General features: G+C 35.6%; 7 protein-coding genes across 8 annotated transcripts; 6 read left to right on the forward strand and 1 right to left on the reverse strand.

Annotated features, from left to right (window-relative positions):
* The first annotated feature begins 8,563 nt into the window (after positions 1–8,563).
* LOC100759775 (olfactory receptor 5D14) lies at positions 8,564–9,508 on the forward strand. The gene has a single exon (XM_027421135.1). The coding sequence runs from the start codon at positions 8,564–8,566 to the stop codon at positions 9,506–9,508; it is 945 nt and encodes a 314-aa protein (XP_027276936.1).
* A 9,335-nt stretch (positions 9,509–18,843) lies between these two features.
* LOC100759483 (olfactory receptor 5D18) lies at positions 18,844–19,785 on the forward strand. The gene has a single exon (XM_027421136.1). The coding sequence runs from the start codon at positions 18,844–18,846 to the stop codon at positions 19,783–19,785; it is 942 nt and encodes a 313-aa protein (XP_027276937.1).
* Positions 19,786–32,593: 12,808 nt separating this feature from the next.
* On the reverse strand, positions 32,594–33,541 carry LOC100761804 (olfactory receptor 5D18). The gene has a single exon (XM_027420926.1). The coding sequence runs from the start codon at positions 33,539–33,541 to the stop codon at positions 32,594–32,596; it is 948 nt and encodes a 315-aa protein (XP_027276727.1).
* Positions 33,542–39,111: 5,570 nt separating this feature from the next.
* LOC100758908 (olfactory receptor 5D18) lies at positions 39,112–43,203 on the forward strand. Of its 2 annotated transcripts, XM_027421138.1 has the most exons (2): positions 39,112–40,030; positions 43,187–43,203. In XM_027421138.1, the coding sequence occupies exons 1-2, from the start codon at positions 39,112–39,114 to the stop codon at positions 43,201–43,203; spliced, it is 936 nt and encodes a 311-aa protein (XP_027276939.1). The 2 variants fall into 2 exon arrangements, with proteins under 2 accessions (XP_027276939.1, XP_027276938.1); XM_027421137.1 differs by lacking the exon at positions 43,187–43,203 and having other exon boundaries at positions 39,112–40,068.
* A 3,190-nt stretch (positions 43,204–46,393) lies between these two features.
* On the forward strand, positions 46,394–47,329 carry LOC100759198 (olfactory receptor 5L1). Its single transcript, XM_027421139.1, has one exon. The coding sequence runs from the start codon at positions 46,394–46,396 to the stop codon at positions 47,327–47,329; it is 936 nt and encodes a 311-aa protein (XP_027276940.1).
* A 6,923-nt stretch (positions 47,330–54,252) lies between these two features.
* LOC100761517 (olfactory receptor 5L2) lies at positions 54,253–55,206 on the forward strand. The gene has a single exon (XM_027420927.1). The coding sequence runs from the start codon at positions 54,253–54,255 to the stop codon at positions 55,204–55,206; it is 954 nt and encodes a 317-aa protein (XP_027276728.1).
* A 3,458-nt stretch (positions 55,207–58,664) lies between these two features.
* On the forward strand, positions 58,665–59,609 carry LOC100758622 (olfactory receptor 5D16). Its single transcript, XM_027421140.1, has one exon. It carries the CDS (start codon positions 58,665–58,667, stop codon positions 59,607–59,609), a length of 945 nt encoding a protein of 314 aa, XP_027276941.1.
* Positions 59,610–60,948: the final 1,339 nt, after the last annotated feature.

Here is a 60,948-nt window from a genome sequence, read left to right on the forward strand (position 1 = left end):
GGCCTCTTAGAAAGAGCCCTGTGGTTTTTTCCACTTAGGCTTAGTCAGGAAACCCCTCTTAAAGGAACTGGGAGCCTCTGCTTGTATCTGGCAAAAAGAGACCACCTGAGAAAATGCTGCTACCAAGAAGTCATGCTTGTCTCAGTTCTTTTGCTGCTAAAATCCCTTTTTAAGCTTTTGAGACGTTTACATGGAAATTTTTAACATTACTGCTAGCTTCCTGGGTTCTCCCTCCACTTGACTAGTCATGGGATGGTGGCTTGTGGAGTTGAGAATTCAGAATCCTAAACCTAGAACTTTTGAGGGCTGCAGGTCATCTCTGGAGTGCCAAGTCCAATCCCCAAAAGCATGGGACAGTGCCAGCATATGAAAGCTGCTCTAATGCCTGGAAGTGGCTCAACAGGGCAGGCTGAGGTGGCAGGTTCTTTGCTTCCTCTGGGAACCTCAGGGCATGGGGTCACTTCACTCCTGGTACCATTCTGTAATGATATGTCTTTCTGGCCAAGGCACCTGAGACTCACTGCCATATCGTGGGTGCTTTCTGCCAAGCCACTTGTGTTCCATGTGATTTCTGTCTGCTGCATTAGGGCCCCAAATGATATACAGAGACTTATATTAGGTACAAATGCTGCTTGGCCGAAGACTAGGATTTATCATTGGCTAGTTATCAATCATAATCATAAGACTTATCTTAAGGAGGACAGCAGCGAAGGCATCCTGTCTTCCTGGGCTAACATGGCAGCTCCACAGAGAGAAGAGAGCAGGAGGAAGAAGAAGAGAAAGAGAATGAGTTCCTTCTTGTCCTTGTTTATATATGAGTCTGCCTGCTATGTCATTTCCTGCCTGGATCTCTACTACATTTCCCAGAATCCTCCTTGACTCCTGTTCCCACCTAGCCTGCTTTCCTATTGGTGAAAAGTACTATATTTATCAACCAATAAGATAAACATACACAGGAGGACATTTCCCATCACCCCACATATGAAAACACATACATACACATTACACACAAGAAAAGGAAAAAGAAGAGGTAATCTTTTTTATGAAAACCTGTGGCTGTGCTTATCTTTGTAGAAGAAGGATGGTCTATGAATCTTGACTCTTAGACACACCAGTCTGGTGATCTAAAAAATTAGACTCAGTATTGTCATTGTGTGAAATATTAGTATTGGTAGAAAGTATGTGTGTCTAAGTATACTAAATAAATCACTATAGGCTCCCACAATAACATACATTGAAAATAGTCTAAAGAAATGGTGTGCAGATTTAATGGTAACAAAAGTTAATAATGGGAGGTTATTATTAAATAACTTAAATAGAGGTTTATTTTTTAAAAAAGGATAAAATGAATACATAGCACAAGAGAATTATTAGAGTAGTTTATGTGGTATATATGGATTGAGTATCCCTGAAATTGCTATGTGGTGGAATGAGAATTCCCCCATAGGCTCATATATTTTCATGAATATTCCTCAATTGATAAACTGTATGGGTATCCACATTGGAATAGGTGTGTCCTTGTTGGAGAATGCCTGTTGCTTGGCGTGACCTTTGAGATTTCTAAAACCCAAGTTTACCTCAGTTTTTGCCTCTACCTGCTAACTATGGATCAGGTTATTTCTCTAGAGTGTTTCTCCAGTACCACCTGCCTGCTGCTGTGCTCCTTGGCTTGATGATGAGGGACTAACACGCTGAAGCTGTAAACAAGCTGAAGTTAAATGCTTTCTTTTATGAAAATTGCCTATGTAATGGTGTCCTTTCATAACAGAACACTGACTAAGACATTCTGTCTCATAGTAAAGAAGCTGGGAAGCTACTAGCTGCTCAGTACAAGACACAAGGTCTCTCAACAATTCAAATATAGAGCTAAAGACCCAGGGGGATATCTGGAGGGTTATTGATCTTCAGTCCATGTGAAACTCAAACTTGTTATAGCACCTGTCAATGGATGTTTAAATACCATAACTGTGAAATAAACGTACCTATTTCTGCCCTTTAAAGTGTAAATGCCCTTACCCTATAATGAGATTGGTGACTGCCTTATATGCCATCTTAGAGCCTTTATCCAGAAGCTGATGGAAGCAGAAGCAGACTCCCACAGCTAAACACTGAGCCAAACTCTTCGAATCCAGTTTCAGAGAGGGAGGAGTGATAGATGAGCAAAGGAGTCAAGACCATGCTGGAGAAACTCACAGAAGCATCTGACCTGAACAAGGGGGTTTCTAACTAGCAAATACCTATACCACATCGATGGTTTGAGTGTGCCCATGGCAAAAGAGGACTAATGGCAGGCAAATGGAACCAGTGATTCCCCCACACACATACATTAATTTGGTACCATTTAACATCACTAATTCCTCTTATGCCTTCCCAGGTCACCAAAATGGTAGGAGAAATGTCTTGGCCCCAGACTGATATCTGGGAAACCAGCATAGTATTGACCCAACCCACTAAACGTGTGTTTTGGTTAGGAGTCCTGGGAAATCTATGGGGCCTCTAGTAGAGGATCAGTATTTATCCCTAGTGTATGATTGAACTTTGGGAGACCGTTCCACATAGAGGGATACTCTCTCAGCCTAGACACAATAGGCCTTGCTCCAAATGATGTGACAGACTTTGAAGATCCTCCATGGAAGGCGTTACCCACCCTGGATAGCAGAAAGGGCATGGGATAGGGGATTAGGAGGGGGCAGGGGAGGAAGGGAAGGAGAGGGAACTGGGATTGACATGTAAAACAAGATTGTTTCTAATTTAAATTCCAAAAGAGAGGAGAAAAACAGAATTAAATGCAAAACAAGTTTAAAGCCATTCATTATAATTCCACTGAGAAACTATAATTTGTTTTATTAACAATTACAGGAGAAGTGTAACTAAATAATAACAGACTTGAGTTTTATTTCGTATTACAATCCAATATAAACTTAAATATAATAGGGGACTTTATACATAAAAGGCAAAAAATATTAGCATAAGTAATAGAGTATTTTAACATTTGGGGTGCATATTTTTTGATAAATGTCAAATATCCCATCAAACAATAAATGAGGTCAACCTAATCGACATTAAAATTGGGGGTAAAGTTTTATTATTTAAAAAGAACATCATGATGCAAATGAAGATGAGATGAAGGGAAATTGCTCAGTTATTAAACTATTTGTTGTGCAAACATTAGGTTGTCTCTAAATCTATCAAGAAATACCTCAAAAAAAAAACAGTGCAGAGACAGAAATGATTTTGTGATTTTAATTTAGTGAAAATGATTATACTTAATATATGGTATGGCTATATCATAATTATTCTGTTTATTATTTTTATTATACATGAGCAACACATTACACATATATTAAATGTTTTATATTGTGCAATACACAATGTGTATGTACATAAGCACTCAAATGAAATTTACTTTGGCAACTTCTTCATAATAGCTATGTTACTGTACTTTTGAGAGTTGGATGATGAGATGTAATTGCCTTTCCATGTAATTATTCTAATGATCCTATTGAGATTTAGAGTACAACTGTAATTTGCTTATTAAAGAATGAGTTCCCATCATGTGTGTGTTTCATATGATTTCTGAGGTTTTTCTATTTCTGTGAGGAATGTTTTTAGGGTTTTTGACTGAGATCATATTAAATCTCTAAATAACATATGAGATGCCTCAAAGTCTAGTCTTTTATAGAGATTCAGTTGCAAATGTTGGTCCTAAAGTTGGCCAATGAGCAAATGTTTCAACGATGATGATCATATAACACAATTCTGTGTTGCTAATTGTACCTGTGAGAGAGTAATAATGTAGGTTCCTCTATTCTAGAAAAGGCCATACCATAAAATTTAAAAATTGAAACTCATGTCTTTTAATACTTACCAATGACTTTAGATGCTAAATAATACTATTTAATGGGTAGGAAGAAGAGATAATATATAATTAGGAATGAATACTTTTTGTTCATGATTTCTGCCAAAAACCTGCAAATCATTAATATAATAAATATATTAATCATAATCCTATACTTAAAGGATTGAAAAATCTCATATTTGTGTCTTAAGTTAATATATGTGTATTAAATGCAAATACTTTTCACCTAAATTTTTAAAAACTGTACCATAGTACCTATAATTTTGTAATGATGAAAAGTCATTTTTGTACCTTATTTTCATAACGATGTATACTTTAGCTCTATATGTTTAAGCACACATAAATATGCACCCATTGCCTATTGCAAGTTTTATATCTGCAGCCAAAAATTCAGCTGGAAGTATAGGGGCTTTTCTTTGCATTCATTTTGTACATTGCAATTTGTTTTTATAACATCATTTTATACTTGTAATTTGAACATATTTATTTTAACTTTTTGATGAGAAAGTACCTAAAATCAGTTTGATTCTGTTATAATCTGTGAATTATTTGCTGGTTTACTGCTTTCACTTGACCTCCATTACTTTACAAAAAATACATAGACAGCAGAGTTAAAGCTCCCATTGACACTAACCTGTCCGGACCTGCAGGACATCAACCTGGGGCAAGAGAGTCAGGAATAGTGAATGGGGACAAGAGACACAGAAAGAACGACCACAAGCCAGGATTCTGATCAAGTGGCAAACTTTACTTTTCTCAGGCTAGCTTATATAGTCAGGATATGGGGAGGGGCAGAATGGGTTGTTTGTGCACCAGGTGTTGGTATAGGCAGGATATTATTAGGAAGCCACAAAGAGCATGTTTGGCAGGGTAAACATGAGTAAGAGGTCCAAGAAGGGTTGCTTAGGTGACAGAGCCTGTGGGTGGAGGACTGGGCTGTTTCTTTTCTTGAGATGAGGTTCTAAGGAGTTGCTATGTAAAGGTTAACTATGTGGCCTGCCAAGTATGGCCTAGGATCTCATGCCCAGCCCTGAGATTTGGCTCCCAACATTAACATGTTAGGGTTATAGGGCTGACTGTTAGCTGAGACACCACATTTTCTTAAGAAGTCTCACATACACCTTTGATTCCCACTGGCTTCTATGTTTTCTAACTAGTGTTTAAAGAAAGAACACATAAACTGTATAGAGCATCGAGGTACTTCCAATCTGGACCTTCACATTTCCTGTGTCAGAGAGAGAGATGATGATTAGAAATTAATGTGCCTAAGTTGTAACCACCATTAGAACTTGTTCCACAGGAGAATGATTGTTCCTTTGAGAAATAAATGTCTTCACCTACTACAATTTGCAGTTTCTTTATAAAAAGGCATTGAGGAACTCCAAACTTTGCTGTAAGTGTATAACTTCTTGGTGTCACAAATCAATAGAGATATGACACTAAATATTATTTTAGGTTGTAAGTACACAGTGTATTTTGAGGATAGCATTTCACTCATGTATATCATTCCTATTGATCTTGTCTGAAGATTTAGTTTAAAAGGTGATACCAATGTTCCAAGGCATGTTTTTTGTTATTTAATTTTTCATATATAATATAGTCACATCATTTTCCCCATATACTCCTTCTTACTCAGTTTCAAATCCATGGCTACCTTTTCCTTAATTGTTGCTACAGTCATGTATGTACAGAGCACTAGAAAACTTAATCTTCACTGGTATTTTTCAGGCCCACTGCACTGTAGGACTAGAGTTCTGCCATTCTCCTCTTTTCCATTGTGTCAATGTATCATGAGAAATCATATGAAAATAGAACTTCATTGCTTATTCCATAAACTAATTACCACTTAGAATAAAAAGAGAGTCTAAGCTCAGGTTGAAGAAAGGAATATATGAAGCAAGATAATGAAATGTGAGAATTGATACTTTATTCTAATGCACTGATATATGGGTATGCCTAATTGCCCTTATATTGGGTAGTCAACACCTTGTTCATAATGAAAAATGAGATAGCAATTGCCTACTAGCCATCATTCAGCCTTTGTAGGATATGTTAAAGTATTAATGAATGGACTGACCAAATGATATGTTCTTCAATACTAAATGGTTTGTGCAGTTTCCAATATTCCAGCAAACACTACTAAAACTCAGTGATCGACACTAGGCAGCAGCTTAGTTCAAAACCCTCATACATACAAGTAATATTATATAGACTGAGTAGGTAGTATTTAGGAATATGTATGTTTAAACTTATACAAATATGCACATAAAACAATTAATGAAAAAGAGGACCTGAATTTGAGTGACAACAGGAGGGACATACATATTGGGGGCCTTAGAGGGAGGAAAGTGAACAGAGAATGCCCTCACCTCTAAACCAGAAGCAATCTTCAATTGATAACCACTTACAAAAGAACATTTAGTTATATCCAAGGGAGTCTCATTAGTGAAACAAAATATTTTTAAGTACAAGTCAACATGCTCAGTAGTAGATAGCCAACCGAAAACGAACTTAGGGGGGATCTTTGGAGGTTGCTTATCTCATATTATCATGCCAATGCTTTTTTAACAATCAGCATGTTTGATTTTACTTTATTTCCTTTATTTCATATTCTCTTTTTCTAAATTGCCAGTCTTTACATATATATTATTGCTTCTAGTTTTTTTGTTTTTATGGAATTCCTGAGTGTGTGAATGAGTGGATATTTGTGTGTATATCTGAAAAAAAAATTTCTTTTTTTTTGGGGGGGTGGATAGGGAAGCTGAATCTATTTATTTATTTATTTATTTATTTATTTATTTATTTATTTTACCTATCAGTCCTTCTTCCCTCTCCCTCCCATTTTCTCATGTTCCCCCACCGACCCCCCACCCCACCCCTATCTACTCTCTAGGGAAGGTGAGGCCTTCCATGAGTGATCATCAATTCTGCTGCATCATTGGGGGGAGGATCTAGGCCCTCATCTATGTATCTGGGCTAAGAGAATATCCCTCCATGGGGAATGAGCTCCCAAAGTCCATTTGTGCACTAGGGATAAATACTGCTTCCACTGTTAGAGGTCCCACAGACTCTCCAGGTCTGCTAACTGGCACCTACATTCAGAGGGCTTGGTTTGGCTCAATGCTGGTTCCCCAGCTTTATGACTGGGGTCCCTGTGCTCTCACTTGGTCAGGTCAGCTGTTTCTGTGAGTTTCTCCATTATGGTCTTGACCCCTTTCCTCATCACTCCTCCCTCTCTACAACTGGATTCCAGGAGTATGGTGGGCCAGTTGCACAACAGATAATATGTCTGACTATATATGTATCTGTTTCTTGTGACTTTTCTTGGGCTGTTTTCCTCTGTGTGTTTGATTTTTAGTATTGCAATATAGGAGTTTTTGTTTTGTCTTATATTTTATTTTTCTCTGAGAAGCCATTTTGTTTTCTAATGAGAGAAAGAAAGGGTGTAAAACCATATGGGAGGGAGGCAGGAAAAAACTTAGTGTAGTAAACAGGGGAAGCCATAATAATGACATATTACATGAGGAGAAAAATAACTATTTTCAATAAAATGAAAAAATTCTTGACTGAAAAAATTTAAAATGAAAAGTTATCTTCAGAAACTTTCATTGTATTCCTTGAAAATCCTTAAATTCTGCTCAGTAATTGTTATGTGATTTACCCAATGTTCTGAGCAAGTTCTCTCTGCCAAATGCTCCTTAGGAAATGTCATGAATACTGGATTGTAAAGCACAAATAGAAGAACATCTACTGCTTTGTGTCTTACACAAAATACGTAACCTTTTGGAGTGTTTCACAAAAAGGATTGACTTATTTGCTTAAAAATTCTGTATACTCTTCCCAAAATCAAAAGAAGTCCACTGGGCCTAAAAGTAGATGGGGATTTGTATGTCTGTTATTTTAATGCAAGTAACTGAGGCTGTCTTAATTATACACTATCAGAGCTTGAAAGTGAACTTCATTGCAGAGTTTTATCTGTTCATTTCAAGGAAAGTCTCATTATTAAAGATTCATCAAAATGATATCTGGTGTTCATCTTAATTGTCTGCTCTGAGGCCTGTATGGAATACATTCTTAGATGGATTTTCTCTAGAGTTTGAGTCCCCAGACATAGCAGGTAAACATATAAGGTCTTCTCTTCCTGCTGTGCTGGAACCACAGATCACCAGGATCATGCTAACTCTTCCTTGGTAGCAAGTAAGTTTATTCAGATTTCTTTCACTACAGTGAAAACGTTATTTTCCTGACATTGTAATGAAGATGTTCTTTGATCTTTCTTTCTCTATAAAGGCACTAACACAGAGAAATAACATCCAGGAAGCATATATATATATATATATATATATATATATATATATATAGAGAGAGAGAGAGAGAGAGAGAGAGAGAGAGAGAGAGATTACCTTAGCTTTTGACAATCCACAAACAAAAAAAAAACCCAAAAACTTCTCAGTCTGTCTAGGCATCAGTGACACTACAATACAAAAGATGGCCAAATAACAGGTATTGCTGCATCTTTTTTTCCTTAGATTTCTCTAATCTTTTGTTTCCTGGAATTTAAAAAAAAATGTTTCAGTGTTAGACCTATGCAAGCAATCAAATTACATTGGCGTTTCTTATTGTTCTTTGAGAATTTTGCGTTTCTCATGCAATTTTTAATTAAACAGGAGATTCTTCTGTCTCAGTTCCTCATTGATAAGAGTAATGATTCCATCTGAAAGAAATGTGAGTGTGGAGGTCATCTTCGCCCTCTTGGGCTTCACAGACTACCCAGAGCTTCAGATCCCCCTATTCCTGGTCTTTCTCTTCATGTACATCATCACTGTGGTGGGAAACCTTGGGATGATAGTGCTTATTAATATCGACCCCAAACTCCACACTCCCATGTACTTCTTCCTCAGCCACCTCTCCTTCGTTGACTTCTGCTACTCAACAATCATCACGCCCAAGCTGCTTGAGAACTTGGTCCTGGCTGATAAAACTATCCTCTACTTCAGCTGCATGTTGCAGTACTTCTTGTCCTGCGTGGCCGTGGTTACTGAGTCCTACCTGCTGGCAGTGATGGCCTATGATCGCTTTGTGGCTATCTGCAATCCCTTGCTGTATACAGTTGCCATGTCACAGAGGCTGTGCATCCTGCTCGTAACTGGATCGTATCTCTGGGGCGCATTTGCCACCTTGATTCTCCTCTGCTATGCTCTCCAGCTAAAGTTTTCAGGATTAAATGTCATTAATCACTTTTTCTGTGAATATACTGCCCTCATTGCTGTTTCTAGTTCCGATATACACATCCCTAGCCTGCTGCTCTTTTGTTTTGCAACCTTCAATGAAGTGAGTACACTACTGATCATTCTCACATCTTACGTGTTCATTTTTGTGACGGTATTAAAAATAAAATCTACCAGTGGACGTCGCAAAGCCTTCTCTACCTGTGCCTCACACCTGACTGCTATCACCATATTTCATGGAACCATACTTTCCCTGTACTGTGTACCTAACTCCAAAAACTCTCGGCAGGTGGTCAAAGTGGCCTCTGTCTTTTACACAGTTGTCAACCCCATGCTTAACCCTCTGATCTACAGCCTGAGAAACAAGGATGTGAAAGAGGCTGTCCAGAAATTGGTGGGCACAAAGGCCCCACTTCACTGAACCATGTTAAGGTGTGTTCAGTACTAGTATAAAATTGGAACAATGGCTGTTTCTAGCTTCTATGGTATATTCGCATGCATTCACTAGATTGTGATAAAACACAGATGGATAAATTCCACTCAGTAAATGAAATCAAAGATGTTTACTATTTGGAGAAAGAACAAAATATTTTGGTGAACAATATTTATTTGAATCCTATAATAAAAAATAAAAAAACTAGAAAGCATTGTAGGCTACATTGCATGGAGAATGTATTTCTGAAAAATGATTGTAACTAATGCAGCCCTACCTTATCCCAAGTCCAATGAAAAAGCAATGGCTCTTAACCACTGACTCATTACTCAAGAAGACCTTAGTTGCATTCTTAAATGAGTAAAGACAAGATCTAGAAGAGAGATTTTTCTGTTAAAAATGTGTCAAATAGTAGAAATTATAATTCCAAAGGCAAGAAAGAAAATATGGCGTAACAATTCATGAAATGCAATAAAACAATAAATAATTATAGACCAGAATTCAAAGAACAGGAGTGAAGAGTTAGGTCTCATAATTTGGAGAATTTAAGCACAAATAATTTAATCTCAACTTGACTTAGGAATTTCCATGAAGAATGCCCCAAGAATAAGTATGAATAAAAAATTGAAATGAATATCTTTAATCTCAAAATATTCTGTAAATGACCAATGTTAGAAGTCTTTCTATGTCCTGCTACCCAACTCCCAAATAAATGACATGGAGACTTATTATTATGAGAGATTGGCCAATAGCTTAAGCTTGTTTATAACTAGATCTTAAAACTTAAGTTAACCCATTTTTATTAATTTGCTTTCTTCCTCATGGTGGTATTACCACTGTACTACCCACGTTGCTTCATATGAGTCCTAGCATCTCTCACAACTCCACCCTTCTTCTTCCCAGTGTTCTCCCTGACCCAAAAAACATGCCTAATTATTGGCCATTTCGCTTTTTATTAAACCAATCAGAATGACACTTCTTCACAGTATACAAAACAATTATTCCACAACACTGCAATGTTTTCCTCTCAAACAGAAGTAGACGTCCTTGGGATAATGATTGATGTTCAAGTCTAGATGATTAATGATCTTTAATCATCTAGATGAATCTTTGATAGTTAAACATCAAACAGTTAGTGACATAATATCAAAGAGATGAAAGTGGTATTTGAAATGCATTTATTTAGTTTACAGATAGAAATTTATACCAAAAATATGTATTTACTGTAGCTCACTTAAAGGCACAAGATGTTCAAACTTTTGATATAAAAATGCTAAATAAAGGTGTGAATAAAGTGTTTGATTACTACTAGATGTTTCTGTGTGCTGATTTCATTGTTATAAAAATAAAGAACACAAATATTTATATTTCTCTTTTTTAATTGATGTCAAGATCCCATCACAGTGAATAAAGAGAGGGAGTTCAGAAGCCAGGAGTACAATAGTAGAACCAAATTGAAAAGATTATATTTTCATTTCAAATAATAGATCATAATAATAATTTCTATGTATAGTAGAATCATTTGATAACAGACTGATGAATAACTTTAAAATATAATAATCAGTCTTGACAATACCAGAATCAACAAATCAGAATGAATCAGGAAATACCAATTTCCATGTACCTCCAGTTGGCAATGTCTGATACAGCCAGTTGTAAAGAACTCATGCCAAACAGAAATTTGAGTATTAACTCAAATTAAAGAATATTTTATATAGCTATTTATTATAAAATGACTTTTTCAATTACTAGGCCAACACCAAATAAACCAGCAACGCAGGTTCTGAATGCAAATGAGCTACAAATGTTCCATCCTCTCCATCCACAAATGTGCTCCAAAACATGCATCTGATCTCATATACAAACCTGCTACAAATACAGAAATCACATTTGCTAATTGAGCTTGTTTGATTCTTGATTAAGTCGAACATGGAAAAATAAAAGAAATATGCGTTAATCTAAATGCACAAATATAAATATAGCTTAAATATTTAATGAAACTGAGAATGATGTTTTTCTAGGGTAAATTTTTTTTTTAAAGTGCTCAAATAACCTTTATTTTACACGTGTTTACAGTTTAAGCCAGGTGGTAGTGGTGCATGGCTTTAGTCTCAGCACTCCAGAAGCAGCAGTAGGAAGACTTCAGAGTTAAAGGCCAGTCCGGTGAACTGAGAGTTTCAGGACAGCCAGGACTATACTGATAAAGCCTGTCTTGAATAAAATATGTTTAAACTTTTCATGAGCCATCAATGATAGCACGATAAACAAATGGATTAAAGTGTTTTAAATGAACCATGTTAGTGGGATCAGAAGTTAGGACCTAGTCCTTATGTATGGCCTGGGTATTCTAAACAAAGTGACTTCTTGAAATTCTTGTTTTGCAGGCTGATCACAGAATTGTTTGGATAAGAAATACACTGAAAGTGAAAACGCTGATGTCTGAGAACAATCCATATACTCATTTGTTTTAAAGCTGTCTGTCTTGTACAAAGACAATATTTTCAAAGAAGTTTCAGGGGAATATTTAAATAAATACAGATATGATGCCAGGTGGTGTTGGTGCACACTTTTAATCCCAGCTCTTGGGAGGCAGAGGCAGGGGGATCTCAATGAGTTCCAGGCCAGCCTTGTCTACATTGCAAGTTCCAGGGCAGCTAGGACTGTTACACAGAGAAACCATGTCTCGAAAACAACAACAACAACAACAAAAAGAAATACAAATGTGTAATAACATTAGATTTTTCTTTCTGTTTTGTCATTACAGAATTTTTCCTGTATATCTGAATGTGTTTATATGTAATTTCTTTTCTTCTTAAGATGTATTTATTTTATTGGATATGTATGTCTTTTGCCTCCAACTGTATGTGCATCATCTGTATGACTGGTATCCAATGTGTCAAAAGAACACATTGGATCCTCTAGTATTGTGGCAACAGTTGTGAGCTGCCATGTAGTTGCTGGGAAGAAAACCCAAGTACTCTGGAAGAGCAGCCAGTGCTCATAATTGCTAATCCATATCTTTAACCCATATCTGTAACTTCTTAAGAAAGTAAGGTTAGAAGAAAGTTTTTAGCAAATTAAGACAGGGATAAATGGGAAGGAAATGACCAAAAATCAATATGTAAAAGTATGAAATTGTCAAGGAATAAACTGAACTAAAAAATAAGTTAACTTAAACTTTAAAAATATTATTCTATAGTTTTATTATATTAAGTAATACCAACATAAAACTACTATAAAAACTGGTTTTAAAGTGTGTACAAATGTTTCCAGGTACATTTTAATTACTTACTTTTACAATAATACCACCTAGTACTAATCTTGTAATAGTCTTGCAAACACCAGTAAAAAGTACATATTACAGTCACATAGTGCAAAGTTGCTAACCTTCATAGCAGGTAAACTTTTGTTTAAATACATTGGAAATAAGTGGTTTCCCATAGTCATCCTGCCATCAACACACTAGTGAGCACAATTTTCTGGCAGCTCAGTATTGTAGTATACAGAATATACTGCAGTATAGGACCACTGACGTCTTTTATTCCCTGGTAGCCATGTAGAACCTTCGAGCATTATGAAACTATTTGAGAAGAAATATGCTTGTAAAAAACAGATCAAGCAATAAAACAAAAATTCTGTTAACACTTTTTATAGCTATTTGAATAAATCATTTCTTACTTCATAAATGTACTTTACTGTGGCTTTGTCTGACTTTTTTTCTTAAAATAACATCTGTAGTAACAGCCTTTGCAGCATTATCAGAATATAATTTTTTTAACTTTTTTTTTAACTTTTAGAAATTTTCTTTTAAATTTTTTTAACTTTTAGAAATCATCATTTATATACAGATTTGATCAACAGAGAGGTTTGTTTCCTTCCAGTGCCATATTAAATATAGCGTAGGGACCATGATAAACCTGTCATACATGATTGTGTAATATATGAGTAAATACATGAGTACTTACGTATCTTCCTGTTATATATTTCCCATTTTCCTGAATTTCTCCACTCGAAAGCAATGTTTGGCAACTTTTATATTTCTAACTGTTGATTCATACAGTTACAGTAATTATAATTATGATGCTCAAAAAGTAGAACAATCAGGTACTTGAATATATTTATGTAATAATTATTTGTGCTTATATACATATCATAGTAATTGTATGTTCACTCAATGGAAAAGCCTGATAAACTTAGATGAAAACATTCTTACAGTTTTCTAAAGGGGTGAATAAGATGTTTATTTACATTTGTAAGTAGTATCAGCATGGTATACTTCATTCTTAAAAGTCTCATGAATTGACAACAGAAAGAAAATTAGTATTGTAGAGTAATTTTGTTTATTTTTGAATGGATACTTTTAATTTTTCTTTTAATTGGCAACTACTTTGGAAATCAGTATAGTGGTTTCTCAGGAAAATGGGAATAAATCTATCTCAAGATCTAGCAGTTCCTCTCTTGGGCATTTACCCAAAAAATGCACATTCATACAATAAGGACATATGTTCAACTATGTTCATAGCAGCATTGTTTCTAATAGCCAGAACATGGAAGCAATCTAGATGCCCCTAAGCTGAAGAATGGATAGAGAAAAAATGGTACACAATGGAGTACACAATGGAGTACTACTCAACAGAAAAAAAGGGACTCTTGAAATTCTCAGGCAAATGGATGGAACTAGAAGAAACCATCCTGAGTGAGGTAACCCAGTCACAAAAAGATAAACTTGCTATGACTCACTCATACATGAATTTTAGACATAGAGCAAAGGATTACCAGTCTACAATCCACACTGTCAGAGGAGCTAGGAAACAAGGAGGACCCCAATAGAAAATTGCACAGTCCCTCGAAGAAGGAGAGGTGGACAAGAACCCATGAACAAAGTGAGAATACGGGACAGGGTTAGAGAGGAAGGAGGTGGGAAGGGAAGAAGGGGAGGGGGAGGAGAACAAGAGGAGTGAGACAGGGGTGGAATAGAGGAGGTCAAGAAAGGAGATGCCTCAATAGAGGAGACAGTACAGGTATGGAGAGAGGTCTGGCACAGGGGAAATGTTATGAGATCCACAGAGATGACTCCAACTAAGAATCCAAGCAGTGTTGGAGAAAATGCCATTGATGCCCTTCTCCTATAATGAGATTGGTGCCTACCTTGCTTACCATTCCTAGAGCCTTCATCCAGTAGCTGTTCAAAGCAGAAACAGGCACCCACAGCTAAGCACTGAACCATACTCCTGGAATCCAATTGTGAAGAGAGAGGAGGGATGAGCAAAGGAGGCAAAATGATGCTGCAGAAACCCACAGAAACAGTTGACCTGACCTAGTGAGAGCATGGAGAACCTACTCATAAAGCTGGGGAACCAGCATTGGACCAAACCAAGCCCTCTGAAGCTAGGAGGCCAAGGCAGTATATGGGACCACTAACAGTATAGCCAGTCTTTAACCCTAAAGCACAAATGGACTTTGGAGCCCATTCTCTATAGAGGGATACTATTGCAGTACAGATACAGCAAGGAGGGCCTAGGCCCTCCCCCAAACGATATGACAGACTTTGAAGGTCCCTGGTAGAGGGCCTCACTATCCCTGGAGAGGAGTTGGGTATCGGTTAGGGGGATTGGTGGGTAATATGGGCAGATAGGAGGGTGAGGGAATTGGGGGAAATGGATATATAAAGAAAAATTAGTATATATAAAAACAAAAAAGAAATGTAAAACCCAAGTTTCAAGTATGTTCAATAACATCTACACTGTGTAGAGTAATCCTTTAAGTTTGAGAAGGTTTATAGAAGATGGGCTGGAATCTAAGTAGTGGAGCATGAAAAATTCTGTCCTCCCAAATAGTTATTTTGTACAAAACAAAACAGTTTAGTTTAAACTACATGGATCAGTAGAGTTATCTTCTGAGAAAGGAAACATTTATTTTAAAAAAGAAAAAAAAACAGAAACTAAATCTTTTCTTTATTTGGGTTTTATGTTTGATAAAGTTTTCTTTTATCTTTAATTAACTATAATGATGTGAGAGCAGAATATTCATATACCCCAGTTACAGTTAGCATCCTATGGAAAGAGATCATCATGGCTGGCAAAAAGGTTAAATTCCTGTGTAATAATGTTGATTTCTACAATGTATTATACCTCCATTAGGAAGTTATTCTTTGGCTGTAAAATGACATGAGCTATTTTTGTCCATGTAGGATACACATATATATGTCAATGATATACCAATATTTATATCACATTACATTTATGAGCTGTCTCTAGCTATGATCTAATTTGCTTCCACAATTATATCAGACTGAAGTGATTAATTTTAATTGTTTATTTTATGATCTCAGGAGAATTTACCAGTAGTCTCTAAAGGTGCCCTCCTGTCTCCAAGATTGTAACAATAAATACAACAATCCAGATGCCACTCTCCAAAGGGAGAGGCCCTGCCTTTATCCTTAGCAAGTTGGTTTCTAAATTCTAGATATAAATGTATATGGAAAGTCAGAATTCATGAGTAGAATATTCTTTAAATGTCTTGTGAATAAGCAAGAACCACCAGGTACAGTCTTTCTATAAATCTTTGCTTTAGGGTCCCTGGCCTAGGTAAGTACCTTAAGAATTCTATGGAACCCGGTGTCTTGGGTGGTAAAAAGAAGAACAGCTGTGAGAATGTGAGACTCTTGTTTATATAAGATTTTGAAAATAATTCAAGGATCAGTTCTCAGCTATTTATGTGAAGTGAAACAAACATTGTCATCTAAAAAAAAACAATAAAAAGGAATATTGAGATTATAAAGAACAAAATTAATATAAAAAGAGAGAATTTATCTTTTTCAAAAGACAGAAATCCTCACCAGATTAAATAAAAAGAAAATTTTAGTTCCTTTGAAAAATTACACAAGATATAATAAATATCTGATAAATTACTAATTCTTTGAGAATCCCATGCTATATTTCAATTGTTACCCCCCACATCCAACCCCCTTCTCTACCCATTTAATTTTCTATCATTTTTCAATTCTTACTCTGATTTTCTTGAAAGAGGAACATGAGCTTTGCTTCATTTTTGTAAAAGGACTTTTTAAATATCAATGCCTAATTTTAATTTGAATGTCATACATGATGTCAAGTTTTGCCTAAATTTTATTCTGATTTTTTGAAATTTAATAGAAAATTGATTGTTTTCTCACATAGTATATCCTGATTTTTGCTTTGCCTGCCTTTACTAGTCCCAGTTACTCCCCTCTCCCTTCCTCTAATCTGGATCTGCTTCCTTTCTGTCTATCATTAAAATTAAATGTAGAAAAAGGTCTTTTAAAAAATCCAATGCCCTTTCCTGATAAAAGCTCTGGAGTTTTGTGACACAAAGGACATAACCTCAACATAATAAAGGCAGTTTAAATTAAGCCAATAGCCAACATCAACTTAAATGGAGAACAAGACAAGATTATTCACTGTCTCCATGCCTATTCCATGTAGTTTTTGAAGTGTTAGCTAAAGCAATAAGACAACTGAAGATCAAGGGGATTCACATAGGAAAGGAAGAAGTCGAAGTATCTTTATTTGCAGAAGCTGTGATAACATATGTAAGCGACCCAAAATTTTTCACTGGGAAATTCCTACAACTGACACAAATGTTCAGGAAAGTTGATAGATACCAAACTAATTGCCCCAAATCAGTAGCTTTCCTACAAACAAATAATAAATGTATGGAGAAAAAAACAGGGAAGTGGCATCTTTCACAATAGCCTCAAATTACATAAAATATTTTGGAGTAACTCAATACAATAACATTATGTAAAAGTCTTGTACTATAAAATCCTTAGAAGTCTGAAGAAAAAATTTGTAAATAAAAATAAATACATTGAGTCCAATTTTGTCATTGAAATAGATTGTCTTCCATGGTGAAAATCATGCATTTAAAAGCAAGGCCACTGAATGCCTCAACATTGCCTGTAATTCCTTATCTTTCTTGCAGGGATGCCTAGGAACTACTGTGTAACCAAAATTATATTACTATAGGTAATCAAGAAGGAAAGGTCTCTACAATAGTTTATTAACTGTGTTTTGCATTTAGGAAGAGAAATACAGTGATTATTTTATATACAGTGCTTGTTTTCTTTATTATCAAATGTACTCAAACTGCTCTACTATAATATTTCTACAACAAAGGTAACACAAGCAGAAAATGAATGGACTAGGTGATAAATTTATAGCATATGGAAACACATTAAAAATAAAGAATGGAGGAAAGGGTGAGGTAGTTGGACACATAGAGTGAGACACAGACTGCATAGAGATTCTGCTAGGTTATATTACAGTTATTTATTGCTGGGTGAGAAATATATCCTCAGTCACTTTCACTTGGTTTTAACTTTAAAGCTACTTCCCAATATCTCACTGCAGCATGAATACTATCACTGGGCTTCATTCCATGGGATTAGAATCTCTAGTTTGTTCCCTAGTTTAACATATGACTTTTAATAAACAAAAATGCTGGCCTATACATCTAGAGTAATGATTATATCATGGTATTTGGACAAGTATAACTCACTCGGAGTCTAAGAAGAGGTAACAAATAATATCTTATTATAATATATAATAAAATAATTACAAAAAAGGGCTCCAGACAGAGGTGTAATTTAGGTTTTTATCTGGATGTTTTCAGGAACCTATGATTTGATTCATAAAGGAACTTAAACCGTCCTCTATGTAATAGTTGTGCTATTCCTGTTATAAAGAGAAATTACAAACTAGAAATCCAAATGTAGATGATGTGCTTTCTGAAAGAAAGTAGGATTCCCTTTATTTGAGTGAGAGAAATTGCACTAAATTACTGAAAAAATAAACAAATGACAACAGTTCAAGGTGATACAACAGAACTGTCGATACTGCAAACACTGAACACATAATGCATAATATAATTCCTTTATATATCGCTGGGTTTTTGTTGTTAATAATAAGGCTCAGACAGCCAGTCATAATGTTATTTTAGGCTTATCTTCTCTGAACCTAAAATAATACATTATCACTGAAATTTGAATGTAAATATTTGATTTGAAATAGCCTCAAATTCATCCATCTCTCAATTTACTTAATTATTAAGATTTTCTTTTATTTAAGAGGCTATAATTTTACTCGGTAATTCATTTTAATTTTAAGTAACTTCATAACAGTTGATATTTTGATAATATGCAAAAGCTTTATTATAAGTACACTAACTTTGAAATATATTTATGCTTTATCCTCCAAGCTTTGTGAAGAGCATGAAACAAGCTGGCTATGTCTTCATACTCTATTTTTACTTCTAGGTATTATAGATTTTTACAAACAGAAGCCATGTCTCTGATAGATGGAAATAACAGTGGGGCCATTTTCACCCTCTTGGGCTTCTCAGATTACCCGGAACTGAAAGTCCCTCTCTTCTTGGTGTTTCTCACCATCTACAGCATCACTGTGGTAGGCAATATTGGCATGATCCTCATCATCAGGATTAACACCAAATTGCACACCCCCATGTATTTCTTCCTCAGCCACCTCTCCTTTGTGGACTTCTGTTATTCTTCCATTGTTGCCCCAAAGATGCTTGTAAATCTAGTTATAATAGACAGAACCATATCATTTTTAGGATGTTTGGTGCAATTCTTTTTTTTCTGTACTTTTGTGGTAACTGAATCGTTTTTACTAGGAGTGATGGCATATGACAGGTTTGTGGCCATCTGTAACCCTCTTCTCTACACAGTAGCCATGTCTCAGAGGCTCTGTGCCATGCTGGTGTTAGGATCCTATGCTTGGGGGGTAGTATGTTCCTTGATACTGACCTGTTCTGCCTTGAATTTATCTTTTCGTGGCTTCAACATGATCAACCACTTTTTCTGTGAGTTCTCCTCTCTCCTTTCACTTTCATGCTCTGATACATTTGTCAGTCAACTTTTGCTTTTCATTTTTGCCACTTTTAATGAGATCAGCACACTCCTTATTATTCTCTTGTCCTATGTTCTTATTGTTGTCACCATTCTGAAGATGAATTCAGCCAGTGGACGCCGCAAAGCCTTCTCTACTTGTGCTTCCCATCTGACAGCCATCACCATCTTTCATGGAACAATCCTATTCCTATACTGTGTGCCCAACTCCAAGAACTCCAGGCACACGGTCAAAGTGGCCTCTGTGTTTTACACAGTGGTGATCCCCATGCTGAACCCCCTGATCTACAGTCTGAGAAATAAGGATGTCAAGGACACAGTAAGAAAAATAATAGACACTAAAGTCTTTTCTTCTTAAGTATATTATTTCAGTGTGTACTTTATGTAAAGTGTGTCAATAAAGGTTGAGTTAATGGATATTATTAAATTTAATACAGTTAATATTACAAATTGGAGTAGAAATTGAGATTTATTCCAAGAGAACAAACTTGATTTTTGTTTTTTATATTATATGATTTATCCAGCATTTACATGAAACAACAGAAGATGGCTTATAATTTGTACATAAGTATGGATCAAAAATGTAAAGTAAATTTAAAAAGCTTCATTTATTTATTTCATATGTATGTCAAAACATCAATCACCCCTTACAAATATGTGTTATTCCTTCATTGAAAATTTCATAGAATTATACACTGTATTTTGATTGTATCTACTCTAAGACCCCCACCTCTAACTACTCCTAGGGTACCTCAAATCATCACCCCCACAACTTCATGCTCTCTCCTTATTTTGTAAAGTCCATAGAGTCCAATTAGCAGTCTCATATTGTCAAGGATGAATAGAGCATGAACATTGTACCAGGAGGCAGATCCTTAAAGAAAAATGACTCTTCCTGTCCCAGGAGTGATTAATGTCTAGTAGCTTGTCAATGAAGAGACTTGACACGCTCCCACCACACCCATTTTTAAATGTTAAGTACTTTGATCTTGGGCATATCTTAAGACAGTATCTACATTTGCTGTGAATGCAAGAGCTTAATGTCCCTATCATATTGGGAATAATTCACACAACACCATTTGTATATTGAAAGAAATATTCCAAAGAACAGCTTCTTGAATGGGATAATGTTGTACAGCAGTTTATTCTGATTTCAAATGTCCTTTCCAGAATGGAGGAGGAGATTAATGAGACTCAAGTAGTAAATAAAAATGTCATATATCTCTAAAGAAGAGACTTGGAAGATTCTAGAAGATACTTTCAAGCTTTATAGAGAAAAGTAAACTGTTGTTTGGACATAAGACTCTGAAAACCCATGAATAAATTCTTGAGCATGTACAGTGAGTTATGGCAGAGAATGCCAGAGTTGTAGCCTTCATGAGTCCTCCCCTGCACTAGCTTGGGCTTTTCAGTGATGAATCTGCTTCTGAGTCATCCCTGTTCCTGTAAGCAATTCTTCAACTTTTGTTTAGTTACTTAATAAAAATTTACCGACACTCCTAGTTTGACTTTAGGCATTAATTGTTTTAGTTCTATAGTGGGTTCCCTTTCTGGGATGAGTAACCTGCATATGTGCCATGCCCCTGGAAAAAATTCTGTCACACACCAGCAAGACTGTCTTAATTAGGGTTTCTATTGCTGTAAAAGGACACCGTGACCATGACAACTCTTACAAAGGAAAACCTTTAAATGGGATGGCTCCCCTAAAGTTTGGGGTTAAATCCATGATCATCATGGTGAGACATGGCAGTGTGCAGGCAGAGATGGTGCTAGGGAAGAAGCTGAGATTCCTACATCTTTCAGGCAATAGGAATTCAGCTGTGATACTGGGAGTTGCTTGAGCATAGAACTTAAAGCCCACCCCAACAATGCCAAATTTATTCCAACAAGGCCATACTTACTCCAACAAGCCACCACTCCTAATAATGCCACTCCCTATGAGTTTATGGACCCCAATTACATCCAAACTACTACAGAGGCTATTTGTAACCTAAGCTTAGAACAAAAGGTTTAAGTCCACTTTGTATACTTAACTTCAAAATCTCAGCAACCAAGCAAACACAAATCGAATGAAACAAACAAATAAATAAATAAAGCAATACCTTCATATATACACATAAGCCCCGACCACAGTACTGGGGCCCCTGGATTTTGGATGCACTGTAATGAAGAAATATGTGATGGAGACATGAGAAAGATAGTGTATATAGTGAAGAGATGGGAGAAAAAGCAATACTGAGAGGTGGAACTGAAGACAGACAGGTAGTGAGGAGAAGGCCAATATGAGGAGCTGATGTAGCAAGATGAGGCAATGGTGAGGTCCTAGCTCAGGCTGCTGCCAAAGGCTAAGTCTAAGTCTGTGGTTCTACTGCAGCTGGGTCTGTGTTGATTTCTGATGCCTGTGTTACCACCAAAAGCCATGCAGATATTTTTGGTCAGGGCGGCCGTTTGAGACCATGTGGATGAATGACCAAGGGCTATGCTGATGTTGTTTCTCCCCTCACCAACAGCTGTGCAGCAGTATAAGCAGTGGAGTGAGCTTGAGGTTGCTAGACCCACCCCATGCAAGGGTGTCTTATTTCCAGTCACTGAACAGCAGTGACAGTAGTGGTATGGGAGAAAGCTGCTCTGCCTTTAGGTGAGATGGGGAGAAGCCCTACCATATACCCAGGCTGACAAACTCAGCTACCACCCATGCCCACATAGAGGGTCTTGAATTGGCCCACCCCAACATCTACCCCATCTGTGACCTGATGAAGAGACTGAACCTGAAAATCATAGCCACAGGATTCCCTTGACACAGGGCAACAGCCTGATATCTGAGAGGAGTTTCAGTGTAGCTCCAGATGGTGTAGCAGGAGCCAGAAGCCTTGAACCAGACCAAAAACTCACTGCAATGAACATTAGCATGTAAAGCTGGGCAAAAGAGTATACAGCGTGATACAGCACAGCTCCCCAGGCAACTACAATGAAAGAATGTGATGGAGAAGAGGAAAGACAGAGAGCAGAGGGGTAGAGATGTGGCAGCTGTGACTGGTCTGAAACTTGCAATTGATAGAGGAGCAGGTCATTGCCCAGAGTAGTGAGAGAGATAGTTCTTTTAATTTTAATTTTAGTGTTTTTTTTATTTTCTTGTGGGAAGGAGATTAAAAGGGTGGAGGACAAATATGAAAGAGATGAGCAATGCGAGTGGGATTTGGGGTGTATGGTGTGAAGTTCACAAAAAATCAGTTGAAATTTATGTTAAATAAATATTGACAGAAGAAAAATACCTCCTGATAATAAAATGCCACAAGTAAAAAATAAAAAAATTCAACATCAGAGAAATGAAAATCTATTCATAGTGGAAATCATCTCATTGTAATTAGAAAGGTTGTTGTGAAAAAGAAGGAAAACATAGGGAATGCTGAGAAACATGGAGAAAAGAGAGGTTTATACAATGTTAGCAAAAATGTAAATTGGGATAACAATTAGGGAAAAAAAGGAAGAACTTTCTCAAAAAACAACAGAAATGAACAAGCAGAAGCTTCTTGTTTATAATATGCTTTCCTGGTACCAGGATTTGGAAGGTGAAGGCAGGAGGTTTTTTGCGTTTGAGAGTATGTTGGGCTACATAAAGAGACTGCATTTTAAAATAAGTCAAACAAAGTGAAAGAAAAGTGGTGAGACTAAAAACTACACTATATTATCAAGAAATCCTAATACAAACTAAATGTTCCTGATGAAGTCAACATGCCCATGACCATCAGAGTCATCTGAAAGTCTCAGCTCAGTGGTAGCTGAAGTAATGTTCATATTGTCAAGAATATGATCCTGGTGCACATCAGTAGATAAACAAAGAATATGTGTTAACAGAGTAGCACACTCAGCATCCATAAGGACAAGGGAATTATATAATGTATGACCCACTGATTGAACTGGAGAGCATCCTATGAGCCACAGTTAGCCACACCCAGAAACACTGCACACCATCTCCTTCATAGATTTGATATAAACCAATGATCACTTAGATTTTGAGAGTAGAATTATCATTGTTGGGGTGTCAGAATAAAAGTATCGACTTACATATTTGGTATTTATTGTTCATATCAAAATATGAGCATAATTTCTCAAGTGGAACAGAAACAAACACAGACTGTATTATAGTTTAATGCTAGTATTGGGTTTAAAAATGAAATGGTTTACAAGTAATACATTTTAAAAGATAAAATTGTGAAAAATCTTCTTTTCCCCTCTGAAGGCCTGACCTCTCATGAGTGTACCCTCTACTCCTGCCCAACTCCTGCGCAAAGCTCCCATCACCCCCGGATCTCTCTGGGCCTGCACCTCCCATACAGTGGACCTTCTCAGAGAGGGAGGACATCCCTGAGTCTGGAAACACTTCACTCTTCCTTCCCCCTCCACCAGCCTGATGTCTTCTGAGATGAGTGTACCCTCTGCTCCTGACTGACTCCTGCACAACACCCCCATCACCCCCAGATCTCTTTGTGCCTTCAATAGAGTGGACCACCCAGACAGGGAAAACTCCCTGAATCTGGAAACACCTCACTCTTCCTTCCCCCTCTGCTGGCCTGACCTCTTGTGAGGTGAATGTACCCTCTGCTCCTGCCCGACTCCTGCCCAATGCCACCATTACCGCCAGATCTCTCTGGGCCTGCACCTGCTATAGAGTGGACCTGCCCAAACAGGGAGGACACATAGGTTCTAATTATCAAATAACTGAACATTGTCCAAATGGGTCACAAGAATTATTCAGGATGGTGCAAGGATTATAAAGTGATTATATTCCACTTCCTTATTGCAGGAATGAAAAACAGAAAGCAGGGGAATCTACATGCAGAATTCTATTTCTCACAGTGTTTTCTGTGTATGCATTTATCATTCATATCACTCGGATCATCTAAACTAGCATATATACCCTATTATGATTATTTCTGTGCTTACAGAGCAGGGATTGAAAAGTAACCATTTCTGGCTTGATACTTGATTTAACCTGGAACAATCTGAAAAAAGTATCTCTGTCCTTGATATCTTAGGCATGTGAGAAAACTAGAAATTTTATAAAAATAATCCAATGACAGTGAAATTGTCACAGAGATATTCAGATTGTATCATTAAAGCACATGAACTTACATGTGAAGTAAACCCATAGATCAAAGTATCTATAGCCTCATTAGAGAAACTTTCTACAGTAGACGGCAATACAGGAGCACTGACTGGTTGTTGTGTAGATAACAAATGACTATAGAGTCCCAGACCTAAATTAGACATTTATATTATACCCTCTCATCTCAAGACCCAGGGATTCTTGAGGAAGAGGGAAGGAGTGTGAAAGATTGTAAGCAACATAGCAGATAGATAAGTTCAAGGAAACAGTATTTTCCAGACCCAACATGATAGTGCAAATATGACTGACTGCCACTGTGACAGCAATTATAAGACCTGCACAAGTTTCAGAGAGACCCAATCCTAGCATGGCAGAAGGAAAGTAGAAACTTAAGTCCACCACATAACTAACTAATTAGCATTCAATAGTTTCTAAGAGAGGATAGTCAGGTTTTCATTTTCTTTTGTTTCAGTAACGTAACTTCCTGTTGGTTTACCACACATAGCTGCCCCACTCTCAAGACTAGTGAACAATAGAAAGTGGGCTTGATAGGGGAAAACCAATCTCAAAGATGTGTGGGAAAGCATGGGGGAAGTTCAATTAGCTAATGTTAAAAGAAACAGCTCAGGAGAAATTTAAACATATCAAAATTCTTTGCATGAATTTCTTAAAGAAGTAATACAATTAAAAAAAGAAATATCTTCAGTTGAGGGGCATCGAGGTTGCTTCCTCTTTCTGGCTACTACAAACAATGCTGCTATGAACATGGTTGAACATATGTCCTTGTTGTATGAACATGCACTATTTGGGTATATACCCAAGAGAGGAATGGCTGGATCTTGAGGTAGACTGAATCCCATTTTTCTGAGCAACCACCATACTGATATCCAGAGTGTTCTTCCAAGTTCGCACTCCCACCAGCAATGGAGGAGTGTTCCTTTTTCTCCACATCCTCTTCAGCAAAGATTGTCATTGGTATTTTTGATTTTAGCCATTCTGACAGGTGTGAGGTGGTATCTCAGAGTTGTTTTGAGTTGCATTTCTCTGATGGCCAAGGATTTTGAGCACTTTCTTAAGTGTCTTTCAGCCATTTCAGATTCCTCTGTTGAGAATTCTCTATTTAGTTCTGCACCCCACTTTTTAATTTCATTGTTTGGTGTTTTGGTGGCTAGCTTCTTGAGCTCCTTATATATTTTGGAAATCAGTCCTCTGTCAGATGTGGGATCAGGGAAGATCTTTTCCCATTCTGTGGGTGGTCGTTTTGTCTTACTGACTGTGTCTTTTGCCTTGCAGAAGCTTCTCAGTTTCAGGAGGTCCCATTTATTAATTGCAGACCTCAATGTCTGTGCTACTGGTGTAATGTTCAGGAAGCAGTATCCTGTGCCAATTTGTTCAAGGGTAATTCCCACTTTCTCTTCTAGAAGATTCAGTGTGGCTGGATTTATGTTGAGATCTTTGATCCATTTGCACTTAAGTTTTGTGCATGGTGACAGGTATGGATCTATCTGCAATCTTCTGCATGTCTGAATCCAATCCTGCCAGCACCATTTGTTGAAGATGCTATCTTTTTTCCATTGTATAGATTTAGCACCTTTGTCAAAAATAAGGTGTTTGTAGGTGTGTGGGTTAATATCAGGGTTTTCAATTCAATTCCATTGGTCTATCTCTCTATTTTTGTCCCAATACCAAGCTGTTTTCAGAACTATGGCTCTATATTAGAGCTTGAAGTCAGGGATGGTGATGCCTCCAGAAGATCCTTTATTGTAAAGAGTTGTTTTGGCTATCCTGGGTTTTTTATTTTTCCATATAAAGTTGAGTATTGTTCTTTCAATGTGTGAAAAACTGTATTGGGATTTCGATGGGGATTGCGTTGAATCTGTAGATTGCTTTTGGCAGAATTGCCATTTTTACTATGTTAATTCTGCCTATCCAAGAGCATGGGAGATCATTCCATTTTCTGGTATCTTCTTTAATACAATGGAGTACTACTCAGAAAAAAAAAGCAGTGGAATCTTGGAATCTTGAAATTCCCAGGCAAATGGATGAAACTAGAAGAAACCATCCTGGGTGAGGTTACCCAGTCACAGAAAGAGAAACATGGTATGTACTCACTCATATATGAAATTTAGACATAGAGCAAAAGATTATCAGTCTATAATCCTCTTCACCAAAGAAACCAGGAAACATGAAGGACTCTAAGGGATAAATGGTCCCCAGGAATGGGAAGTGGCATGAACTCCTGAGTTAATAGGAGCATGAGGGTAGGGGAGAGGGAGCTGCCACAATAAGAGCAGGAGAAGAGGAGTAGAGGAGAGGAAATGGAGGAGCAGGAAAATTGAGTTGAGGGAAGAATAGAGGAGAGAGAGCAGGATGAGAGATACCATATATGGCAGAGCTACTATAGGTCCGAGAAGAGAACTAGAACTAGGGAGATCGCCAGAGACCTACAAGGATGACATGATCTGACAATCCAGGCAATGGTGGAGAGGAAAACCTAAAAGCCCTTCCCCCAAATGAGATTGATGACTACTCTTTCTGCCATCCTAGAGTCCTCATCCAGTGGCTGATGGAAGCAGAGTCAGACATCCACAGATATACACTGAGGTGAAATCTGGAATTTAGTTGAAGAGAGGGAGGAATGAAGATCAAAGGGTTCTGTACCAGGTTGGAGAAACCCACAGAAACAGCTGGCCTGAACAAGGGAGATCACATCGATCCCAGATGTTGTCTGGGAGGCCAGTACAAGACTGATCCAGACCCCTGAACATGGATGTCAATAAGGAGACCTCTGCACTCCAGGGAGCCTCTGGTAGTGGATTAGTATTTATTTTTCCCTGGTGAAGGAAGGGACTTTGAGAGCCCATCCCACATGAAGGGATACACTCTGGCCCTGGACTAATGGGGAAGGGCCCAGGCCCATCACAGGAAGATTTGGTGGACTCTGCAGAGCCCCTGTTGAAGGCCCTACCCTGCCTGAGGATTAGTGGGTGGATGGGGTGGGGAGTAGGTTGGGGTGGGGGAGGAGAAATGGGGGATGAAGGGAGGGAGAGGGAGAAAGGACTCACATGTGAAACAAGCTTGTTCCCTCACTTGAACTAATAAAAAAATAAAAAATGAAATATCTCACCAAGATATAAATTCAGCTGATTCTGATGTAGAATCATTTTCATGATTTCAAGAAGCAAGCTGCAAGCTACCTTTCTCTTGCCTTGTTTCATGATTAAATCATGATCAAGTGAATCTTTCCATTCATTCCTGAAAGAATCTGCTCATAAAGTCACAGGATTTCCATGTTTGGAACATTATATGCAACATAGTTACAACCTGGAAGACAAGACCCCCTAGACCATCTATTGTTCCATTCCCTTGAGGTGTTAAAGAAAGCAATTAAATGATTTTTTCTGATGTTACACTATTTTATGTTACATATGTATGTGTTTTTATTGATATGTAGTCATGGTATACTTTAAGAGCGTATTTGTGACATTTCAATAAATAGAAACAACATATGATGGTCATGTCTGGGTAACTGGCCTGTATGTTATCTCATAAGGTCAGCATTGTGTTTTGCTCAGAACACTGAAAATCCTCACCACCTACTATGACATTTTTGAAGATGGAGTTACTGTTCCACTTGGTCCCACTCCCATTAGCCACAAAGAAACACAGAGACTTAAATATAAACTGTTTGGCCAATGACTTAAGCTTCTTACTATCTCTCTCTTAGTTATTAACCCATTTCTATTAAACTATGTATTGTCACAAGGCTATGACTTACCTATAATCCAGCATGTTACTCCTTCAGCAGTATGGTGTCTCTCTGTCTGTTTCTCTCTGCTTCCTCTCCCCAGAATGATGGGGGATGTCCTTCTGCATATATGTTTCTCTTATTTGTTGATGAATAAAACACTGATTTTCCAGTAGCCAGTCAGGAGGTATATGTAGGGCTATGGGACAAAGAGAATTCTGGGGAGAAGATTCTGGCAGAGAGGAGCCGCCAAGGGACACCATGTAACCAAAGATGCTGGAGCATTCTCAAGTAAGATGAGACCATGTGGAAATACTCGATTAACAGAAATGGGTGAATAATTAAAAGAGAGTTAGTCAATAAGAAACCTAAGCCATCCACCAAACAGTTTATAATAAATATAAGCATCTGTGTGTTTATTTGGGGCTAAATGGATGTGGGACCAGGCTGGACAGAAATAAACACACAGATGCTTATATAAATTATTTTCTTCTCAACAGCATATGAAATCTTAAAGACAGATCCTTTATCTGCTCAGAAGAGAGAACTCAAATTATAAAAGGACAAAATAAAATAAAAGAACAAATAAGAATCAGTATTATAAACAAACATATACAGTGTTCAAATGATATTTATCTTAGAGACAGTTTCTCAATACACATATTGGTAATTACAGTACAGTACATAGACACAAGAAGGAGGAAAATTAGGAAACATTAGATCCAGGGTAAACACACACAAACACACACACACACCAACTTTTTCAAACATCTTCACAAATAAAATGTGTACACCACAGACTGTTTGGCTCAAATATACATTTTTTTTAAATGATTACTATGTTTGACCAATTTATTGTCACTGTGAGAAGCTCCCCAAGAACACAAATCAAGTAAAGTAGAATTTACAAATGTCTCACAGATTCATTCTTTGCAGTTGAGAGATCAGGTTGCTGCCTGGACGTCAGAAAGCTTTAGCAGAAGGCTGTGCCTGCTTTGATTTCACATGAGAACTTGGGAGTGTGGCACAGCAGATCTTCCTCTCTTAGTTAATTCTGTCTAGGAGAAACACTCACAAAGATAGATCCAAATCTCCTACAATTTTCTCAAAACAACCAAGTTCACAATACAAAATACCTGTCAAATATATGAGTGTGATCACTTGGACATAGAAAGGAATTGTTTTGAGAAGATCAATTTGCAAAAGTAAGAAGAGGTGTTATTGTGTTAGATATTTTATGTATTGAGTCTCCCTAGCTAGAGAACTAAGTGAATTTCATACTTAGATGACCCCACACTTAGGAAAATACAATTCTTTTATGATAAGGATATTTATCATGGGAAATGGCAAGCATGAACTCTCAAGGAGCACAGGCCATGGAACAGGAGTTAGTTGGACAAATTAAAGTGAATAACTTGGTGACAAATTTTGGATTTTCCAATCCTTCCTCCACCAAAGCATAGATGACTTGATCCATGGACGGAGAAAATGCCTCCTTAAGGGGAGGGATGGAGGAAGGGAAGAAGGGAGGGAGGGAGGGGGCAGAGAGGGGAGTTGATTAGTGTGGGGAGAATTGCTCTATGTCTTCTGAGATGCTTGAAAGCATCACTTCTAAGTAAGGGCACTGCTCTATTATGCTGAAAACCAATTATGTCATCACAGACTGAAAAATGTCTCAGTGATAAATGCATTCCCCACAGGGAGACACTATCCATAGGGTGTTAACAGCCTGATTTCTCATGTTTTGACTTAAAAACAGGAAATGTTTTTGAAAATAAAATGTGTTGAGCTTAGTAAAAAAGAAAACAGAAGAAAATAAATCTCTCACTTTTCTTGTTGAAGCAAAGAACCCTTCTGTTTTAATAATACTTAGCTGTATACAAACTGAAATTTATTAATTTCAATGTACAGTATGTCTTCAAATGCAGAAGACAACATGGGGAGGCACCATGTGACAGACTCTAGTCTGGTTACCTTTCCGTCAAGTGGTGCCTCCCTGGTACCTTTTTAGATGTTCCCAACAGACTCACAAAGTGACAGGATATAGCATTCATCCTCCTCTCTTTGATAGTACTTTGTGTCAAAGTACATAACAGTTTGCAGTCAAAAGGCATTTTCTCTTTAATTGAGCATTTATTTTTTAAATTAAATTTGCTTTAATTATTGATCTTTTTATTTTCATGTTACATACCAACCACAGTTCCCCTTCCCTCCCCTCCTCCTGCCCTCCCCACCCTTACCCTACCTCTTGTCCATGCAGGCCTCAGAAAGGGTAAGGCCACCCATGGGGAATCAGCAAAGCCTGGCATATCAAGTTGAGGCAGGACCAAGCCCCTCCTGTCTACATCAAGGCTGAACAAGGAATCTTGCCATAGGGAATGCGCTCCAAACAGTCAACCCATGCAACAGGCAACAGGAATACATCCTGGACCCACTGTTAGGGGCCCCCACAAACAGACCAAGCCACAAAACTGTCACATACATGCAGAGGGCCTAATTTGGTCCATGCAGGGCCCACAGCTGTTAATCCAGAGTCCATGAGGTTCCAGCTATCTCTGTGCGTTTCCCTTCATGGGTATTGATCTCTGTTTTTCTCTGTTTCTCTCTCTCTCTCTCTCTCTCTCTCTCTCTCTCTCTCTCTCTCTCTGTGTGTGTGTGTGTGTGTGTGTTTGAAGGTAAGAGCAAAAAGAGGGAAAGCCATTTGCAAGCATGATATTATAGCCTCCAATGTTGCTTGCTTTGGACTGGCAAAAGACTATGCCTTTTAGCAGATCACTGATGAGGAGGGGGGTCACAGTACAATACCATACTTGGCTATTGGTGGACTGTGGAAAAGAGACAATCATTATCTTTACTTGAGTGCCCAAAAGAGAATCCACCACTCTCTTTTGATATTTAGAAACACATGGCCAATACAGGGCCCTGTTTGAATTCAATGGATCACAAGACAAAATATAGAGATAAAAATTTTGGAAAAGCAGTCTGCTGAATTATTGGTGATATCAGTTTCATGGGAAGGGAAAGTAAATAGCTTAAAATAGGTTCCTAATGCTGAGCCATGTTCTAATTGATAGTTTCAAACTCATTTCTGGTTAAAATTAGTGTATTACAAAGCAAATAATTTTTTACACATTCTGCTCATGAAGACTAATTTATATATAGTATAACACATATACACAAAACACACAGAATGTGACACCACTTTAGTGCAATAAATTGTTTATTGAATGCCTGGCACAGCATTGTATTCTGAACTCTTGATTGTATTTATACTATTTTCTCTTGAATAAATTATATTCTTAAATTGAGAGATTTACAAAATGTCACTCTTTTCTTTTCATGGTAGCCAAATTAAAAGCAAATAAACAAACAAATAAAAAGCAACAATAACAATTAAAAACCAACTCCTTTAAAACGTTTCATTTGAGCTGGGTGTTGGTAGTGCACACCCTTAATCCCAGCACTTGGGAGGCAGAGGCAGGCGGATCTCTGTGAGTTCGAGGCCAGCCTGGTCTCCAGAGCGAGTGCCAGGATAGGCTCCAAAGCTACACAGAGAAACCCTGTCTCGAAAAATAAAAAAAAAAAAATAAAGAAATAAAAAAATATAAAATGTTTCATTTGTTGTTCTTATGTGCATATGTAGTGTTTCCGGGGTGGATTCACAGCTCAGTGAAGTCAATTTTCTCCTTCCACATTTCCTTTTGGGTCAGGAGATCAAATTCTGATAATCAGGCTTACATTGTAAACACTTTATCTACTTAACTATCTCACCAGCATTTTGGTTTCTTTTTTTTTTTCCTTTTTTAAATTATAATAACAAGAATCCTCAAAAGTCCCATCATGCATTTTAGATTTCCTTTCTTTCAAGAGTCTTTGAGTACTTTCTGTCTTCATTCTTATATACTGGCCATCTACTTACCTCAAACACTAACAACATTAGATTTTGCATTGTCATCGTGGATATATCTACTTTTTTATCACACATGTTCTTTGAAAGTTTCTGCTATATGAGGTGTCATACAGAAGGGGGATGTGGCAATTATATTACATAATATAAGGTATCCCCCATGATATATATCTTTTAATATTTAAAATGAGATTGTAAATTAAAATATCATTTCAGTTTGGGGGATGGAATACAAATAACTAGTGAATTCTCTGATTTATTTCTAAAAAGTGAATACAAAGAACAGGGAATTCTATTTTAAAAAGGTCCATTTCTGTTCAGTTGAAGAAACTAATTATTAATTTCAATGTGATACATGACTTAATCTCTCTAAAACTCCTTTACTAATGCCAGGGTCAAAGTTCTCAAACAGATGAATGGAGTAATTTAATATTCATTATTTTTCTGATTGTCTCCTTCACATCTTTATTCCTCAGACTGTAAATTGGGGGGTTGACCATGGGGATCACCAGTGTATAAAACAAAGAGGCCACTTTGAATGTGAGCTTTGAGTTCTTTGAGTTTGGCACAGAGTACAGAAACAGGATTGTGCCATAGAAGATGGTGATGGTAGTCAGGTGTGAAGCACACGTTGAGAATGCTTTGTGGCGCCCTTTGGATGATTGCATCTTGAGTATGGTAACAAGGATAAACACATATGACAGGAGGATGATGAAGAGAGTACTGAGAGCATTCACAGTGGAAAGTGAGAACAGAAGGATTTGGTTCACATGAGTGTCTGAGCTGGAGAGGGCTAGAAGGGAAGAGAACTCACAGAAGAAGTGATCAATTCTGTTGAAACCAACAAAAGATAACTGGAGAGCAGAACATGTCATTGTCAAGGAGCATGTCAGTCCCCATGCATATGATCCCACCACCAGACAGATGCAGAGTTTCTGGGACATGGTGACTGTGTAGAGTAGTGGGCTGCAGATGGCCACAAACCGATCATAGGCCATAACCACTAATAAAATGGATTCAGTTACCACGAAGACAGCAAAGAAAAAGTATTGTACTATGCATTCTATAAATGAGATGGTTCTGTCTTTTGCAACAATGTTCACTAGAATCTTGGGAGCGATAACAGAGGAATAACAGAAATCTACAAAGGAGAGGTGGCTGAGGAAGAAGTACATGGGGGTATGGAGTTTGTTGTTAATCCTGATGATGAGGATCATGCCAATATTGCCTACCACAGTGATGCTGTAGATGGTGAGAAACACCAAGAAGAGAGGGACTTTCAGTTCCGGGTAATCTGAGAAGCCCAAGAGGATGAACACAGCCCCACTAGTATTTCCATATGTCAATGACATGGTTTCTTTTCTGCAGAATATGGAATTTATCCTAAAACAATAAAATAGAAATTAGGAAGTTGGAGGAATTTTTTTTTTGCCTATGTAGCCTCACTATGTTATAGTTCTTAGATTAAAAAGAAATCACACTTTGAACATCTCCATTTTGATCTGCCAGAGATCACAAATCATTTTTAAAGCTTCTCAAGGGCAATATAATTTTTCAGTTAAATTCTAAGTTGGAATATAAGTTTCATTGCTATTGTTGCAATAACATGTAATTATATTATCTTCATTTCTAGTTAATTTATACCTAATATAGTTAGCCTCTCATTTTCATTGTATATATTCATAAATTATTAGCCAATGTAATACATTATTTTTCAAACCACATTTCAATAACAACAATCTCAAATGCTTAAACCTATATCATATAATATACATTTAAATTATATATATATATATATATGAATTGCTGTGTACATGTTTTGTTATCCCATGTTAGATTTGAAAATGATTTGTATCTTATTCTCAGAAGCTATTTTCTAAAATCAGCCTTAGTAAATTTTACAGAATATATATACATACATAATATATATTATTCTTTCCTATATTGCCTTAAAAATAGAAACATAGAATAGAATATAAGGATGGTATACTTTATGGATGAGGGGGAGAAAGAACAGTCTATAAAGTACTTTAATAATGAACCCAAGGACCTGAGGTTTATTCCAGTAAATGAAGGGTAAACAGCTGAACATGATAATACGAGCTTGTAATCACTCTACTGGGGAGATGGACCTATGTACATCGGTGTGGCTAGTTTGCTAGACATTGTAGTCTTTTTGGTCTTTCTAACGAGGGTAGATGGTGTCTGAGGAACATTTCTGAAGTTATTCTGTAGCCTCTACATAAATCTACATATGTACACATGAGAGGAAGAGAGACAGAGATAGAATTAGATGGAGACAGAAAGTGACAGACACAGATACAAGAAGACAGAGAGGTTGAAATACACACACACACACACACACACACACACACACACACACACACACACACACACATACACACACACACACTGACAAACACAAAATGTAGATTTCTATGCAAGAAGTATTCCAGTGATGTGAAAATACAAACCTATACACCTATAACTAGTGTCCAGATACTTAGAATCAAAGATATTCATTCATTTTTCAAGTACCATATTCCCATTTATCTTTCTTGTCAATATAGTAACTGAATTGATTTAAGATAATCATACTTTCCTTATGGAACAAAGTAGAGATTTAAGCTATCAACTATAATGAGAATAGTGTAAATAAAATGAAGATACACTGAAATACAGTATCAAGATAAAACATTAACTTAAGATATGAGGGATTTTCTCACACAGAGAGATATCTTGTATTAAAATTTGGGAATATTTTATCTTGGTTGATGATGCCATACATCAAAATGACTTACATTAATATTGAGTTATTTTCCTGATGGGAACTAATATCTACCTTTCCTTTGCAGCCTTAAAGCAAACCTTGTGTAGGCCAAATAGGAGTCCCTGTGTGAGAGAGTAATATACACATTCTTGTATTTATCGCTCCAGCCTTGGTAACACAAACCCTGGAGACTAAATGTTGCTGATCTTTTAAGGCTACAACTTAAGCAATTAAAATTAATTACTTTTGTCTGATGTAATAGTTTTAAGATGACAGATACTTACCTGAGTCTTAAATCCCATGTTTTATGAGGTATTGTATGGTATATAGTATTCTAATGCAGCATATAATGAAAGGCACATTAACTGGTAGATATAAAAATGCATACATTACTTTTCAAATACTGCGAACACACAAGATGCTCTGCAGGAGTTACTAAATATAATTATTAGCTAATGATGCCCATAATTATCCTGGTCTGCTAGTCATCATTAACAGTTCAATCTCCTATCCAATTCCAAATATACCCTGTATTTATCAAACATCTTTTCTCCAAATTTCCTCCCCATAGCCTGCACAAGCACTAGTTACATACAGCCATTTTCTTCAGTACCCAGATTATTTCCTCATAAGGTCTTCCATTCTAACTACATGTTTGAAAACAGTAATAATTTTACAAATAAATAATATTCAATTTTATACACATTTAAAGTCTATTTATACATCATGGGCTCCATGTTTTGATAAATCATGGACTTTTATAATATATGACTGAATTCAGATATTTTTTCAAATACTAATTCCAATCTCTTTCTGCTTATAGCTATATACACACCTTATGGAGCAGGTGGGGACAGAACAGTTTGTAGACTATTTTTCTAGTGATCCTAGGGACATGAAGTTTATTCGAATAACTGAAGGTAAAACAGCTATACATGAAAACATGAGTTTGTAGGCACTGTACTAGGGAGATGGACGTATGTAGACCTGTGCGGCTTGCTTGCTAGCAATCATGGTCTTTTTGATCTTTCAAATCAAGGTAGATGATGTCTGAGTAACATTTCTGAAGTTATCCTTTGGCCTCCACACACATGTGCATATGCATACACGAGGAGAGTGAAATAGACAGAGATGGAATAAGACAGAGGCAGAAATTTTAAGTTGTATCATTTTAATGAATTCCTTCTTTTTAAAGGATTATGTATATCTCCAATGGTATCTGTATTATTTTCTTTCATATAAATGATATGTGAATGCTTGTAGTAGAACCCTGCCTTGCCAGTGAATCTGGCCGCTAACACAAATTTACTGGCAAGGCAAGATGCTACTACAAATACTTTTTTCTGAGGCAAGAATACTACAAACTAAACTATGTTTACATATGTTCATAGATGTCACTATGACATAGTGACTATATGACATAGATATCCTTTAGGGGAATGTTCCTCATTCCCATGGGTACATTGAACATTGCTTGAGAAAGACAATATGGCAACCATGAATGAAATCTAAATTCCAAGATAATAATCATATCATAGAATAGATCTTTTATGGCCACAATAATATAAAAAAGAAATAAATAAAATAATTTTCAGAAATTTTATAAATTTATAGAGATGAACATTTTTTGAAGAAGGCCAATATCAGGTGTGGAAAGATATCACATGGATAGTTAGTTAACTGCAGATTCAGGAATTAGCACTGAAACACAAAACATACTTGGAGATTGAGTGATGGCTTTGTGATGAGCACTTCCCAGAACTCACATGGAAACTACCAAGGATCTGTTACCCATTGACTGGAGGTTATGATGTTTGGGTCATGTTGACATGTGATACACAGATATAAATGCAGGCAAAACAACTATAAATATAATCATAAATGCATCAATAATAAAGAAAACATATAATCCAATATCAGTAGAATAAATGAAATTATAAATCAGAGTATATGTTGTGATTTAAAATTTTGAAACAAAAGACTAAAAATTTAACAAATGTTTTCCCCCAAAATTAAACATAATTCTGACAACAAAGGTGACAATCTGTGATTTACTAAAGTTACATTAAATGAGGATTAATTTCCCCTGCCTACTTCAAGATCTCAAGAGAATGGGACTAGATTGTCCCAAAGGCATGTGCTCCCAAGGTTGTAACTATCAATATAAGGCAAGTCTCTCAGACAAAATACATGTTACATTTTTTACAATCAGGTGGAAAATTCAAACAAAAGATTTTTTTCTTCCATCCTTTCTTTCTTTTGAATTAGAATCACATTTTTTTAAGGAATAACATGACTCTTACCATTCTCCTGGTTTTGGAGATAGTGTGAATAACAAAGAAGTGGAGTGCAAATTTCTGCAGATTTTACAAGGTGCTCATCTAAGCTCCTCCACACAGGTAAAGAAGGACAGATGGTATGTAAGGATAGAAGTGAATGGAAAATCTGAAAAATGTTAGCTGTCTAGCTTTGAAAATGTGTAGACTCACTGAGAAGATAGGATATATAATATTTTAATAGACCATGAGAGAGGAAAAGCAGGTTTTAAGACAGTTGAGTGGGAAGGGTAGTAAAATGCTTTTGGCTAGAAGGTGAATATGGACACTGGGGCTAGAATTCTACAATCGGGACAGACAGGGTGAAGAGAAGAAGACAAGAAGAAGAGCCACAAAAATAAAGTATGATGGAAAATGTCATGAGGAAAGCCATTTGTTTGTTAAACTAATTGGAGTGGAAGAGCTTATGCTAGAGAAAAAAATAATGAAAGTACAGATTTCCTTTCGAATTGTGAGCCCTGAGAGCAAAGAAACAAGCAGCTTACATAGGGAAAGGTCATAAGGATGATTATTAACATCTATGTGTAGTGTAATAACAGGACTGTACCCCTGGATTGACTGCACTCTATGCAATGCAGGCTTACATGAATTGCAGTGCTTTGCAAAATGAAACATTTGGATTATGTGCAAGTGATAATTAGAGTCCCTAGCTTAATGATAGAGTATCTTAAGATGTTACTTCATTTTACAGGAAATCCCTGAATAATGTAATAATACTTATTTCATTTGGTATTTAGTTAGTTAGCTAGCTAGCTAGTTAGATGTTAGGTGTTTTGTTTCATTCTCAGATAATTGAGGGGCAGAATGAATTTATGAATTGTCTAGAATGAAGAATAGAGAGAGAGATAGAAAATGAAGAAAGGTAAACAAAGAGGTATAGTGGCCTAGAAATATGAAATGTCTGTGAGTCTTCATGAGTTTATTTTAGATGAGAAAATCCCCTTGCATTTGGGTTTCTTCTGCTTCTTTTTGGCAATGGTGTTAAGAATCTCTATTTTCCATCATAAATGCTATGTTTTCCACAGTTTTAGCTCAAGAGTACTTCCTAATATGTCATCGTCTGTGCCTAGATAATGGATCAGTCTGACATAGGAAAGTCTATACATGGGTAGGTGTGTGAGGCTCAGAGGTGTAGATAGGAAGACGTAGGTGGACTTTTATGTGTATGCTAGTGAGAATGTCACATTTTTCTGCCTTCAATCTTAATAAATTCTATAAAGTAGTAAAATACAACATTTTTCTGCTCTGTTTTCAATATTCTATGTACAATGATTAATAAATATATTTAAAGATATATTAATAGAAAAAATAATTATCATGTGTATAGTTTTAAAATGTAATGAGTCCCAGGATAAAGAATAAAGTGAAACAAGACCTAAACAAAGAACTACAAAAAGAATTGTTAAGACTTTGTAAAGGTAAACCAAAAAATGAAGCCCAGAGTAAGATAATATGTAATTATACTAACATCACCCCTATCATTTAGGAACTTACAGTATTTAAAGAAGAAAAATTGGTTGGTTTGAAATAAGTATTCTACAACCTCATTCTATAATCATAAATATAAAAGTCAAGAATTTGCATTTTAACTCAAATTAAAAAGAAATTTCAAACATGGTATTTTCATTAGTGCATGCCCTAATCCTTCTTTAAAATACCTTGTGGTCAATTTATAACAATAGGTTCACAGAAGATGAAAGGTATAATTTTCTTAACTATCCAGGTTTTATAGGTGAATACGTGTCTTGTAAGTGATCTCTTTCTACTAATTTTTCTCATTTTCAGAATTAACCTTGCATATTCTTGCAAATCAATGATGTTACTGTCAGAAAGAAATAATAGTGGGGTCACGTTCACCCTCTTGGGCTTCTCAGATTACCCAGAACTGACAGTCCCTCTCTTCTTGGTGTTTCTCACCATCTACAGCATCACTGTGGTAGGCAATATTGGCATGATCCTCATCATCAGGATTAACTCCAAACTGCACACCCCCATGTACTTCTTCCTCAGCCACCTCTCCTTTGTGGACTTCTGTTATTCCTCCATCATTGCTCCAAAGATGTTGGCGAACCTGGTTGCAAAAGACAGAACCATCTCATTTATAGAATGTATAGTACAATACTTTTTATTTTGTGTCTTTGTGGTAACTGAAGCCTTTTTATTAGTTGTTATGGCATATGACCGGTTTGTGGCCATCTGCAACCCTCTGCTCTACACAGTAGTTATGTCCCAGAAACTCTGTGTCACACTGGTGATGGGATCATACGCATGGGGCTTCACATGTTCCTTAACACTAACGTGTTCTGTTGTACAATTATCTTTTTATGGAGTCAATAGAATTGACCATTTCTTCTGTGAATTCTCCTCACTGGTAGTCCTTTCTTCCTCTGATACTCACATTAGTGAATTGTTGCTCTTCATTTTTGCCACATTTAATGCTGTCAGCACACTCATCATCATCATTTTGTCTTACCTGCTCATTGTTGTTACTGTCCTCAAGATGCATTCAGCCAGTGGGCTTCGTAAGGCATTCTCCACTTGTGCATCCCACCTGACAGCCATCACCATTTTCCATGGTACCATTTTATTCCTTTTTTGTGTGCCCAATTCTAAGAACACCAGGCTCACAATCAAAGTGGCCTCTGTGTTTTATACAGTGGTGATCCCCATGCTGAATCCTCTGATCTACAGTCTTAGAAATAAGGATGTCCAAGACACAGTCACCAAGATAGTGAGCATGATACCAAGTGTAAAAGATGATAGACACAATTAAAATTTTCAGACATTTGTAGTCAAATAATTTCTCAATGGGCATCTGTTATTTTGTTTTTTTTGTAAATACATAGTCATCATATATAGTCTTAAAAACACTTTTAAAGTTAGTTGAATTAATATTGTTATGGCTAAATTAATGAGTTGGTCTTGGAGAAACAAAACTTAGTTCTTTTAGCTTCTGAAGAAAAATCAATGATTATGTTATCACTTAATTCCAAAACGTGTCACATGAAATTGTTCAAAACACAATTTCTCAGATTACACAATGATTTGTTTGTTGTCTAAAAATACATGTACAATCCAATAAATAGTATTCCATATTCTATTCTTGTCATATATTTAGGATACAGGAACACCTTAAAAAGAGAATGTTTTCATTCTCACATAAAATGGAAATATTTGGGAATATGAGAAATAGTACTTGCCTTTAAAAATATAGACATCTAATAGTGTGGCAAGAATGAATGTGACTATCCCATAATACAGAAAATAATGGCTTCCATAGAGATTTTTGAAGAAGGAATGTTGTAATTGACTAAGGAATGATAGGATGTTTTCACAAAAATATGTATGCTTACAAATTCATTTCAGAGTGGTGAATATTTGCATTTTGTATATAACTTTCATTGAGGAATTGATTTTACTCAAGAGAAAATCAGGCATATGAGAATATTGTTATTATATCACTAATAAATACAGCTTTGAGAGCTAATGTAATCTTCTTGAGGTAAAATTATATGTGTGCATGTACTTGGCAATAATTGCCATTTAAATAACTTATTCTCAGTATATTTTAGTGGATATCTAGTAAGATTCAAACGAAATGTAAAAGTAATTAATTGGGTTATAGATATCTGACATTCTAAATCAGAGTTTATGTAGTCATGTGCACCTTTCAATTTATACTGATATTGTTAGAAGATGTAAGAAGCAGGAAACAGAAGATGTTTCCCAAATGTTAGAAAAGTAGCCACAATTAATTGCTGGGGAGAAGGGATTCTCTGAGAGACCAATTTTTCTTCAAGTCATGCAAGGATCAAATGTCTAGATTGTCATCTTCCACAGTACCATTTTATTCTTCTGTGTGCCTAACTCTAAGGAATCCAGGTTCATGACCAAAGTGGGTCCTATATTTGACAAACTGCTGATTCCCATGATGAAACCTCCATGTCTACAAAGACTTCATTGATGCTCTCTCCTGTACAGGAGAGCTTTACAGTGACATGAGTAGCTCTAAGTTCATTCCACAGCCGTGGTCCTCTAAGTAACCTCAATAAGCTCATTAAACTTGAGATGAGTGATGTCATTACTTTTGTCTGCCCTTAGTGCTTTTGCTTTGATGAATACATGTTTACTCACTGTTTTCAGGAAACAAAATGAAACAATATAGTTTTTTATCATAGTAAAGATGGCCATATTTTATACAAAAAATCTATAAAGGTGTCTTTCTGCTTTAGAATCCCTAATAATTCAGTGAACCACAAAAGAGATGAGTTTCATAGTCTCATTTTCATACTGATATATAAAATATTTTCTATGCCTTGTTATTTTCTTTGGGAATATCTGAACAATCAGAACATGTTTGAAGTCAACCTTCTGTATAATATTCATTCACAGTAAGCATGGGATACATATCAACATAATATCTTAAATCTCTCACAAACCAGATAAATAATCCAGAAACTCAAAATAGTAGGAGGGAATAAAAAAAATAATCCATTCAGAATAGAAAATAATTTTTAAAAAGAGAAAATAGAAAACCCCTCTCAATAGTATTCCCAAATGCTATAGATTCAACTCACATTTTTAAAATTTAAAATAGATTCTTCTCACATAAAATGCATCCTGACAGTAGTGTTCCCTCTATCCACTTCTCCCAATACCCCCGTACCATGTCTAAAAAAATACCCAAAGTACTCCATCCTAAAATAGAGACACTTGCACAAAGCATGTTTATTGCTGCAATGCTCTCAACAAAAGCAAAAGTCGGTGTAGATGTCAACATCTAAACTGTGTGCCATGACCTGTGACACACAAAGAGAATGAAATTTCACTATTCATTAAGAATCAAATTATGTTCTTTGTAAGAAGATGGATACAACTAATGATCATGTTAGTAAAACACATCAGAGTAATCAATAAAAAAATTGAATTTTCCCATCTAATATGCAAGTCCTGGATTTCTGTATTTATATTTGTGCATATATATTGGATTGAATTTCATGAAACTAAAAAAAAAAGGGCTATACTACAGGATGAAGTAATTTCAATTAGGCAGGGAGAGAATCAAATGAGGAGAATGGAATACACACTACATAAAAGTGAAAGGGGGTACATTACTGAAAAGAAGTGAATCATTGTATGTAGATCATAGTACACAAAAAAGGTTAAAAGAAAAAACTCAGTAGAGAAAACATATGTCACTTATGAAAAAATGGCAAAACCAACTGCTTTGTATGCTCATTAACAGACTCTAAAATAAAAGATAAAAATAGACTATGAGATTGTCACAGATAAGACATGAAAGGAAATTAGTGGAGCATGTGTGAGTACATCCAAGAGTAAAAAAAAAATATTAAGAAAATTCCCAAGAATTATGAATAGAGGAATATACTACAGAATATAGTTAACAAAGTATCCAAATTGGTTCAATACTCATGGGTAATTTATACAATTACAAACATAAGGGATTAGTAACACAGAAATCATAATAATGAGGGAAGAACAGGTCCAAAATATTCAGTTCTCATTATTAATTAAATCTAAATCTACTCTAAAAAATACACGCTAACATAAAGAAAACCCACAACAAAAATATAATAAAGAGGCAGGTTTATATGATGTTGGTGAGAAATGGGTTTTAAGGAAATACCAATTACTTTTTAAACAATAAGACGAGTCCTATAGTATTTCAAATATGTTTAGATCTAAATTAAGAAGAGACTCCAAAGACCTCTTATGTGGGTCATCTGCTACGATGATGTACATTATAACACCCAGGGCGATCCTCCATAGAAGCTCTTTCATTTTGCTATTGTAGGACTCTGTCATCAATACATAGTTTCATATTATTTCTAATGTCAACCAAAAACAAGTGGGGGTACTATATATCCATCAAATACAATACATCTGATTTCCACATATTACTACACAAATTAAAATTTGAAGAAAAATATTTATTTTCTATAACAATGAACTAATAACACCAAAGAGAAAGAAGAGAGCTACAGACTGCTTTGAACACACAGTTTTGAAATCATCCTTGTATATTTAGGAAAACATCCGATGTGGAATGAGAGGAGGGTCAGTGTCCTGATCTCCCAGTATCACTTCAGCAGCTGTGCTCTTTCCATTGTCATATGTGTTTACAAACCCAAACCACAAATACAGTTTCTTCTAATAGAGATCGCATGTTTTTAGCTGAGGGTAGGATTTACCAGCCCAAGTTTCAGTCACCTCATCTATAAAGGTGACATAGAAATACTGATCTCATTTACTTTGAAAACGTGGGCTATGACAATAATTTTTCTAAGAGTATTACTTGGTATGTAGGGAAGACTCAGGAATATTCATCACTTCTCTCTCTGTTCTTTGGGGAAACTCAGTGGTGACTTCCCACCCTTTAATGTAGCTGTAGGGAGCTGTTGAAATAAGGTAATCTTCTCTTATATCCCCTATTCACATATTAGACAGAGGGAACGCTCAGTAGTAACATACATTGTTCATCAAAAATATGAATTAAATTATGTTATCTCATGATACACTGAATCATACTGATTAAGCTCCCCATTTTATATCTCATTATGCTAGTAATTGACTCTCAAGAGGAAGTAATTTCCTGCTGTCACAATGATTTTCCACAGAGATTGGTGCTTGTTTTCAGAAGCTTAAGATCATAGGCTTAAGTGGATCCACACTCACAAATAAAGACTGTAGCATTTTCCATAGTCGCCACACCAGGAGCAGAGAGTGGCATGGAATGTTCTTTACAGGTTGGTTTGATCTGCATAAATACATTACCATTTGGTGGAACACAGTGAAATAATAGTTTTGTAAGAGATCAAAATGTGAATTAGGTTCTCCATCAGGTAATAATATTATTCTAATATTATGTAAAAAAGTTTTTTTTCATTTTATTCTTTAATTTTTGATTTTTGTTTTCTTTGTCTGAGGCAGAGATTCTCTGTGTAACAGTCCTGGTTCTCCTAGACACACTTGACGGATCTGGCTGGTCTGAAACTTGCAGAGTACTGCCTATCTCTGCCTCGAAAGTGCTGAGATAAAAGGAGGAATTCAGAACTGAAAATGTTTGCTATTTTGTGCTTTATATTTTGCTACAAGAATATGTATTAGTAGATACCATGCTGTGAGAATGCAAGTGAGAGAATATACATCTTCCTTGGTAAGGGATAATTCCATAAGAAATGCTATCAGTTTACTCTGCAGAGAGACATGGTACACCTACTGGTCTGAGGGGGAAATAATGTGAACAAATTGAAGAGTATGTTTGCTTCTTTGTCATTTACTCTCTTTATCACTCATGCTAACTTCACCCAGTATATTGGCAGAGGCTGCATAGAGATGGTGTACGCAGTCAGCCCAACACTGGGAGCAGCAGTAAATAACTGCTACTGATCATGTAGGAACATAGACATATGAACCATGTCTGAAGTAGAAGAGAGAGGGTTTATTTCAGTTTTGAGATGTGATATGTCCCTCTTATGCAGGCTTCACAGTTGTAGGCCCAGGGACAGTTTAGTCTAAATCATGCTTTATTTGTGTAATGTATTTAATGTGAAATTTAAATACAATGGGGAAATCAGCAGTCTTTTCTATTAGGTGACACCAGACTCCCATTTGTGACAGCAGAGAGTGTCCTTGGGCTCTGACACATACCCTCTTGCATCACCATCCTTACTAGCAAACAAGCAGTACTTGGGAGGCAATCAGCAAGATACTTTTTCATCATTTTTCTTGGTAATGGTAATGAATTTTCAAAATTACCCTTTTTTCGAACTTAGAGAAAGAAAAAATACTTTTATTATGTATTTGAGGAATGAATAGCTTCAAGGCAGAACAAAAGCATGTGTTAATGAATATTAACACATATTAATGAATATGTCCTCAGATCTTGTAAATCAGGTGATAAATTGAGAAAAGCTTATATGTGGTCTTCTCTACACTCTTAAGTCTGCAAGCACCTGATTGGATGTTTCTATCAAGGGTTAGGGCCAATGGGAAAATATGGAACTCTCTACACAATTGAACTTCAAATTCTTAAGTAATCCCATATTGCTTCATAGCTATAGCCTATACATTTGCTTTAGAATCTGGTCATTTTCTAAATTCTTTCTTAAATCATGATATGAATAAAATTATTTATCTCAAAAGCAAAACAAAGCATGCATTTATGTGTAAGATGCTTGCCCTATATACATCAAGTTTTCAACTTCCATTTATAATATCTTCTACCTTGAATGATCAAATATGCTCATTTTCAAATTGATTTTTTTCAAACCTATTACAAATTTTTCTATATAACCCTCAATTTTCCACTTGATGTATAAAATTTAACAGCTTAAATAAGTCACAATAATAAATAACCTAGTGTCTTATTCTGTCTGCATCTTTGAATAGTTTACCCATAATATTTAACACAACTTATTTGTTTTTAAAAGTATTTTTATTAAAAAGCTGAAGAGCCATCATCAGGTAGTAGAAGTTAGCATGTAACAATATTTATTATTATCTGAACCATTGCTGGAATTAAATACTCAAATTAACAAAATCAGTGTAAATAGTTCTCAGAGGTAATTGACAACATAAAGAATAAACCAGATCTTCTATTTTAAAGCAGCTTAGGAGAGCAAATACCTCATGACATTAGTCATGTAAATTGCTCTGGAAATAATAGATGTTATCTCCAGTCTTAGTAGTCATTTCCCAGGGTCCTAGTATTTAGAAAACTGGCTGATAAGACTTCTGGGTGAATGGAATTTTAATTTTAGAGAGAAATTAGTTAACAAGTAATAACTAATGTCTCTTTTAAATTTTAGATATGTTTACAATTATGACAAAACATGATAATACAATTAAGTATAATGCACAGATTTTAATTTTGCTGTGATTTCTGAATTAAACCATGTACGTGAAGCACTTCTACTATCAAAGCTAAATTCTGATCAATATTTTTTCATCTTTACAGATATTTACTACAACCCTGCTTCCCGGATCTGTTTCTAGGAGAGAGTTCAAACTATATTTTCAGTCATGCAGTGAAGAATAACATAGCCCTTATCTCTATAAACTTTTAAATGGCACACATGATTGAAGGAAACTGCACCACAGTGGCAGAGTTCATTCTCCTGGGATTTTCAGATGTCCCTGAGTTGAGCGTTGTCCTATCCTTGGTGTTCCTTCTCATTTATGGGGTCACTGTCTTGGCCAACCTGGGCATGACTGCACTAATTCAGATCAGCTCTCAACTTCACACCCCCATGTACTTTTTCCTCAGCCACCTGTCCTTTGTGGATTTCTGCTACTCTTCCATCATTGTGCCTAAAATGCTGGCTAATATCTTCAATAAAGACAAAACCATATCTTTCCTGGCATGCATGGTCCAATTCTATTTGTTTTGCACATGTGTGGTCACTGAAGTCTTTCTGCTGGCTGTGATGGCCTATGATCGCTTTGTAGCCATTTGTAACCCACTACTCTACATGATCATCATGTCCCCAAAGCTCTGCATGGTAATAGTATCTGGATGCTACCTGTGTGCATCAGTGTGCTCTCTGATTCACCTGTGCCTAGCCCTTGAGATCCCATCATTTAGTTCAAATGTGGTCAACCACTTCTTCTGTGATTTACCTCCCCTCCTAAATCTTGCTTGCTCTGATGTCACTGTTAATAAGGTGCTGCTGTTTGTTGTGGCCACCTTCAATGAGAGCTTGAGTATTGTGATCATCTTCACCTCCTACTTGTTTATTCTCATTACCATCCTGAGAATGCACTCTGTAGAGGGGAGGCACAAAGCCTTCTCTACCTGTGCCTCCCATCTCACAGCCATCACGGTCTTCCATGGAACAATTCTTTCCATTTATTGTTCTTCCACATCAGAAAACAGTGGTGATGCTGACAAAGTGGCCACAGTGTTCTACACTGTAGTGATTCCCATGCTGAACCCCTTGATCTACAGCCTCAGAAACAAAGATGTGAAAGGGGCTCTCAGGAAAGTTGTGAACTCTAAAATACATTCATAATTAACATTGTAGTTTCAGTGTGTAGAATTTCAAAGTAGATCCTAGTACAGGATTAACAAGTGAAACAAGTTTGAGCGGGAAAGAGAAGTAAGGTGCAGAGCTGTTCCAAGTAACACTTTTGTTTTGTGTGTGACTCTTAAATTTACAGAAATAGCATTTATTATATTCTACAATTTATAATTGATTTCGTCATTTGATTTAAATCAGTGAGCTATGAGTTATGCCCTCCCAAGGCAAGCATATTTTATTGTTTGCAAATTCTTTCCAAATCTAAATATAAGGGTTTTCTTAAGTTTTTAATATTATTTTCTTTCCATAGTGAACATTATGATTTATTTCCCAATGTTATATCTGTAATTCATGAAAATCATTAAACTGACAAACCTGCCTGCACAGAGGGAAAACGCTATGGAATTTTGCTTATAGTTTAATTTATTTTGTTACTCTAGGTTCATTGCTTACTCTATTTTCCCTTTTGTAATGATGCTACAACATTCATTGCTTTTAGATTATTGGATAATATGCTATCTGTTAAAGAAAATTTTAGTAATAATATTTTAGTAATAATAATTGAAATAATATTTTTCAATTAATATTGATACATTTGAATCTGTGTGTGTTGTGTGCAAGTGAGTGCAGTGCCCAGAGAGGACCAAAGAGTCTTTGATCTTCTGAGACACATGATGTATGTATGTCCTCAGAATGTTACTCATATATCTGAAAGATCAGAAAGCCCTCATAACTGCTGAGCCACCTCAACATCCATTTTTAAGAGCTTAAATATGGATAAGAAAGTTTGAATTCCTAGAAAATAAATGCTTACACCTTTTTTTTCATTGTCTATTGAGAAATGTCATTGTAGACATAATTAGTGAAATGGGTTTTCCTTTGTTTTATGTCTAATTCTGTGCTCTCCCTGACACTGCTTCTGATGAAATATTTGACGTCACATCCTTTCATGCTCAGAGCTTATACACAGACATATAGTTTTCATTTAATTAAAGTTGTACTTTGATGATTGCATACATGTATATATGACTTTCTCATTTATGTCATTCTATTCTCTTTGAGTGTCTCAGTCCTTATCCACACTTCTCCCTGCATGTTTTTTTCCCCATGTTCATGAAATAATTTTGTTCTTGCTGTTTGTTTTGTGATTCATGAAGATCAGTCAGGGCCATCTGTGTGATCATGGTTTTCAGACCATCAACTGGAGCATGATGCCTCATCTGTGGGTTTGAAGCTGAAGACAGTATCTTTACCTCCTCAATAGTACATCCATAGTCCATTGTTTAACTCAAACATCTTTCATTATAATGTAAAATTTCATTCCCCAAATTTCTATGTTTTTCAGCCCAATTAATTTTCAGTTCTATCTACAATCTTAACACTTTTGTATTATACCTTAGGATTTAGTCCAATTTGTAAAGTCTTTTCAGTTGTTGATAGAAGCCTCCCTCCTTGTATCTATGATGTTATTATAAAAGCAATAGGTTGGAGTTCAGCAAAACCAGGCTGGTGTCTTGGACTCTGATTTTTCTTTGTCATTAATATTTAGTAATTTACTTTTGAAGTTTGCCCAAAAATCTAAATTAACACTAGTAATGGCATATGGCAAAAAAACTTACACTGTTTTTCTTTCTCAGACTGACTTAATTCTCTTAATATGATTACATTAATATTCTTACAAATGGCCCAACTTTTTCATGAATTTCACTCTATATAACACATCATCTTTATCCATTCCTCTGCTATTGGATAACTAAGCTGGTTCCATATTTTACCTATTGTGATTAGTGCTACTATAAATACTGACTTTAAAAACTGTCATTAATTTAATTTTCCCTGGTCTGGTGGAAAGCATATGGGAAATGAACTGTGCAGGCTTTGCAAACACCATCTCATCCCAATGAATGAACTAAACACTTTCTCATCAAACCATATGAACCCCAGTCAATGTCTAAGTGGCTTCAAGTGCAGAATGCAGGAGAGACTTTTTACCTGTTTGTGCTCCAACAAGAGTGCATTGTTCTTTTCTTTTGAGCATACAACATGAAAGTTATTTCTCTAACATTGCCCTAAGTTTATCCTTTATTTGGTTACAGTCATAAACCATGTGTGAGGAGATGCTTAAATCACTCTATGATACTGAGGAAGAATATCTATATAGGAAAAGTATATGATAAATCTCCTGAATTCTCTACAATTCCATAAATTAATTGACCTTATCTTTTCCTGAGTTGTATTAACCAAAATGAGGCTCCATGAGGCAAATGATCCTGATGAACTCACAGAAGGCAAGGCATGATTTAGAACCTGGAGGAGATGGAAGGGATGCATAAAAGACTCAACTGTAAAGTTTCAGGCTGGACATTTCTGTTTGTATTTATTTATTGTGTGTTGGCTTAAAATAACACACTCAAAGCATGTAATTGGCCCGGAAGCTATAAACATTTTTTCTATAATAAAATTTCAGGTTTCAAAAATCATCTTATACTGACTAATATGAGATGATACTTAATCCTATGTCAACCAGATATTTAGAGAATGACATAAATTTTAAAAGAATTAAACACAAACTTTCAATGATATTCTTGACCATCTTTAGTGAGGCTCCTGTGCAAACACTATGACCCTATTTCCACAGGATATTAATTATTTTTAATAATGATTTGCAATATGATTTAAAAATTATTCATCCTATGAATAAGATGATGAAAAGGACATAATTTGATAATGCCTTTCAATTACACATATGATATGTTTTTAAAATATATGCATATTTCTGAGTTTTTGAAAAGTTGGGAAATGCAGTGATGCCAATAATTATTTTTCCAATTAAGTTTCTTCTAAAATTTGCATGCTTTTTGTATAAACAATCCAAATTACTGTTTCTCTTTCTTGCTCTCTTATAAGTCTGAAATTGATATTTAGGAAGTAATCACCAAATGCACATTTCCAAGGTAAAAAGTAGGCCATGGCATTATATTGAGTTTAATGTTTAAAACATTCCCGAGACAATAAAGATGACACGTCAAGTTATCCATTGTGTTTAGCAAAAGCATTTATACCTGGACACAATTCACCATATAATGGCTTGATAGACTTCTCAAAGTCATTAAAGATGTCTTTTTGGAATGCGTTTGTGTTAAAAATCACTTTGCTTGACATGGTGTTTTGTACATGGACATATTGAGAAGGCATTACATCCTCCTAGAAATACATAGAAAAGTATAGCATAGAGGCCTAGGTTGACATTGTAAAACTAGAAAAACACTTTAGAAAATTCTAAGTGTATATTATTATTAACCAGTTCTACTCAATAGAATGTGTTCCTGGTTTTGAGTTAAAATGTCTCTTAACAATGTGATAAAGGAACACTTTATTTGAAATACTCATGCAGTCTGAATGGTAGTTCACACTGTTGACATAAGAATGTCTGCTTTCAAAATCATCCATGAAGTCTGAGATACAGTGTGTTTTGATTTTTAAATTGTTTCCCATTATTTGTTTGTGTATATGTGCACACATATATATCTCTGACTGTGTGTGCTTGCACATTTGTAAGCAAGGATATATGTCTGTGCATGTGTGTGTGGTATTGTACATAAGTGAAGGTAAGAGGAAAATGATAGAAGTTTATTTGCACTTGCACTTTGTAGGAATCTGGGATCAAACTCAGGTCGTTGAGAATCGTTTGCTGGTGCCTATACCCCATGAACCATCTAGACAGCATATATGCTTGGTGTTACATGGTAGTTACCCAAATTACGGTGTTGGCAGTTATTTTTAAACTTGCCTGTATTTTGAAAACTTCACATATGAGAACTGCATCTTTATCAATTCTATATCTCTCATACAACAATCTTCTCTTATGCTGTATTTTATTAATTTTTGATTAATATATATTAATTTTAATATGTTATTATATTAATAATAATACTATATAAATAACATTAGTGATTATATTAATTATATTATACACTATATTATTTTAATTATATAATTATAGTACATATATTAACATAACTAATATTAATATATAATTAATATATGCACATATATGTATATTACCTACTAATCCCTTTTAATGTTGCTTGTATAAACATGTACCCAGGGATGATCACTTTGTATACCTTATGCTCTTATCTGGAAGGTAGACTTTTGGTTTGATATACACATTATAATTATACATACTTGAAAGGGATTCTGATGTTGTGATTACATGTATACATCAAGTCAATGCATTCTACCTGTTCAGCGTGCAATACAATTTTATTTTTATGGTGAGAACACTGTTTGATTATTAGCTACAGAAGTTGGGCAGAAGCCAAAATGTCCCACTGTTCTCTGCAGTGCCTAAGATATATTTAGAGATCTTCTCTCAGATAAATCTGGGAGTCTTGACTTCCCAGCAGGAAAGAATCCTCTTGTGTGTTAGTATGAAGCAGAGTTGCAAATTATTTGGTGAAAGTTTCAGCACAAATTTACAGAAAAGCTTGACAGAGAGAGGTACTCGGGAAATGAATAAACCACACCTAACTGTGGGTGTTTCTCAAGAGAGTGTCCAACTCAGGTGTCTTTAGAAGGATTTTTGTGACTTCTGAAATTTCATCTCAAATCCTTCCTACAGAAACTTAGATCTGATCTTGTTGTGAGTCATAATATTCATTGAGTAGGTTTACTGTGTTTAAGAAAAATCTCTAGGTCCCTTGGGTTGTACAGAAAATTAGATACTTTTTTCCTATGAAAGGTTCAGAGCTTTGTTCATGAGATTTCCAAACATTTTCAAGGGAATTTTTGTCTAGGAAACAAGTAATGGGCTCATTGAAAAGGTTTAATGGACTTACACACTAGAACAGCTCATTATTATTTTAAACCTTTACTTGAAAATATCTCTGATTAAAGGAATGTTATTTACTCTTTATAATGGCAAAATTTAGTTCACATGACATATTTTCATATACACCTCAAATTATTTTAACTTTATTGCTGTGCAGTAACTCCCTAAACCAGGGTGGTTTATAAACAGATTTCTGATGATGTTCCACAGAAAATATTTTTGAGTCTTCCAGGACAAATATCTTTAGTTCAACTTTATTACCTCTCTCACGGCACAGACATTTATTTTTGTTTTACATAAGGGATGCTTTTCCCTGGAGCTTAATTTATGGAAGAAACTCTCTGCTCATGAGAAATGTTTAAAATCTCCAGTGCTGGGGAGAAGCATCTCAGGTTTGTTCACAAGTACAAGTCTCTAGTCACCTGAACTTGGAAACAGACACAGCTTATTGAGTAAATTCATTTAAAAAACGTAAGAAACTTTTCTGTCTTCTGATGCAGATTACACATGAGAGCTCTTTAACTTTACAATTGCCAGGGGAAAGTCACTTGGTGTTATATGGATAGACAGCTGATGATAAAAGAGAATAGATTTTTCTAATATCAAGCATTTTGAGCATGAAAAATTTCAGACTACAGAAATGTAACACAGGCTTTCTTCCTCTGTGTCTCTGTCTCTGTCTCTGTCTCTGTCTCTCTCTTTCTCTCTCTGTCTTTCTCTCTCCCCTTCTTAGTTGACAAAGAAATCAAGACAACATGACATGAATTGGTTTCTATTTCTTTGAAGTTATTTCAAGATGGAGGAAAATACCTGGCTCTTTTTGTTTTTGTTCACCAGTTTTCTTTGTAGTACTGAAAATTATATGTATAGATCTCATTTGTTTTATTTCAGAAAGTCAGAATAAAATAACCTCCACTATGAGATTGGTTTTCACTTCACTACATATGTTTTTACTGTTTTGAGTAAGCTTCTTTTCCCTACAAATTATTTAAGAAATCTGGAGAAGTTGTCATTTCCTTCTTAATTTAAGTAATTACAATTTAGGATATGTATGAGTCATAATATATTGTAGACTATACATAAACAAACATATGTTACTATATATGTCTACATTTATGACCTTGCATGTTATAATTCCTTTAGAATTAATCATGTGTAAGATATAATTTCTTGAGTATGTGCTAATTTCCAATTTATATGTAAATTTGAGCCATAATTTAGCAATTCTTCCTTTGACAGATTTTTGCATTAATATCCTATAAATACATAATATAATTTGGTAAATGGTTTTAAATAATTTAAGTATGTTTATATTTGATGAAACGCTGAGGTTACAATCTTTAGTTTAGAATGATTTAGCTGTTAGATTTTTATCTTGTGCCATAATAAGATTTTGAGTACTTTTTAAAATTAATTTTCCCAAAAACATTTGTTTTATATTTCTAAGTTATTATAGACATTGATTGTAGTGAATAAAGTAATTTTAATTGAGAATAAAGTTATTTTAGACTTATCATTTAGTTATCTAAATTTTACTATTCATTTTTAATATTATTAAAACTCAGGACCTTTGCAAGGCATTAATTTCAGATGAAACTTTATAGTGCCACAAAGTATAAATGTAGGTAGTTTTGCTTCAAATTTCATAATGTTAAACTGAGTGAAAGTGGTATAACTGTGTATAAGACATAGTCAAAATATACCACAAACAGCAAGGTCAGATCTTTAATAAAGTTTTCGGTGACAAGATTAAATCCCCATGATTCGTTATTTTACAGCACTGAATGTATTTTATACAAAACCACACCACCATCCTCAAATATCTGCTTACATGTATTTAGATGGCTATGGGTTGTAATAACATGTTTGAAAGCAGTTACTGAGATATGGCTCTTTTTGTATGAATCTGAGCTACTCAATATTTTGAGAATTTCATACTTCTCCTTTGCTTGTACTCCAAAATATGTTCTTGACATTAATGCCCCATTTTTTTCTGCAGGTAACATAACTCTCTTATTTGCTCTCTTTTTGTCTTCCCAGAAGTAACACAGGGCTTTTCCCAAACTACCATGTAGCAGTCATGGGTGAGGAAAACTGCACCACTGTAGCAGAGTTCATTCTTCTTGGCTTTTCTGATGTCCCAGAGCTGGCATTCTTTCTCTTCCTGGTGTTTGTTCTTATTTATGGAGTGACAGTCATAGCAAACCTGGGCATGACTGTGCTGATTGAGGTCAGCTCTCAACTTCACAACCCTATGTACTTTTTCCTCAGCCACCTGTCCTTTGTGGATTTCTGCTACTCCTCCATCATTGTGCCAAAGGTGTTTACTAACATCATTAACAAGGAAAAAGTTATTTCTTACCTGGGATGTATGGTACAATTTTATCTATTTTGTGCTTTTGCTGTCACTGAGGTCTTTCTGCTGGCTGTGATGGCCTATGACCGCTTTGTGGCCATTTGTAACCCACTACTGTACATGGTTATCATGTCCCCAAAGCTTCGTACAGTACTGGTGTCCGGCTGCTACCTCTATGGATCAGTTTGTTCTCTGATTCACCTTTGCTTAGCCCTTGACATCCCATCATTTAAATCAAATGTGATTAACCACTTCTTTTGTGATCTGCCTCCTCTCTTAAGTCTTGCTTGCTCAGATGTTACCAAGAATGAGTTATTCCTGTTCATCATTGTCAATTTCAATGAGATTCTCACCATTGTGATCATCTTCATCTCCTATTTGTTTATTCTCATCACCATCCTGAAGATGCATTCTGCAGAGGGGAGACGCAAAGCCTTTTCCACCTGTGCCTCCCATCTCACAGTCATCATTGTCTTCCATGGAACAATCCTTTTTATTTATTGTCAACCCAACTCTGGAAATAGTCTAGATGTTGATAAAGTAACTACAGTTTTCTATACTGTTGTCATTCCCATGCTGAACCCCCTGATCTACAGTCTGAGGAATAAGGATGTAAAAGAGGCTCTCAAAAAAGTGTTAGGCTCTAAAAAGAATTCCTTCCTAGAATTTTTTTCTTAACAAAACTTAATGAGCATAATGAAGACCCATTTATGGATAAATATATAAACTGAATATGGAACATAGAAAAAATATAGAAAAAATAGCTATTAGACAAGGACATATATATATATATATATATATATATATATATATATATACATATATATATGACTCTTAGTATTCACATATATTTTTGAGTTCTCTATTTGTAAATGTCGGAATGAGGGTTTTCAAAGGTTTTATTTATGAATTGTTTTTTATTTTGCAGTATTTTAAGCTGACATGAGTTATAATATGTTACGAGTATCATTTTTTCATTATTATGAATCTTTATTATAGCATAATTTATGGAATATATGATCCATTTGAAAATTGACTTCTGATATTTTATAATGAATAACAAAACTTTGTCAAGCAGCTTATATACAAGTATCTGGGGTTTATACTTTAGTATATATCATATATACATTAGGCATTTTGGTGTTTCATTTACTCTTTGGTATTTGTATCACTGTATTTTTTGTTTATTTGTTTTTCAAGACAGGGTTTCTCTGCAGCTTTGAAGGCTGTCCTAGAACTCTCTCTGTCGGCTAGGCTGATCATGAACTCACAGATATCTACCTGCCTACTTCCTGAGTAGTGTGATTAAAGGCTTGTGCCACCACTGCCTGTCTGTATCACTGTATTATTTTTAGAATGTCATTTAGTATCTATTTGGAAAAATAAATGCAAGAATAATGCTAATTGTGTGTCACAACTCAAGGAGCTCTGGATCGGTCTTATTTTATAATCCTTTGTATTACTTTGCATTTGTATTTCTCTGTGTTGGGATTTACCATTATTGGCTTGTTTTACTAATGTCTGCATTCATGACTTATCACTGACTTCTTCATACTATATCTTAAATCCAGTGAGAATAAGGCGTGCACTTCACCTCTATGTGCATCTCCAGTCTCTGTTAGCTATTTGCATATGTCCTTGACCTTAATAAAATATTCATTTTCAACTCTTTATTATTGCCTAACTCATGTTTCTTCATGCAGTCTTGATTCATGTTTCACTTCTGTAGTCCAGGACGATTTATAGCAATTTCCACCTCATGTTTATTTATTCAAGTAAAACATTTGTCCTAGTATCTGTAAAATGTTAGAATAAAAGTTGGATTAAGAGTAAGAAAGCAAAAATTGATGTTTTGGCCTTCACTTTTAACTTCATAAACAATTTACTTCTTCAGTTCTTAGTGTTTGCTTGCTTCTGTTATACTCTTGGTTCTGCAGGGACAGACAGCAACCTCTGTTGAGAGGTTTTGTAGCAACTTGAACACTGGAAGATACTCTGCATCAAAACAATATAGGCTCTCAAAATAATACAGGCTATTTTTTGCACTTATTTTCCCCTCAGAGGTTTAAGGTTTGTTTCTAAAGACACTTCCACCTTGGACACAGGATCCAGAAGAATCTAGCTGGATCTACCTGAAATAGCAATATTTTTTTGTTGTAAATCAAAATACCTACTTTGCGGGACTAGGAGAACAAAATTACCTGATGCATGTGTACTCTTACTACACTTATCAATAAATATGAAGAAATATTTTTCTCTAATACCTTTAGCCCATATGTAGAAAAATGGCCAGTAGATTTGAGGTAAAACACAATTGCTTCTCTACTTTGGTAAGCACATTAAGGATATAGTTAAGCTCCAAAAAGTTCAGAGATTTGAAAATTCAAAAATAATTTTGTATTAGCACTAATAAAGAATATTTCATGAATTTCCATTAATCAAAAATATTGTATAAGAATACTTATTGCAGGGTGTTGGTGGCGCACGCCTTTAATCCCAGCACTCAGGAGGCAGAGGCAGGTGGATCTCTGTGAGTTGGAGGCCAGCTTGGTCTCCAAAGCGAGTGCCAGGATAGGCTCCAAAGCTACACAGAGAAACCCTGTCTCGAAAAACCAAAAAAAAAAAAAAAACAAAAATAAAACAAAAAACAAGAATAGTTATTGAGGGATTGAAAATAGAATTGCAGATGACATCACCAAACCTAATACAGGAAACACTTCCAAAGATGCTGCAATTTTCCTTTACATTTTCTATGAAACAACAATTATACCATAAAAGAGTATTTAACTTTAATTGCTTGTTCTAAAGTCCCAAAAGAATACCACAGACAATTATTTCTTGACTGTAATGCCAGGGGGATCAGCACTACGAATAATAATAGGATTAACATCTCTTTCATATAAGCTTTCTCTACAGAGGCAGGAAAGGACTGCATTTACTATCAACAGGTTTGTCTGCAGGTCTTAGAAAATATTGATAGTATTTTTTCTGTGAGTTATGTAGAATGCAACATGGCTTTTTATATTACTTTATGAAAAAAATAATTTAAGAGAATTTTTGAGCCACTAATGGCATTTGCATCTGGACATCCAGGAAACAGCAGGTCCACTCTGTTAAAAGTTTTACTAAAGTCGGGAGATGGTGGTGCACGCCTTTAATCCCAGCACTCTAGATGAAGAGACAGGCAGTACTATGTAAGTTTGAGGACAGCCTTGTTTACAGAGAGAGTTCCAGAGCAAGCTACAAAGATACACAGAAGAACCCTGTCTCAAAAACCTAAAAAAAAAAAAAGTTAAAGTTTTATTGAAAGGACCTCATTCAGTTATGTGCGTGTATTCAGAGAAAGATAGACTATGAATGTTTTCAGGTATGAATATCTATTTATGTGGCAATTTAGAATAATTTGTACTTTAGAAAAAAACATTTAAATTATTGAATCAAAATAAAGAACACATTCTGGGAAAATGAAACAAAAATAGACAGTAACAGACTTACATTTTCCTCACAGGAGAGGAGGCATTGAATGAATATTCAATGTAATTTGTAGTGAAAAAAACACACACAACATTGTCACTGTGAACTTTTATTCCTAGATAAGGGAATTTCCTTCCTCCCAATCTGTGTGTTTAGTATAAATAATATTAATTTTCCTGGGTTTGCAAGTGACATGGGTAATTTTGTGAAACCACAAAAATAAAAAAAATATTACTATAAAGCAGCTATTATGGGTGATATTTTCCATACTTCTTTGTTTCATGGGGAATTCCAGGACAATTAAAGCAAATTATTTCATTTGGCTATTGTCTAGGACCCAGAGTTTGAGATAACAGTAAGATTTGATGCTGCATGTTTGATCTCAGTTTTTAACTAAGTTTCTTAATTATTGTATTGCACAATAATGATTTCAAATCATATTTAGGGATGTGATTAGCACCATTTAATCATTCATCATCCACTAACATCTTAATTTCTGAATCTCTATCCTGTCTTGATAGTTCAACCTTTCAATATCACAAAAGGGGTAGGTTATGTTTCATCTTTACGAATTCAGACAGTTCGCTAGACATGCTTCATGTGTGAACCTGTTTCCCTGTTTTATTTCCAAAATCAATTTTCAGATCTCACCCGAAGGAATCATGTTTCTGCCAGACATAAATCTAACTTCCGAGGTCACATTCACCCTCTTGGGCTTCTCAGATTATCCAGAACTGCGGGTTCCGCTCTTCTTGTTGTTTCTGGCAATCTACAGCTTCAGTGTGGTAGGGAACCTGGGAATGATTATGATCATCAAGATTAACCCGAAACTGCACACTCCCATGTACTTCTTCCTCAGCCACCTCTCCTTTGCAGATTTCTGCTATTCTTCCATCATTGCTCCCAAGATGCTGGCAAACCTTGTTGTTGAAGACAGAACCATTTCATTTTTAGGGTGCATAATGCAATTCTTTTTCTTTTGTACATTTGTCGTCACTGAACTAATTCTATTTGCTGTGATGGCCTACGACCGCTTTGTTGCTGTCTGCAACCCCTTGCTTTACACAGTCGTCATGTCCCAGAGGCTTTGTGCCCTACTGGTGCTTGGGTCATATGCATGGGGTGTGGTGTGCTCCTTGACACTCACCTGTTCTGCTTTAAAATTATACTTCCGGGGTTTCAACACAATCAATCACTTCTTCTGTGAACTGTCTTCCCTGATAGCCCTCTCTTGCTCTGATTCTCATCTCAGCCAGCTACTCCTTTTTATAGTTGCCACCTTCAATGAGATTAGCACACTGCTCATCATTCTCACGTCGTATTTGTTCATTATTGTCACTGCCCTGAAAATGCATTCAGCTAGTGGCCACCGCAAGGTCTTCTCCACCTGTGCTTCCCACATGACAGCCATCACCATCTTCCACGGCACCATCCTATTTCTCTACTGTGTGCCCAATTCCAAGAACTCCAGGCATACCGTCAAAGTGGCCTCTGTGTTTTACACAGTGGTGATCCCCATGCTAAATCCCCTGATCTACAGTCTGAGAAATAAGGATGTCAAAGACACAGTCAGCAAACTAATAAATGTAAGATATTTTTCTCAGTGAGTCTAAGCTTTAACATACAGTTAGTTGTGTTATTGTGTTTCCTTTTTTTGAATGAATTAACTGTGCATTAGCAATTCATTTTAAAATTTCTTTAGATTTTTTTTTAAATAGATGAAATTTAAGCCAAATAAACATATTTTAGGGCCAACAGATGATGCTATGGTTGGCCTGAATGTACTGTAAAAATGTAGTTGACCTTGACTTCAGTATTTGTCTTTAATGTTTAGTGTAGTTTTGTGCACGGAATTATTATCAAATATCAATATCAATATATATATATATATATATATATATATATTGAAGATTCAATTTTTATTCCTATGACTCTTAAAATATTTACATTTGTAAAGATACTGAAAACAATTTCAACTATAAACTGTTGGTTTCATAGTTTTATTCATATTTTCATATATTTAAATCGACCCAATATGACTCAATGGTTAAGAACACTATATATATATATATATATATATATATATATACCCTCTATGCTCTCTTTGAGATTCATGTCCTCTTTTTCCTATTAATTGTCGTTACATACATATATATGTATGCCTATGATTTTTTAATCATGCTTCTCAGTAGAACTATCCATATTCATAGGTGGGGTTTATTTATGAGGACACTAGAACAATTGAAAATACATTAGGACTTTTTTGACAGCTGTCATTGAGTGGCTCAGGGAAGCTCTTATACACATTTAGATCTAATTGCCTTGGCTGTATATAAAAAGTGTATTCAATTTTCACTCCCTTCTTTTAGTTTTACCTGATATTTCTGTTGTTTTTATTTTAAAGTCAGGCTTTCTCTGGGTATCTCTGGCTGTCCTAAACTAACTTTATAGACAAGGCTGGCCTCAAACTCAAGAAATCCAACTGCCTCTGCCTCCCAAGTCTTGGGATTAAAGCCATGCGCCACCACCACCCAGCTTAAATTTTCCCTTCTAATTTTAGCCTATATGGAGAAAAGATCAAGAATGTTGTTTATAGTAGAAAAGATTGATATTCCTATGATTGCTGTAACATTTTTCTTTAAAAAAATCTCTAAGAGTAAATACTAGATTTTGAATTTTATATTTATCTTTTATTAGATTGCCTTGCATTTCTGGTGTATTACATAGAATATAATGATCTTGTAGTTCGCATTCCCTATTTCTGGATCACAGAGGTATTAAAATATTTATTTTCCCTTTTATGTTCTTTCTTTCTGTTTCTTTTTACTTTTGTTTTTGTTTTTGTTTACAGTGTTCTGTACATCACCAGGTTGACCTGGAATTCAGAGATCTTCCTGTATCTGTGATTCAAAATGTGTGCCACTATGCCCAGCTTCTTCACTTTTT

Source organism: Cricetulus griseus, chromosome 6 (genome assembly GCF_003668045.3).
Source record: "Cricetulus griseus strain 17A/GY chromosome 6, alternate assembly CriGri-PICRH-1.0, whole genome shotgun sequence".
In the NCBI taxonomy this organism is placed as follows: domain Eukaryota; kingdom Metazoa; phylum Chordata; class Mammalia; order Rodentia; family Cricetidae; genus Cricetulus; species Cricetulus griseus.

Coding starts and splice junctions, on each gene's coding strand:
- LOC100759775 (XM_027421135.1), top strand. CDS start 8,564: ATGATTCCATCTGAAAGAAATGTGAGTGTGGAGGTCATCTTCGCCCTC.
- LOC100759483 (XM_027421136.1), top strand. CDS start 18,844: ATGTCTCTGATAGATGGAAATAACAGTGGGGCCATTTTCACCCTCTTG.
- LOC100761804 (XM_027420926.1), bottom strand. CDS start 33,541: ATGTCATTGACATATGGAAATACTAGTGGGGCTGTGTTCATCCTCTTG.
- LOC100758908 (XM_027421137.1), top strand. CDS start 39,112: ATGTTACTGTCAGAAAGAAATAATAGTGGGGTCACGTTCACCCTCTTG.
- LOC100759198 (XM_027421139.1), top strand. CDS start 46,394: ATGATTGAAGGAAACTGCACCACAGTGGCAGAGTTCATTCTCCTGGGA.
- LOC100761517 (XM_027420927.1), top strand. CDS start 54,253: ATGGGTGAGGAAAACTGCACCACTGTAGCAGAGTTCATTCTTCTTGGC.
- LOC100758622 (XM_027421140.1), top strand. CDS start 58,665: ATGTTTCTGCCAGACATAAATCTAACTTCCGAGGTCACATTCACCCTC.